The following is a 59,758-nucleotide window of genomic DNA, read 5'->3' on the forward strand; positions in this document are numbered from 1 at the left end:
TAAAGCGTTAGTTTTATAAAAATCTAAAATATATTGAGTGTTTGATTATAACAACAAAATTTGATATAGCTGGCTGTTAGGAATGAAATTAAATAAATTTGGATAAAAAACTTAATTTAAAAACTGCTACAAAACCTGCTGAGAAAACTTCTATTTAGTTTTTAGTTATTCTTTCAGAAAGCAAAATGAGAGACTGCAGAAGCGAAGACCAAGAGAATGTATCAGTAAGAGGTCACCCAAGAATACCAACACTTGAAGAGTATTACAAAGAAAAAATCTGCAGCAAAGACACTTCTGGAGATCATCATGTCAAGAAATCAGGGATAATCTACATTCAAACCGAGAATAAGAGAAAGATTGCTGTCAAAGCTAAAGTTTATAACAACAACACAGATCATTACATTCTATTCAACTCAAAGTCTAGTACTAGTCAAAAGTATGTTAGTCTGCGAAACACTCATGTATTTCAGGAGAGAGATAATTCTATTAGAGTCACACCTAACAAAGACATAGATGGGCAGACTCTATTTTGTACCATACCAAACAGTAAAGACATTACATCATGGCTTGAGGCGTTTAAGTCCGTGGATAACTCTACTGCTAAGTTATGTTCAAGAACTCCACTAATGCCTATCTTGGTAGAGAGTGATGATGAGTAACGCAATTTTAAACTATTTTCTAATTGATTTTTGCCCTTAATTATTATTTGATAGTTTTGAATTTTTAGTTTGATATTGGACACATAAAACAATGCAAGTGCGCAACTAAAGTACAATAAATTTTAGACTGAGCAAACATGGGTTTTAATAGTGATTGGCTAAATATGTTAACTTGATAAATAATTTTTATCATGTTTATCAATAAAATTATATGAAATTTTGAAAAACATACAGCTGAGAATATACATACATAAACATAAGTAAGTAGGCTTCAATGTAAATGATTAGCTATGCTCAAACCCTGCAAAAGTCAGGTTGGGATTACAACTACCATTTATAAAACTCCAAGACTTTAACACCAACTTCTACTAGCAAATGTCCGAGTGATGGCAACTTCTGATGTATATAGCTATTTCAGTCAAACTCAACATGTCAGCTAATTTGTTTAATTAAATTTTGTATTTACTTTGCATTTATTTACACTGATTTAAATACACTGATTTGGTCATACACTGATTCTGAAGAATTTTACCATGAAATCATTCAAAATTGTTACTATCTTTGTGAGATTGCAGGTCGTGTTGTTGCTCATTGTAGTATATCAGAAATCCAGCAAATGTATAAACTCAACCTAATCATTGTTAGCATGAGATGGTGACAGTATTTCAGCTAGTAAGTAGAGCCTGAAATGCTGATAGGGAAATGGTGAAAAGATTAATGATATCAATGAACACAGGCTACGGAATCAGCCGATAGAGGGATATAGTTCTACACCAGTTTCTTGGTCTATTGTAATTGAACTATGAATCACTCATAACCAATATTCACTGTTTATAACTACTGTAAACTACTTAAGATAAAAGTAACACGAGACATATAGCTGGCAGCATAAGCAGGAACACGTGTATTTATGCAGCATGATCTCTGTCATGTGTGCGACATTTAGGCCGACTAGAGCAGCACGCGTTTCTCGTGTGAAAAGGTGTAATGGCAGCCGTAATCACTCGCTTTGTATTTTTCACTCTTAGCAATTTCGCACGCATATTGCATATGGTGTGTAAGAAATATTGATTGAGAATGTTATCTGGGGGCGTTGTGAGAGTGACAATTAGTTTACAAGCAACAAATTTTAGGATTTCCATTAACATGATTTTCAGATTGATATTTGACTTTGTTCACAAGATACTACTGCTGATGTTACCCAAAAAGTCTGATGACATAGCAAGTCGGTTATAGCATGAGCTGCCAACTAAAAAAACTTTAAAAGGGACCTTAAAAATATTTTAGTAGATTTTGTCAGAAAGTATCAGCATTTTTTTATCATTTGAAATTAATTTTGGTGTCTGAGGTGATCTGGTTGATCAGATGTTTTAAGATTAAGATCAACAAAACTTGATCTCGGTTTGAAAGACCAGATTAAAATAAAGTGTGATTATAATGTTTATAGTTGTAAAGAGACTGACAGAATAAAGATACACAACTCTGCAACTTGAAAGTTGACTTGCAGTTTAATAAATACAAATAGCTGATATTGACTACAGCAACCATAGCAACTAGTGATGTCATTTTGCACTTAATTTATAATTTTACTATGACATTTTGAAACACGTAACAGCTGAGAATATGCATACATAAACATAAGTAAGTAGGCTTCAATGTAAATTATGAGTTTAGCTCAAACTCTGCAAGAGTCAAGTTGGAATTACAACTACTGTTTATAAAACTCCAAGACCTCAACATCGACTTCTACTAGCAAATGTCTAAGGCAGGGGTCGGCAACCTTTTTCACTCAAAGAGTCTTTTGGACCCGATTTCCGCAGGAAAGATTGCAGTGAATGCCACACACCCCTTTTAATATTTTATATTAAAAATACATACTACATGTAACGTTTTTGTTTAGCTTATAATGCTTTTATAGCAGGTTTTCACAATAAAACAAAAAGGTGTGGCATGTATAATGTTTAACTGCTGAAAAAACAAAATTACACTTTTGCAAAGAACAATGAAATAATTTTGGCGGTTTTAATTGCGCATGAATTGTTATAAGGTGTACTACCTGTATTAGTGTTGTTGTTTATCAGTCGTGTTGTTGACAATATTGGGGACCTAAGTGGCTGGCGAGCCTTATACTAAATTTCTAATTTTGTTAATCCAGTCATAATATATATTTGACATAATATCAGAAGGCATCTTGTAGCGATCTGGACTTCTACGAAAATTCGGTAGTACGTTTTTCTGTACTTTTATGTTAAAGTTAAAGCCACATGACAATCATGTGATAAGGTACTAATATAACACAAATAATGATGCGTAACAAGCGACAATGTTTGATTTATCACCATATTTAGAATTTTTTTAATTATATTACAAACTGTAGGGATAAAATTTCTATATTTTTATGATTTACTTGGCATATGGTAAAAAAAGAAGAAAAGAAAAAAATCCAAAGTCAGAGGGAGCCGCAGTGAGGGAACGAAAGAGCCGGAGCCGCGGGTTGTCGACTCCTGGGTTGCCAAGACTCCTAAGTCTTGGCAACTTCTGATGCATAGCTATTTCAATAAACTTTATTAATACTCAATGAACTCTAATAAAACCATAAGAAACATAAGTAAGTGGGCTTCACTGTAAACCATGATCGTTTAGCTCAAACTCTGCAAGAGTCAGGTTGGGATTACAACTACTGTTTATATAACTCCAAAACTTCAAGATCGACTACTACTAGCAAATTTCTAAGTCATGTAACTTCTGATGCATAGCTATTTTAGTCTATTGGCGATATGGTTTCCCATGTCTAAATAATTCAGTGAGTGCTGTGCTAGTGCAACAAGCATTTTGTTATGAAAAATAGTTTTTAGGTTTTCTTAAAAGAAAAGAAGCAATTTTTTTCTAAGTTAGTCTATCATCAGCGTTGTAGCAAATGACAAGAAAGTTATAATTACAGTTGGTAAAAACCTGTTTTTATAACTGCTGTTTCTAATCTAAAACAATCCTAACAAAAGAATCCAGTTTACAACGGGAAGCAAAGCTTAGCAATCAAATAATAACAATCAAAGCTATAAAATGCTGTGAGGGTGAAACACAGTTAACATTTAATCACCATATTCGAATGCCTTTGTGTTCAACAAAATAAATTGGCTACCAGATTAGTACAAACCCTAACTAAACATACTAAATCCTTAAATAATCTTTACATATATAGCCTCAGTGTAGTTTTTTGGGTCTTCAACCTCTACAAGCTTCTTATTCCTATTGTCGCTGTGTAAATTGTAACTTGGTTGACAAACAGGCAACAATACAAATAAAGTTAAAACTTCACACTTTAGTTAATTTGTTTAATTATTTACTTTGCATCTAACAACCATCATATTTCGGAGCACATATTATTATAAGAATATGCTGTTATTTGATTAATTTGTCTCAGAATTTAATAGAACAGTGCCAGAACAGAATATGTTTTTTTTTCTAGTTTTATTATTTGTTTCGAGTTTAGTAGAGACTTAGTTAAAAGATTTGCCAAAGATTTTACAGGATCTGAATCTACCTTGGCCATGCAGAAAGCAGTTGCAGTGAGTCACTCTTGCAAATGAAAAACATGTTTTATTGTTGAGATTTTAGTTGTTACTCTGATAGTGATGCCACAAAAGTTAAGTGTTTAGATTAATTTATCTATTAAAGTTACTAGTGTAATGAATAAACTTCAGCTGGAAGGTCATAAACCAGTTTTGAATACTTTACCTTAAAATCATCATCACAATTTCTAGCTACATTTTCAAAATTGTTACTGTTTTTGTGAAATTTCAGGTCGTGTTTTTGCTCAGTGTATTCTATCAGAATTCCAGCAAATGTAGGAGCTTCACCCTAATCAGTGTTTGCATGGAATGGTGACAGTAGTTCAGCTAATAAGTAGAACCTGAAATGCTGATAAAAATAATGAAAAGATTACCAGTATCAGAGAACACAGGCTACGGAAACAGCCTATAAAGGGCTCAGGTTCTACGCTAATTTTTTAGTCCACTGTAATCGAACTATGAATCACTCGTAACCAATATTCGCTGCGTATAACTACTGTAAACTGTTTTACATAAAACTACCACGAGGCCTATAGCCAGCAGCATAAGCAGGAACACGTGTATTTATGCAGCATGATCTGTCATGTTTCCAACATTTAGGCTGACTAGAGCAGCACGTGTTTCTTGTGTGAAAAAGTGTAATGACAGCTGCAATCACCCACTTTGTATTTGGCACCCTTAGCAATTTTGCACGCATATTGCACATGGTGCGTAAGAAACATTGCGTGAGAATGTCATCTGCGGACGCTGTGCTAGTGACACTTAGTTTACATGCAACGAATCTTAAGATTTTCATTAACACGATCTTCAGATTGATATTTGATTTTGTTCACAAGATAACTGATGATTTTACCTGAAAAGTCTGATGACAAGTTAGTCAGGTATAGCATGAGCTCCCAACTGAAAAGTCTGATGACAAGTTAGTCAGGTATAGCATGAGCCCCCAACTGAAAAGGCTGATGACAAGTTAGTCAGGTATAGCATGAGCTCCCAACTGAAAAGGCTGATGACAAGTTAGTCAGGTATAGCATGAGCTCCCAACTGAAAGGCTGATGACAAGTTAGTCAGGTATAGCATGAGCTCCCAACTGAAAGGCTGATGACAAGTTAGTCGGGTATAGCATGAGCTCCCAACTGAAAGGCTGATGACAAGTTAGTCGGGTGTAGCATGAGCCCCCAACTGAAAAAACTTTAAAGGTGAACTTGCACAAAAGTTTATTAGATTTTGTCAAAAAGTGTCAGGATTTCTTCTTATTTGAGATTATTTTTGATGTCTGAGGTGATTTGACTGATAGGATGTTTCAAGATTAGATTTGCCAAAATCTGACCTCAGTTTAAAAGACCAGATTAAAAGAATGTGCAATTATATTGTTTATAGTTGTGAAGAGACTGACAGAATAAAGATACATAACGCTGCAACTTGAAAGTTGACTTGGAGTTTAGTAAGTATAAATAGCTGATATTGACTACAGCACCCATAACGACTAGAGATGTTATTTTCCACATATTTTTATGTTGAACTTAATTTTGAGACATCGTGACAGTCAGATCACTTCAAAACATCAAAAGCAATTGCAAATGATAAAAATTATCAATATTTTCTAATAGAATTGACTAAAGTTTTGTGTAAATTCATGTTTGAATAAAAAAGCACATGAATGATTGGGCTGTGACATGTTCTGTTATTTTATAAACTGTGCTCTCTGTATATATCTGTATTAAGCATCTTTGATACTTTTAAACTTATTACACTGCCTTCCGAATATCATAAACTGTGTTTGGGAATGAAAAACGGTAGCGCCACCAAAATTGGTGCTAGCAAAGAATCAGCGATCAGCTAGGTTTTCTTTCATTTTGAGCTCGCATACCGCACCACTTTAGCACGCGTATAATTTTACTGCACCAGTTCGGATGTAGTTCAGCATGCACCAGTCAGCATGTGAGAGTCAGCATAGCCAATGAAGTATGCACTAATTAGTGTTTGCCCAACGTTTCAAGTAACAGTAGTAATACATATACACATATGATACTGGCACAATGTAGCGAGTTGCTTTAGGCTGAATATCTGTATAAATCATATCAATGTATGTAAATATGAAAACAATAATAAAGATCTGAACTTTAGACAAATCTAAAAATTTAGTTTTTATTTAAAGTATCTATAATTTATGCAAAGAGATTTCAGTACCTAATAATATGCTTCAAGTACTGTAACTGACTATTTAAAAGTACGAAACTGCAAGTCAACAAGGTAGAATAAAATAAATAACTTTAATAATATGATTGTGCTGAAAGTTTGAAAAAAATATTATCATAGCCTAAAATCCTTTGCAATGTGCTAACTGTGGTTATATTGAGATCATTATTTTGAAATAATTACAAAAGTTTTCATATTTTCTCTTAATTTTCAAGAAAGAAATGATTCATTTTTATAATACTTGATGCCAAATTAGTAGCAATAAAAATGAACATAAAATAATAACATTCTGGCATATTTATGAAAGTCAGATTGGTGCTTTAAAAATTCAATAAACAGCATCAGTATGAATTTCAAACATTAAGGAAATCACTTTTACTTGATGTGAATGCATTATGACAGTTTTTTAGTTAGCTGCGAAATAGGTCTTGTTTGACAGAGCATAATAAAGTCGTATATGCAAGAAATAAGGAAATACGTACATTTAAATATTACAGGAAAATCTATCCATTAGATATTTGCCAATTAAAGGGGCCTGAAGAACTCATGAGATAGTTTGAGCAACTACTAAAAGTGCTAGCCTTAGGTCCTTCTAACCCTTTGCCTACCAAATAATGTACGCAGCCATTCTTAACTGAGTTTCAGATACATGTACATCTCGTCAGCAGCTATTTTTAGTAAATGCTAAATTTATGCAAGTTAGCTAGTTAACCATCAGCCAATGAGCAGCATAGACCACAAATCAATAAACCGATTTGAGTGTATATAAACTGTTTCTATGCTTTGTGCATACACATCAGCCTTGAATAACAAACTAGTGTATTAAAAATAAGTTTACTGTTAACATCAGAGATATTCAGATTACGATTGAAATACTGAGGTAAGTAATTGTAAGGAGCTGTCAAATTTAAACTTGTGAGACTACAGTAGTAATTTAATATAATTAATATATAAATTACATTAGAATTTAAAAGTAAACAATTTTTTTTATACATTCGATTATTATTAATGATTACATCAGTTTATGTTTTTTTTTCATTTTTTTGTTGAAAAAGGTATTTAATTGAGTTGCTATAAAAGCTGCTGAACATGCTCTTACTATTTTTCTATTTTTGCTTTCAGAAAAAAACATGAGAGACTGCAGAACTGAAAACCAAGAAAATGTGCCCTTTAAATATTCCCAACGAATACCAACACTTGAAGAGTATTATAAAGAGAGAATCTGCAGCAAAGATGCTTCTGCAGATCATCATGTCAAGAAATCAGGGATAATCTACATTCAAACGGAGAATAAGAGAAAGATCGCTGTCAAAGCTAAAGTCTATAACAACAACACAGATCATTACATTCTACTCAGCTCTAAGTCTAACACTAGTCAGAAGTATGTTAGTCTGCGAAACACTCATGTAGTTCAGGAGGGAGATAACTCTATTAGAGTCACACCTAACAAAGACATAGATGGACAGACTCTATTTTGTACCATACCGAACAGTAAAGACATTACATCATGGCTTGAGGTGTTTAAGTCAGTGGATAACTCTGCTGCTAAGTTATGTTCTAGAATTCCACTAATGCCTATATTGGTAGAGAGTGATGATGAATAGCATAATTTCCAACTTTTTTCTAATTATTAACTTTTGATATTACTTTTTGTTTGATAGTTCTGAACATTTAGTTTTATATTCAGCTTGGGAAAAGAGTTGAGACTGAACTCAACTGAAGATAAAGTGACTATTAGTTTGAATAAACATGGGTTTTAACAGTGATTCACTAAATATGTGAGCTTGATAAATAATTTATATCATATTTATCAATAAAATTTTGATATGTTTGAAAAAAACGCATGACCGAGAATTTACATATTTGAACTCAAGTAAGCACAAAGCATATGCTTGTATAGCGTTTTGAGCAAAGTCTGACTCTGAGACTGCAAAAACTGTCAATAAAGCTCAACAGTTTCAAACACAGACTTCTGCTTGCAACTGTTGATGTACAGCTAGCTTAATCTGTTGGAATGCACTTTTAAAATAGCCGCAAATCAAACATATTAAACATGCCAATGCGGACCTGCACCTTCCTCGTCAAACAGAATTCGAAAATGACAGCTATCCAGAATAAACAAGTTCATAGCCTAAGTTCATTAGCCTTTGTTAGTGGTGGCTCTTTAAGTAGCACTACTTCTCCTACAATATGTCCAAGTATTTTAGTTATCTATGCAAACTTACATCATATGCGGTAATATGAAACAAGTTTTAACAAGGAGAAAGAATATTCTAGCCATTTGTCATTAGAACTGTAGTAAGTAGGCTTTATTTTGCTACCTTCCAATACAGTACGTTGTTTCTGCAGTGATGAAATTTCAATTTTAGAAAACACTTTCCAACGACTACAGAATTATAAGAAAGTAACATTGGAAGAATAAAAATCTGAAGTGAGATATTTGCACTCATTTATGTAATGATACACTTATAGTACACTCATGCATGTAAGAGTACATTTATAGCATATTCATGCGTAAAATAGTGCACTCATGATACATTCATGTAGATTATAGTAAACTCATTGCCTACTCATTCATCTATGTAACAGTACAGTCATAGTACACTCATGTATGTAGTGATACAATCCTAGTACACTCATGCATATAACAGTACAACTATAGTATACTCCTGGATATAATGGGTACACTGATAGTATACTGATGGATATAACATTACACTCAATGTAAACTTATGTGCAGAACACTTGTAGCCTACTCTTGTATATATCGGTACACCCATATAAAGCTTTCAAATAGTCAAACTTTGCTTATAAATATTTACATGTGTTTCATTTTTTCACAAGCTAAGAAGTGATGAAAGGTTTTATTAAGTTTTTTGTAATGTGGTTCTGTTTTGTCATTTTTTACATACATGTAGGTTTCTTGAAGATACTAAAATAATAAGATTTACTCAGAACTAAAATGTATGATATAAACACAGTGTTGTTCTCCGTGGCTCTGGCTTAATTAGTAATAATGCCTTGAAAATGTTGAAGTACCCTCCCTAGGAAGAGTTAGGAAAATTTAACTGATTGAAGTACCCTCCCTAGGAAGAGTTAGGAAAATTTAACTGATTGAAGTACCTCCCTAGGAAGAGTTAGGAAGATTTAACTGATTGAAGTACCTCCCTAGGAAGAGTTAGGAAGATTTAACTGGTTGAAGTACCCTCCCTAGGAAGAGTTAGGAAGATTTAACTGGTTGAAGTACCCTCCCTAGGAAAAGTTAGGAAGATTTAACTGGTTGAAGTACCCTCCCTAGGAAAAGTTAGGAAGATTTAACTGATTGAAGTACCTCCCTAGGAAGAGTTAGGAAGATTTAACTGGTTGAAGTACCCTTCCTAGGAAGAGTTAGGAAGATTTAACTGGTTGAAGTACCCTCCCTAGGAAGAGTTAGGAAGATTTAACTGATTTAAACCTAATTACCTAACCTACATGTACCCAGTAGTTTTACACAAACACATTGTTGCTGTGTACTTATGTCTTGATTAACAACTATAACTGCATGCAAGCCTTGAAATACCAAGTTAATGCCTTTAGACATTTCCTTTAACTGTATAAGAAAAAATTGTGGTTTGTCTAATTAGATCTGGAACCCAAAAAGTCAATCAAGAATATTTTAAAGAATCAGATATAATATTACCAGACGATAGATATGACTATTCGATTTTTAACAGCTCTCATATTTATTAAAGTTTTAAAGAAGACTTTGATGAAAAATTTGCGGCAGTTTTTATGAGATATATATTCTTATTGACCAAACAGAAAAAGGTTATTAAAAATACCTGGACAAACTTGAAAATCCTCTATCGATACATTTTTAGCTATTGCATCGTTAAGCTTACATGTATGCATGTAAATAGCAGATGTAAATATATAGCAGATGATTTTGTGTATCATTTTAAATGTTTGTATTTTTTTAACATCTGCCATGACTCAATTTATTAAAAAATATTTTTTGAAAAGTTTACAGTGAAATTATTTACACAATTACTAGCAGCCTTTCCGAAATCCTGACTGAAACTAAAAATAATAATTTGTGTTTTTGCAGATTAGCATAACAGAAATACAAAATCAGCCTAATCCTTGGTAGCATGGGATGGTGACATTGTTTAACTAGTTAATATAACTTGAAATGTTGATAGACGAATGATGGTTGAAGCAGTGTCATCAAGGAAAGTAGACTACTGTGATGGATAATTGGATAGCCTATAGAAGTTCAAGTTCTAAGCTAAATGTCTGATCCTCAGGCTACTGCAAGGAAACAGTCAATCATCTATCATCAACTCTCCCTGCTTGTAAAAATATTACTTCTGAAAAAAGTAGCTCTAGAGTGCTTATAGCTGGGAGCACAAACAGAGACACATGTATTTATGCACATTTCTGACATTTACGCTGACTAGAGCAGCACGTGCTTTTCATGTTAAAGGATGTAATGACAGCTGAAGCCTACTAGACTCGATGACCTTTGATAAATATTACACACGCAATGCAAATCGGGATTAAGAAATATTATATTGCGAGGGGGGTGGGGAATATCTAATAAGAATGTTGTGCAGGGATCTGTCAAACATGTTGTCCAGGTGTTTAATGCGAATGTTATACAGTCATCTGGTAAAAATGCTATGCAGGTGTCTGTGCAGTGCTGTAAAGACAACATTCATCCAAAAGCAATATCCATAGATATGGTAAACCCTAGATATGCGAATAATCAAAATAAGTGAGGACTATAAATTATAGGATGACACAACGTCATGGTGATGTGAATCACCATGAGTAAATCAGCTGATCTATGAATTCCTATTGACTTAGCACTAAAAACTGCACAATTATTCCTTAGTTTGTGCATTTGAGACCACATAGTTTATTGAAAATATATAAAACCGACTGGATGAGAAAGACAAGAATCTTACACACATGGTAATGGATAATACCAATGATTTAGAAGCTTCTATAATTTATATTATTGATAATACAAAGCGTGACCAACTAAAAATTAAACTAATAGCAAACTAATGAATCAACTGAGATTTAGAAGCAGTTAAGTTGGACCACTGTATTAAACACCCTTTAGACATGACTGAAAATAACTAGACGAGATAGTTTTTGTCTAAGGTTGGTTGAACTATATTCCTGCTTTGAAGTGGCATAGTGTATTCTGATTTTAATATAGCAATTACAACCAGATGCATACAGTTAGCATTAGGACTAGGTGTGATATCTGCTTTTATGAACAGTGCTCGAAGTGCAGATCTAAAGCACTGCACATCCGAGTTATTGTTATAGGCACCCTTAGATCGTATCTTGGAAAACAGAGTCTCAATGTGATCCTGGTTGATCTTCAAGGTTAGGAAGTAGTTGATGTAAGGGTAGTTGCTGAAAAAATATTGAGCAATGCCATGTACAGATTTGGCTGCTGACTCAAAACCAATGATGAAGGTTTTCCTTTTATTTTCCACTAGCAGCTTTCCGCTTGGTGCCTTTAATTGGCATAGATAGCTTACGATATTGTTGAGAACTTCTTGTTTTGAGTTGAAGTTTTGTCTTGTTATGGGAAATTCAAGATATACCTAGGGTGTTATAGTCTCCTCTGATACATTTCACTAAGAATTTGGTCTTATTTTTACGTTTATGACTTGAAAACTAGCATGTCAAGCATGTTTTCACTACTAAACTCATTGCTCAATTGAAGGCTCTGATGCTGTGATGCACATCACTGCGACGTAACGTCGTGAAAACAACAGACAATTATGTGCTTCAATTTTTCTCTATTGTAATGATAGCTGTTCACCAATCTATAGTTTACTATATCTATGGCAATATCTTATCAATAAGATCAATTTATGTAATTTTTCTGTAATAATTATATCCATCCACTATTTATCAATCATTGCTACCGCATGGTTATATTTATAGCTATTTTCCTCTTTACTGATCTTTTATTAAGACAGTTTGTTTTGTGAACAGTGGCTCATAAACACACACGTTTTTGATAGCATTGTGAATAACTGATTGGTCCATCTAACTAAATTCCTTATTACAATGGTTATTAAAGTGCCATTATTTCTTCATGACACCTGCACTGGTTGTATCTGCATAAACCAGGTGATGAGGTCAAGGTTATTTTCTATGATGTTTACTGTCTTTCCTGGAGCCAATGTCAGATATTGGGAAAAATATTGCATTAGTCAGGATTTGAACAAACAACATTTAGCCTGACAGACTGACACTTCAACACCTGCACCAATTGACCATTTTCAGATATTTCAGAATAAATGTGAAAATACTTATTACACATGACGATCTCTCATGGTGCACTGGACTGCCAGGGTACTTGTTACTATAACGGCATGGTAATCATTTCTGATAAATTTATCAAATGCCAAAAGTGGATTTGTCTCCTTATGATTGGGTTTACTGTTGGATAATCTATGACATTGCTTGCTGTTGTTGCTGTTGTACTCAACAATATTTGCAAAAGCTGGTTTATAGTTTTGGTAGGGAAGATGAGAGACAAATATCAATGGAATAGTCCCACGACCAAACACGAGCGAAACCAGTGTTTGGGAGCTTTATGATAAATGCATATGTGCACACAACTCCCGAAAAGTATTCATCAACGGCCATACCCAAACCCTTGTAATGAAATCCCATCAAAAAATTTAACCATTTTGCTGTGGAGTCGTTTAAGTATAATAATGATACAAAACATATATAAACCTATTTAAATATGTTACCAATTCTTTTTAATTTGTAGACAATATCCTAAACCTTACCCATCTGATCAGATTATACATAAATAGACAGATTAATTTGGCCTAAAATTGCTATTATATAACTTTGACATGCCTTTTTTAATCAAAATTAAGACTGGCCAACGAAATACCGAGAAGGCCGTGAGATAGAGTAGAACCATTAAGTCAGGCGCATTTCACAAGAAAAATGTGCACATTTCACCAATATATAGAATTATCAAATTGTCGAAGGTTTCTGTAACTAAATAATATGTAAATAAATAACAGTAATAAATAAATAAATAGTAATAATAAATAAATGTTAATATTTTTTCACATGCGTCGAAGTATCAAGTCTGCGTTAAATAAGAAATTACTATTAGCCTGATTATTAATTATTTTATGATGTTGCTTTTAAAGTTTTTACGAAAAAGATAAAAAAGCTTTAGAATTGGTCAACCGACTTTGATACGATCAAAGACAACAAAATGTTAATTGTTAATTGATGTAATTGAGTTTTTATTAGTACGATTTGTAGACACTTTTCTACTGGTTCCTTGTTATTATGGGTTCATAAGGATCAAAGATGTTAAATTGGTGGTCAAATAGAGGTGGCGTTCAATTAAAGGGTGGATCTCTCTTTTGCAACCCTTCTTCTATAGTGGCAGTCAAATAGAGATGGCGTTCATATAACGGTTGCATTCAAATATAGGTTTTACGGTAACTATATATTACGCATCAACACCATCATGTTCAACTAAGAGTCCATAAACTACATACAATTATCCTGAAGATTCCTGAGGAGCTGACCACTTTCATAGAAACAACATTAACTCATTATAGCCAAAAGATCTGTCGCTGTCACTAGTAACAGCTTATTCTTTTTGAAGCATTCACATTGTTACAGTTGTTCTGTGTGATTCTCTGCTGAGTATAATATCAACAGTTTTACTTATTTGATCATGTGGTCTTTTTTTATAATCACTTGCTGTCACCTGTCATTCACCGGTGGAAACTACAACATACAATGCCTGTTATAATTACCAATCAGTAAGCCTGTAAAATAAGTTTTCCTCTCATGCAGGTCCTAAACTATAAAACCACCTTTTTCTAGACATTTTATTAGCCAATTAAATGCTAAAGTTCAGCACACAACCTCAGCAGGTGATATACATAAGAATTCATCTCAACTCCTTTCCAATTAGCACAAAATATGTAAGAGTTTAGCAATCTGTAGAGTGGGATGAGTCATAGAAATATGGAGCATAATTTACTCTAGTTTATATGAAACCAGTTGAATGCGGGGTGTTGTCCGGGTAACAGAAAAGTCTTTGCAAAGAAAACTCATTTTTATTTAACATACACAACAATTACCACTCTAACTTTTAAACTTCATATCATGAGAAGAGTGTTGTGTGCTGTTCAAACAATTTGAAAGCAAAATCAAAAAGCTATAAAGGTTTTTAAATGTAAAAAATGAGTAAGTGATGGCCAGCTACAGTTTTTTTGCTACAATGATTACAATGAGAAATGATTGAACACTGATACAATTATACGAAGTGAGAAAACAAAATAAAAATCATGAATGGGCTTAAATAATAATAGCAATGGTTACACAGAAGTGTGTGTGTATAAAAAGGTTACTGCTGTAATCGAAGCTATCGTATTCCAAACATTGATTACAACGATACTGGTACCTCTCGATACTGGTACAAACGAAAAAAGATACCGGACTGTTTTTGTCAAATGCTTTGTTTGACCGAACAGAGGGAGAATGTAGACGCAATTCCTACTTGAAATAATACATCAGTCTATGTGTATAAGTATTAAATTTAATAATGTAGTTCTTAGTGATCGCAAAAAAGAAAAACAAAAAATCACAGCTGTTAATAGTACATTTGAAATTGAAACGTTTCACTTTAACACTGTAAATTAAACAAAATAGGTAATGAACTTTGAATTAACTTTTACAAATTGTTAAAAAAGCAAAACAAATACAAAAGGTAATTTAACTAATAATAAAAAGTGCATTCGGATTTAGCGCTAAAGATACCGTAGATAAAATAGCTAAGAGTGGCAAGAACGACTTAGCTGCGCGTATATTTGCCAACTTGCGGTTGCAATCTTTGTGAGTTGAAATCTATCGCAGACCGCATTTTTCATTTCTAGATTGATATAGCTATAAACAGAAGATAAACTTTGAGATTTATATAAATGTATTTATACAGTGGAAATAGTTTAAGTTAATTTGAGTTATTTTTCATTATTAATGAGTTATCTTTATAATATCTACCAGCTTTTTATTATTTCTTATAAAACTACAATGTTTAAAGGACACTTCAGAGTTTTTTAAAAACATTTTAGAATATGATTGTTGCTTTTCAAGTGCAGTTAAACTTTAAGAATGCAGAATTAATTTGTTTCATAAATTGTTTGAGATCGTAAAAATATTACCACAAGACTTTATGATCTATTTCCTTATGCAACAAAAAATACTACTACAACAGTAATAATATATTAATGAACACTGGTGATAATCACAGATAAAGATAAAATAGATACATCTTGCTAGTGTAACTGTAACTTACGGACTCAATTGGTTTGGTGTGTTTAGTCAAAGTTTCTATAAGTCAACCCTACTGAATCATATTCTCGAAGTAACAATCGTTACTACTACTTTATTTTTATGTCCACCAATATATTTGTTTACAGATCATACAGAGCCTCACCAGATTGAGTCAAAGATAATGCAAAAAGTTTTCATAATGTAAAAACATGATGCAAAGAGTTTTCAAACAGAACATAATGTAATATTTAATTATGGTTATTTAAGCGAAGTCCAACTTCTCAACGTCCGCGGTGTCTGAGGAACAAAAGAGTAAAATATAGGAACATGTGTATGAAAGCTGTGAAAGCTAATGGCTATTGATTAACATACTGAAGAATTACATCACCAAGCTTGTACAACAGCTGTCAGCAAAAGTTCAAACGCGACCGTCATCTCCCCAAACAAATCCTTGACTGAAATGGCTATTTTAACAGCCATACAAAATCCTCATTTGCATCCCCTACTGATAACCTTGTATGTTAGCCCACCATATTTTCAGCCAAGTCTTTAAAGCTAGTATAGTAATTCCTCGCTACTTCGTAGTTCACCTTTTTGTGTTTTCAGTGCATTGCGGGTAAATAATATTCTTTAAAATGCTAAAAAAACAGAATATTGAAATAAAATGCATAAAGTACATAAATCTGTCTTATTCTCTAGCCTCATGGAATTCTTTCGGAAGCATCCATGTGCTAGCAGTCATCACAGTTTGCTACGTACTTTCAAATCAGTTTGTTATGTACTTACAGAGCAAATTTATATGGTAGAGCTATTGTAAGTAGGCCTACATATTTTCTAGGTTTCTTAATGAATTTTTTGCAGTTCATCCCCGCCTCTTTTTGATAAAAAAATGTTTTGTAGGTTAATTCTTCTGCAACCAAAGTAATTTATTTACCGGGACAATTACACATTTGGTACAACCTACTAGTTGACAAGGACACATATAACTTGTTACAACCATTGAACCGCACACTCTACAAAACAAACTCTTTGATACCAAATTAATCAGCATCATGATTTACAACAGCTGATGCCATAAATGTGCCACAAATGTGTTGCCGAATGAACTCGAAATTTTTGGCCATTTTTGCTACAATCGTGAGAATTTTGAAGTCGGGTGATTTGCCGATATTGTTACAGCTTATGACATCATTATTACTGCTAATCCCTCTCAGTAGTACTATTGTCTAATAAAAAGCATCAAAAGTCCATTGATCTGTAATTAGTGAATATTGGTCTATTGACTGGCCAAAACTAAGAAGAAACTGTGATAAAAATGAAGCTTATGCAAATCTAAACTATAATCAGGATGGGTTGTAAATATATTTTCTATTGCCCAACACATGCAGATAATTGTCTCCTTTTGTTTGAGTTCAGATACAATAGGATAACTTATTAACAACTCACTGGTCAGAAATGTTTTGTATGAAGCCTACTAAAGTCACATCAGGCGGTTATTTGCAAACGCTTTGCTAAGCCGCGCCACGGCGACTTTCACGGTATTGAACGAGTTGATGGAATACATTTTGTGCAAGCGTAAATATGCGCAGGATAGATAAGACAGGCAGCTGTTAGTGCTATACCCATACATATGCTCCAAAACACTGCAATTAGATTGATCAATGAGACTTGGCAACAGCTGATTAAAGACCAAGGGATAGAGACACTTGCTAGCTTTTCTATAATCGTTATCGAAGCATTAGCGTTGTAGATTACAGTCAACACCTTATAACAAGAAACTAATGTACCTGTATTTCTATTATATCAAATTTAAAAACACTGAAAAAAAGCTAAAATTTATGAAAAAATTGAGAAAAAACCATTACTGTAAATATTAATATTATGCTTTACATAATAAAATATTACATAATGAGATATTCTGCTTTACATATTTTAAATAATATAGTTGATAAATAGTGCAAGCAGAGCGTATAGCATTTACAAAGCAGTGTGCACTGGTATAGTTTTACAACTATTCTATTAATGAGATGAAACTATCTTTCTAAATAAAAAGCTACATGTGATGCACGCTAAAGACAATGTACGTTCATTGTTCAAATTAAAAAAAAATTTCACCGAGTTGCCGTAGGTATGAACTAAAGGTTTGTTTCAGTTGATACAAAGGAGTTGACTGTGACAATGTTTTCTTTACTGCCAAGCTCTAATCGTTTATAATTAAGGCTCATTGCTTGGCAACTTTCTCACCACTGCATATACGTTGAGCATACACCGAGAGGAGGATGGAGTTTCGGTGGATGGACGGTGTTTAGATCAGCATGGCTAGTTGAAGTAGCAGTTAGTAGTAGTTGTTGTCTTAGTGCAGTTAGGATTTGCTTGGCTAGTAAACAGTTGGTTAACTTACCAACTTCACGAGTACATACTACTTCAACCCTTTTTTTCTCTCGTTCCTTTCTTCGTCTCTTAGCTTTGGAATGGAGTCTTCTCCGGTCCAAAGTTGAACTGCTTTCAGTTACTGGAGCCAAATCTGGCTATCATCAAGGTAGGTCGCCGCTAGTTTGGTTTGCAGCAATCAACATGCGCTAGGAGAACTTATATTATTTTAATTGTCAGATTAAAGTGTTTAGGGCATCTTAATGTCTTAGAACTGTAAATATTAATATAGATATATTGTTATATGTTATTAACGTTTATGTGTTAGCAAACTGTTAGCCCAACAAGCTGATGTTGACTGTGTATTGATAGTTGTAAACATGCATTTTCAAATTTTCACGTTTTTAGTTGGTTGACTTTATACAGGTTGACATATATAGTTCCACAAAAACTTCTGTTTGAAGAAGTGCAAGTAAATATAATTCGTATGCATCAGCCGCTGCTAATATATCGCAGATGAGGAAATAAATTTTTCCTTATATTTCTACACTTGTTCAAAGGTTTTTTCTTAACTATTTATGCCATGTTATCCGTTGTCCGCTAAGGATAGCCACAAAACTACGCATGTAATATAGTTGTGAGTATATCACTAGGGGCTTTCCTGTTTAAGAGTAGATTTGTAAACTTATTCTATTCTGTCTGTGAACTGCAAAGAAATTTATAAGTAACGTGATTACTATATGTAAGATATTTTCTAAAACATAGTTGGTATTGATAAGTACACATTCGACGATTTCTGAAGAGCTACCATGTTCTGCTGTCATGGGTTTGCTATCTTTATGTATCTTGCAGCTTTCTTTTTGGTTGTTGTTACCAAATAACAGTTAATTTCAAATGGCTACTTATAACAGCAAATTAGCATCTGTTATTATAGTTTTAACCTTTCTTGCGTATCTAGGATATCCTAAATTTTCTGAAGTCCTACAAGAGAACACGACTAATCATATGGTACCAATGATAATGTTTATCAACGTGCAGTGTGATATTCTTAACTTCATGCAATGTGTGTGTTGACAGGCAGCAGATTTGAAATATCCCTTCCAATGTTAGCTGGTTGGTGGTTCACGGTTGGTGGTAAATAGAACTGACGCATGAAAGGTCAATGACCCTTGTTGGTGTATTCTTTACTTAGCTGATTAGTTGTTCAAAGGTACATCTAATTTTATAGCTGAAGACTTGCAAGAGGGGAAAACTTCCAGTGCGTGTTTTTATTAAACACCTGGGAGTCTCAAGGCTTACTGATTGCTAGTTATAATAGGTGTTGTATGTTGTAGCTTTCGCCGGTGAGTGACAAGTGACAGCAGGTGATTGTAAAAGAATACCATCTGATCAAATGAATAAAACTGTCTATACTGTACTCAGCAAAAATTCCTTCAGAACAGCTGTAACAGTGTGAATGTTTAACAAGAGATAAACTGTTACAAGTGACAGGACGGAGATCCTTTTGATGTAATGAATTCATGTTGTTTCTATGAAAATGGCCAGCTCTTCAGAAATCACTAGCTACGCCCAGACCTTGAGCCAGCCTTTTCTATCATATTAATCAAGTCTAATTTATTTTAGTTATATTAAAAGGGTTAATTGTATATTGTTTTTGTGCTCTTAGTTGAATATGATGGTATTGATGTGTTATATAGTGATATGGAAAGACAAGAGAGGATAACTTACACATATTGTCACCATATATAACACAGTTTCATTAATTTCTTCCTGGTGTTGTTCAGATTTTATAAATTAAACTCAATTCTACAAAATTGTAATATTTTGACTTCTTTATGTGTCCCTTCTTGGTCATAGCTGGTAGCTATATGTGCTGACTTTCCAATTATGGATAGAGATGATTGCAACTGATGAAAACCATATTGGCATCCACTCATTGTTAATCTTACACCTATGCTGCTGCTCTCTCTCTCGTCAAATATACTGAAACAAACAATAAAGTTTTCGACCTTGTCAGAAGTAATCCAGTTCATTATTTAGGAAAGGTGTGGTATAGCCTTTAGTAAATTAGTATATCAGTTCAGTATGACAGCAGTTATTGATTACAGTAAGATGACTACGATTAGACAGTAGCTAAACCAAGTTGGAATAAAAATTACTTGTGTCTGAATATTATTTATTTGAAAATAATTATTTATCTAAATAATGCAACTGGCATATTATTGGAGTGTTAAGTTGTAGTACCAAAATAAAGTTATTCAGATATTGAGTTAATAAAATTGGTACTAAGGAACTAAATTATATTTATTTGAATATAATCAATAATTCAAATCTGAAATCTAAATACTTGTTCAAAATTCTCCTGGATAGTTATTTGGTTGTTGACCACATTATATTCTCATACAGGTGTCTTATACTGTTTCATTGATATTTGTGATTCATCTTCTCCTTAACAGAACTATATACCAGCTTTTCCACATTTTATTGAGTACAATAGCAACCGTTTTGTAGATTATTATACTACTACTCTAATCACTGGTAGATAATCTCATGAGTTATCCAACAACAGATTCAATCATGAGGAGACAAACTCTCTTTTGTCATTTTATAAATTTATCAGAGATGATCATCGTACCATCTATCAATAAATAACTTGGCAGCCACAATGCTGTCAAAAGTATAGATGTCTATTAGCCACTGTTCACAAAACAAACTTACTTAATACAAAATCAGTACAAAATAAAAGGCAATCTTAAGTTATTTTATATATTTCAAGTAGTTTTTGTAAGTTATTAGCACAATGGTAGGAAGTGTGTATCTATATATATAAAAATGTAAGTGTCTCTCATTTGTAAGTCCAGTTATAACAATAAAGTTTTAGGAGTGAAAATATCACTTAGTACTAGAATTGAACTTGGACACCCAACCCTACAGACATGCGTGTCTATCCACCACACCACACGACTTGTCACTCTATGAAATAATTGTGCACATACTTATTACAACCACCAACTTTCAATGCTGATTACCCTAGGACACTTATATTTCGCTAGTATTTAGTTTCGTGAGTAGCACACAGAGTAAAATTTCGCTGTAACTTAATTTCGCGGATCTGATGAGTGCGAAAATATAGTGATGTGAAAATTAATGCAATAGAACAAACATATTTGGATTCCTCAGGTCCAGTTCACTAGTAAAAATTTTTTTTCTATTTGTGACTAGTTTGTATTTGTGAACCGCGGGTAGAAATGTGTGGGCGAGATCGACAATGCAACTTGATCGCTTGCTGCTATTTGTTTCTTGGACTATCAATGACCTCTAGGTCCTTGCCCTTGCTGCCGTGACTGATGTGGCACCAATATTATATCTCAAGTATTTATAGCATGCGGTGGCCATGGCCCAAGGCTGTTATTGTTTTTGGTTGGTAATAAAATTCATCGCTACAATAATTATTATTCAATTTTATGACTTTCCCTACCAGACTTTCATCCTCATCAGTTACAAATTCAGTGACTAAACTAATATCATCATCTTCCTCGTTTGTCTTGGTTTTTCCACAGGCCCGTATTCCCTGGGGCGGCTGGCCGGTTGAGCCACCCAACTTTTCAGGAATTTTTGGCAGCTAAGTATAGTCAAACTCGGAGAACTCGCCTTGGGATAAAATGTAAAATTTTATCACGAACACTTGGTTAACTCGAATGGATTTGTTTGGTCCGTTCCCACGTAATGATAACCTGCTTTAGATAACTCGACCTCAATATCATTAACTCGAACAGTTATTTGCCCAACGGCTACGGGAACAATTTCTATCGCTGTAGAATATCACTTTATTCCAAGCCAGAGAGATAAACGTTAACTTTTAATAGTTCTTGGGAGTCATTATTATCATGATTGGCAAAATATTTTTGTTCACGACTTTTATAAAGGTTTGCAAAAGGTCACGTTTTACCAAACATCCGTTTGGCAATGGCCCAACGAAAGCGTAAAAACCTTCGGATGAACTAAAAAGAAAATCGGCAAAATTGATCTTTGTTGAAACGCTCAAAATAAAAAAGATGTTTTTTTTCTGAGCATTTCAACTGCGGTCAAGATTAGCCTATTTTAATCTGAAAACATCCTAGCAGTCACATCACCTAAAACAAACAAATATCAAATAATAGAAAAAATGTTTATACTTTCCGATAAAATCTTTTAAAAATTTATGTGAGATGCCCAGTTGAGGCCCTACATGAAAGAAACCTGTTGAGGGGGTTGATACCGCCCCTCCAAACCCCCAGATGCTCATAACTAGTCGCCTAACATTAGCTGCCTCAATTTGCAACCAGGGAATACAGGCCTGCTTTTTCAAAAGAACTTGTTATCTCAATTTGTTTTGCCACGCTGCTCAGTCGGCGTATTAGCTATAATGAGTTTAGCAGAAATTGCTCAATGAGCCCAACCACACACAAAGGTTACCTGCATTTCCAATATGAGGATTTTATTGTAGATATCAATGAACAAAGCTATTTAATTTCGCATTTTCGCTCGTGCGTTATGATAGTTTAGTTTCGCTCATGAAATTTTCGCGAAATGAATGACTCTACGAAAATGCGAAAGTTAGATGACGCGAATACATAAGTGTCCTAGGGTAGTTAAAATATCACACTTCATGCTTCATCTAGTACGCTTAAAGATAATGATAGTGTGAGGGATCATGACACTTTTTTTTCTAGCGCTTGCGCAAGTTTTAATAGTGGCTCTTATTATAGTAAAGATTTAGATTAGCTTAGGTTACTCAAATTTATTGGGTAAAGAAACTTAGTCAATTGAAAATAAATTTTCTATGCACAAACTTTTTTATTACCCGGACAATGCCGGGCATTTTCTAGTTGCCTATGAGGTAGGCTATGAACATGCCAATGAACATGTACAGGATATATTTAATATTTACAATTGAGCATTCTGTAGTTTTAATCATCTTACCTGATTCTTTCCATATACGAGCAACTTTTGAGTTTTGTTTTGAGTCTTGGATTATTACAATAAATCTATTCTGAAAAGCTTACAGTGAAATGGTTTGCGCAATCATTAACATTTTTTCAAAATCCTGGCTGAATCTGAAAAATTCTTTTTAGTTTCTTATCAGAGTAACATAACAAAAGAAGGAAGAGGTTCCTAAATCTTGTTAGCACGGAATGGTAACAGTGCTTAACTAGTGAAAATAACTGGAAATGCTGATAGAACAATAATTATAAAAACAGCAGCACTAAGGAATATAAGCTACTTTGATAAATAATTGAATAGCTTATAGAAAGAACAAATTCTAAGCTAAGTTTCTGATTCTCAGTCTACTGCAATAAAACAGTGAATCATCTATTATCAACTCTTTCAACCTACAAAACAATTACTTCAGAGAAAAGTAACAAGGTCTTATTGCTTGGAGCACAAACAGGAACACGTGTATTCATCCAGCAAGATCTGTCACGTTTCTGACATTTACGCCGAAGAGAGCAGCACGTGTTATTCGTGTAAAAAGGTGTAATGACAACTGAAGCCTACAGGGCTTTCTGATCAATAGTAAATATTACTCACGTAATGCAAATAGTGCGAAAGGAATATTGCGCGAACATACCCAGTGAGAATGTTGTACAGGTGTCATGTGATAATATTCTGCAGGTGTTGATTATTTTGCATACAGCAGGTCTCTGCATTTCCATCGACACATTTCCCAGAAGGACTACTGATCTTGGTTATACGATAAAGATTGCTGCTATCAACAAAACTTGAGTGATGTACTAGCTTGTTTGCATATGAGTTGCTAACTCTAAAACCTTTAGGTTGCTTGAGCTACATAAAGGACTTGACAACAACATGTCTAGCTAATTCTTGCTGAGGTCTATCTAAATACAGCAAACCCCTGGATCACAAATTTTTCGTTTTATGCTTCTTTTGCCTTACAATGTGGCACATGATGTATCTCATTCTCCTGTTACAGCATTTTATTTGCCTTACAATGTGGCACATGATGTATCTCATTCTCCTGTTACAGCATTTTATTTGCCTTACAATGTGGCACATGATGTTTTTCATTCTCCTGTTACAGCATTTTATTTGCCTTACAATGTGGCACATGATGTATCTCATTCTCCTGTTACAGCATTTTATTTGCCTTACAATGTGGCACATGATGTATCTCATTCTCCTGTTACAGCATTTTATTTGCCTTACAATGTGGCACATGATGTTTTTCATTCTCCTGTTACAGCATTTTATTTGCCTTACAATGTGGCACATGATGTATCTCATTCTCCTGTTACAGCATTTTATTTGCCTTACAATGTGGCACATGATGTATCTCATTCTCCTGTTACAGCATTTTATTTGCCTTACAATGTGGCACATGATGTATCTCATTCTCCTGTTACAGCATTTTATTTGCCTTACAATGTGGCACATGATGTTTTTCATTCTCCTGTTACAGCATTTTATTTGCCTTACAATGTGGCACATGATGTATCTCATTCTCCTGTTACAGCATTTTATTTGCCTTACAATGTGGCACATGATGTTTCTCATTCTCCTGTTACAGCATTTTATTTGCCTTACAATGTGGCACATGATGTATCTCATTCTCCTGTTACAGCATTTTATTTGCCTTACAATGTGGCACATGATGTATCTCATTCTCCTGTTACAGCATTTTATTTGCCTTACAATGTGGCACATGATGTTTCTCATTCTCCTGTTACAGCATTTTATTTGCCTTACAATGTGGCACATGATGTTTCTCATTCTCCTGTTACAGCATTTTATTTGCCTTACAATGTGGCACATGATGTTTTTCATTCTCCTGTTACAGCATTTTATTTGCCTTACAATGTGGCACATGATGTATCTCATTCTCCTGTTACAGCATTTTATTTGCCTTACAATGTGGCACATGATGTTTTTCATTCTCCTGTTACAGCATTTTATTTGCCTTACAATGTGGCACATGATGTTTTTCATTCTCCTGTTACAGCATTTTATTTGCCTTACAATGTGGCACATGATGTTTCTCATTCTCCTGTTACAGCATTTTATTTGCCTTACAATGTGGCACATGATGTTTCTCATTCTCCTGTTACAGCATTTTATTTGCCTTACAATGTGGCACATGATGTTTCTCATTCTCCTGTTACAGCATTTTATTTGCCTTACAATGTGGCACATGATGTATCTCATTCTCCTGTTACAGCATTTTATTTGCCTTACAATGTGGCACATGATGTATCTCATTCTCCTGTTACAGCATTTTATTTGCCTTACAATGTGGCACATGATGTATCTCATTCTCCTGTTACAGCATTTTATTTGCCTTACAATGTGGCACATGATGTATCTCATTCTCCTGTTACAGCATTTTATTTGCCTTACAATGTGGCACATGATGTTTCTCATTCTCCTGTTACAGCATTTTATTTGCCTTACAATGTGGCACATGATGTATCTCATTCTCCTGTTACAGCATTTTATTTGCCTTACAATGTGGCACATGATGTATCTCATTCTCCTGTTACAGCATTTTATTTGCCTTACAATGTGGCACATGATGTTTCTCATTCTCCTGTTACAGCATTTTATTTGCCTTACAATGTGGCACATGATGTATCTCATTCTCCTGTTACAGCATTTTATTTGCCTTACAATGTGGCACATGATGTATCTCATTCTCCTGTTACAGCATTTTATTTGCCTTACAATGTGGCACATGATGTTTCTCATTCTCCTGTTACAGCATTTTATTTGCCTTACAATGTGGCACATGATGTATCTCATTCTCCTGTTACAGCATTTTATTTGCCTTACAATGTGGCACATGATGTATCTCATTCTCCTGTTACAGCATTTTATTTGCCTTACAATGTGGCACATGATGTTTCTCATTCTCCTGTTACAGCATTTTATTTGCCTTACAATGTGGCACATGATGTATCTCATTCTCCTGTTACAGCATTTTATTTGCCTTACAATGTGGCACATGATGTTTCTCATTCTCCTGTTACAGCATTTTATTTGCCTTACAATGTGGCACATGATGTTTTTCATTCTCCTGTTACAGCATTTTATTTGCCTTACAATGTGGCACATGATGTTTTTCATTCTCCTGTTACAGCATTTTATTTGCCTTACGGCATCAACAAAAATGTTTCTCGAAATTCAAATTTGGCGATCGGTGCGCTGAATACATCGGAATAACAAAAGTACTAATATACTATTCGCCAAAATTCCCCCACAATGCCTGAAAGAAATATGATGCTCACTCTCTCTCAACTCAGAATTTTTCATGTTTCGTACATGCTTGATATTGCGGGAGTGAAATGAAAATGAATGAAAAGTAAGCAAAAGTGAAAATTTATTGTGCATTTTAGCGTTTAATATAATATTTACTATAAACTTTAATTTACTATGCATATATAACTATATATATATATATGTATAAATAACTTGAAATGGTTAGCCATGGATCTTCCGATTCATAATGGCATCAAAGGAAAACAGAAGAATCAACCATAATCATAAGCAGATCATTACTATTAAATACACTAAAACTACTGTAGGTAACTATAGTTAATAAGGTTAATCTTCTATTCTGTTACTAAAATATATGTACAGGTTGTATATAAAATTTTGATGTTTTTTACTGGAGATGTTTGCATAAGATAATTACTATAGGCTTCTATAACCCTTTATACAACTTTTTTGTCTAACGATGCCAACACAGGAATGCATTAATTAATGAATTAATGTTGCATGGCTGCGGTTCACTTTATTATACTTTAATACCTTCAATCTGTGTTTGTGAACATGAGGGTTACTGCAGAAAAATGAATAATGGTATTTAACGTAACCGGCACCCTTTAAAGTTCTAATATAATTTAACAATGTTGCTTGCTGGCATGTATGAGCCATTCATGCATCAGTCAAGCATGAGACAGCATGTGCAAAGCAGCATGTGCACGGCAGTATGCGCCAGTTACCAGGCACCAGTTGATACATGGCCAATGTTTAACGTAAAAAAAACATATATATTATATCTAAGTGTTTGTTACAGTGTTCTGTCCAGCTATAGCAATAAAGTTCAGGTTTTAAGAATGAAAAGTCTGCTTCACATGTAAACTTGGAACCCTTAGGTCTGTAAACTGGCAAGTTAATCCAATATACAAGCATATACAATCAATATAAGTACATACAAATATATAAATATTAATAATAGGCTGAAATCTTGTAATGTTTTGCAATAACAAAGAAATATAATTTACTACTATTAAAAAGGGGAAATAAATAGGCTTATATATCTATTTTATATATCTATTTTATACATCTATTTTATACATCTATTTTATACATCTATTTTATACATCTATTTTATACATCTATTTTATACATCTATTTTATACATCTATTTTATACATCTATTTTATACATCTATTTTATACATCTATTTTATACATCTATTTTATACATCTATTTTATACATCTATTTTATACATCTATTTTATACATCTATTTTATACATCTATTTTATACATCTATTTTATACATCTATTTTATACATCTATTTTATACATCTATTTTATACATCTATTTTATACATCTATTTTATACATCTATTTTATACATCTATTTTATACATCTATTTTATACATCTATTTTATACATCTATTTTATACATCTATTTTATACATCTATTTTATACATCTATTTTATACATCTATTTTATACATCTATTTTATACATCTATTTTATACATCTATTTTATACATCTATTTTATACATCTATTTTATACATCTATTTTATACATCTATTTTATACATCTATTTTATACATCTATTTTATACATCTATTTTATACATCTATTTTATACATCTATTTTATACATCTATTTTATACATCTATTTTATACATCTATTTTATACATCTATTTTATACATCTATTTTATACATCTATTTTATACATCTATTTTATACATCTATTTTATACATCTATTTTATACATCTATTTTATACATCTATTTTATACATCTATTTTATACATCTATTTTATACATCTATTTTATACATCTATTTTATACATCTATTTTATACATCTATTTTATACATCTATTTTATACATCTATTTTATACATCTATTTTATACATCTATTTTATACATCTATTTTATGCATCTATTTTATACATCTATTTTATACATCTATTTTATACATCTATTTTATACATTATTTTATACATCTATTTTATACATCTATTTTATACATCTATTTTATACATCTATTTTATATATCTATTTTGAAGTGCTGTAAAAATATATACTAATAATAATGTAGATAAACTTGAATAATAAATTGGTTTCCAATTATCAGAATCCTACTCCTTGAGCGAATCTTATATCGAGCACAAATAGGCCTACACCAGACCAAGAGATGAGAGCATGTTAAAATGGAGACTAGCTCTATACTCAATTTTCTTTATACACTATACTGAAAGTAGACAAGAACGATTGGTAAAAACAATGTTATAGTGTGAGCAACTTCTATCTTATGTATCCTGATAATAATTTAAACATATTAGTGGGAAATTTATATTACACGTATATAATAATTATTATGTTTTGGAGTCAGGTACAGAGCAGGTAGTTTGTATACTGCACTGCCACTCTATGCTAAAAACTCTCCAAAATTCTCATGAATCTGGTTCTGCATCTCATCTAACTTCTAAGTATTTATCATAACAGGTGAAGTAAAGCTTTAACCACAAATATATAAAATTTAAAACCTGTTTGTCCAAAAATTGTGTGATGGTGTAATAGCATGTAATCTTTGATTTAACAACACTATTTTATAAAATTTCAAGTCTGCATAGGTGAATGTGTCCAAAAGACAATGACAATATAGAATAAACAGAGAAAGCAGGCATTTTTCAACAAACTGTTATACATATTTTGTAATTTTACTGTTTGCTTCCATTAAAAATGTAATACATCTTTTATATGTATTTCAACTACCTGTCAAGTCATGTTATATCCTTTAATTTTAATTCAGAACAATTTGTGAAATGTTAAAATATTGTTTAGTAATTTTCGGAAATGTTACTTTCACTACTGTCATTATTACAATTATTGTTTCTTGTTGTCAATTAATAAATGATAGTCATAAGACTAAGAGAAGGTAATTTAAAAGATAATGATGAGATAATTGATTTGCGGAGGTCTTTTACCTACATCAGCTAATCTAAATAACCAATAGGCTATCTTAAAGATTTGGTAAATATTGCAGACAATACATTTCAAACAAACCAATGAGCACTCTTTGCCAATTTACAAACAAAAATTTTGCTGACAGCTTTTAAAGACGTAGAAACTCTATGCGAGTTATTAGCTAAATTTCACCCAATCAGCAGGCTGAACAATTAATCAATAAGCCGATGTAGGTATATATAAAGTCATTCCACACTTTCTACACACAGTCTAGTGCTAAGCTGTTGTATCAGTTAAACATATTTCAACACTATCAACTCTCAAGTTTTGGTTTCAATACTGAGGTAAGCAACTTCATTTTAACTTTTTATGTTTAGTTTTGCCATATTTAGCCTTCTGGGACTACATATGTTATTTAAAAATTCAAAAGTTTAACAAATAAGTAAAAATTTTGAGTATTAAATAATAACAACAAATTTTTGTTCAGTAGATTATATAGCTAATTTTATCTACAGAAAAAGAACTCAATTGAGTAAAACTTTACCTAGGGTGTAAAAAACCTGCAACCAACTGTTTAGTTTTCTTTTCAGAAAGAAACATGAAAGACAGCAATAAAGAAAACCAGGAGAATGTGCCAGTTGCAAGTCACCCAAGAATACCAACACTTGAAGAGTATTACAAAGAGATGGTTTGTAGTAAATACGTTTCTGCAGATCATCATGTCAAGAAATCAGGGATAATCTACATTCAAACGGAGAAAAAGAGAAATATTGCTGTCAAAGCTAAAGTCTATAACAACAACACAGACCACTACATTCTACTCAGCTCAAAGTCTAACACTAGTCAAAAGTATGTTAGTCTGCGAAACACTCATGTAGTTCAAGAGGGAGATAACTCTATTAGAGTCACACCTAACAAAGGTATAGATGGACAGACTCTATTTTGTACCATACCAAACAGTAAAGACATTGCATCATGGCTTGAGGTGCTTAAGTCAGTAGATAACTCTACTGCTAAGTTATGTTCTAGGACTGCATTGATGCCTATTTTGGTAGAGAGTGATGATGAGTAACTATCCAGCTCATGTTTTTGCTACAAGTTAACTTTGTTGTCTGTTATATACATGTAAGTTTACAATTGCACAATTTGAGTTATCAGACATATATTTTACAGCTGAGAGTAGCTGTTGCCTATTTATGCTGTTAAAAATGTTTATGCTGGGGCCTATATTGGTGCTTGAAGAAAACTTTGAAACTTGGTTTGTTAAATACATTTACATGCATTCAGTGAAACGGTGGTAGATTTCGCCAGAACTACAAATCAAAAATTCCATGTTGAAGTGGGTAAGCATCAAATAGACCCTATCGGGTTCAATAAGCATTATTCTGCAAGAGTGCGACTGTGACAACAAGTGCTTCCTATAGAACTCCAGAGACTCACCAAAGGAGTAGCTTATAACCCATTCTTGCATGTGGTTAGCTTTATCTGATTACACTGTGGCCTCCAAACCAATTCAAGGGTTCAAGAGTTCAAATAAACAATCTGCTGTTTAGATCAAATTTTGAGACTCAGTGTTTGACTAGCATTTTACACTTTTGGGTTATTAAACCACCCTCTTCTCATCTTTTATCTCACAAGTAAATTTTAAAATGATGTGTTTCAGATAAGTACCACTTCCAAGATTAATGAAATTTAGCATTTACATTACGAAAACCAATTCAAAAGTTTCTATGCATCTAATACTTTTTTTAGGGAAAGAAATGTTAGCAAAGTTTATGAGAATCTGATTATAAAATGGGTCATAAAAACAAGAAGAGTGATAATAGAAGTTTGTTGAATTATCTACTCAGAATCTGTAGTTTTGAAATTATCATCAGTTTTGATTATGATAATGTTATTGTATATTTCCAAGTACTTTACCAACTGATGCAAAGCCATTCAAATTTTTATGTCTTCCCCAAGACCTTTAGTTAAAGAGAATAACACAGCTAGTATTTTAATAAATTATAAAATAGTTGATCAACTCTGTAACCATAACACTGTGTATATCATAAGAAAACTTGCAAAAGAATGGATGCACTTGCTACAGTATTTGTAAAATGATGTTCTGGTTCAGGAGCAGTTGAACAGCTGCTTCGATTGTTAACAGACTATTGCAGCTGTTAGCATTTGGTTGTAGATGTTAGCTTATCTTACATTTCCTCAATGTAAGTCTGCATATTCTCACATACTGTTCTATTTCTGGTGAAACTCGGTGTCACAAAAAATCATTAAGGCAAAAGATACTGCTAAAATTAGCTTTTCTCTAAAAGGCCTTCTCTAAGTATTTCTATTCCAAGATACTTTTAGCTGATTCAACAAATGTTTGCATTAGATTATTTTGCAGAACCTACAGATTTCAACAGAAACTAACAAAAATTGCCAAGAGTTTAAGATTGAATAATCTAACTGAATTAGATTAAACCAATTAAAATTGTAAATATAGCATAAATATTTTGTAATATTACACAACATATAGTGGGTTTTTCCGTTGGTCTGTGCATGTAAATCTTTTTTTGAAGTTGTTTTATCCGGTACCTTAAAATCTCATGCTCTGCCATCGTGACTGAACAAAAGTTCAAAATATTATCTGAACTAAACAAATATTGTGTGAATCTATACAAAAACCGCCTAAATCAGCAACCATGAACAAGTGTTTTAACAGCACGCAATATCTAAAGGCATTTAACATTTCCGAGAAGAGTGTGATCATGCACTGTTTTATGCAAAATGGCATCATGACTTTCGCCTTTTTCTGATTTGCCTCAAAAGCCTCGCAGTAAATAAGCAAACGAACGTTGAGCAAATTTTGTAGCAATGAGTGCATCAATAATCCTATGTAAAAATGTCGTGTAAGAATGACGAGCAAGCGTGGTCTGGTTACCCAGCACTTGCGGTAACAGTTTCGTGGAAAAAAAACAGCTCTCAGCAAAAAGATCAATAATCTGGTATTAATATCCCAGTTTTTATCACACTGATGCTTAAAGCTATCTATACTGTAGAAAAGAACATTTGTTAATACTAAAACTGCATGTAGAATATCTTATAGCTCTTCTGGCAATATTTCATCAATTACTAAAAAAAGAAAAAATAAAACTGGAATATGAATGTAATTTATAGCATGATAAGTAAAACTTATATTAATTATGATATCAATAAAGCCATGCACAGACCTGTCATTGATTAACTCATAATTCTGCAGTGTTTTTATAGCAAAAAGATCAAGAAAGTCTATGCAAAAACATTTAAAATCTGGTTATATGCATTAAAATTCTTAAAAAATATAAAGTGCTGTTGCAAAGTGACTTTCTAAGCAATTTTACAATTTTCAAATTCTTCCTTAGTGCTTTAACACATTTCTGTGTTAACCATTCGCTGAAAGACACTGTACTATAACTGTGTTAACCATTCGCTGAAAGACACTGTACTATAACTGTGTTAACCATTCGCTGAAAGACACTGTACTATAACTGTGTTTGCTTTTTTTGTCTACATTTTACCTCTAAAATGTTAAAAAGAGTTGCTTAGACAGAATATTTAAATTGATCTATACAAAACTGCCTAAAGCAGCAACCATAAACAGGTGTTTTAACAGCACGCAATATCTAAGAATTTGACATTTCGGAGAAAGCTATGAGCATGCACTGTCTCATGTGAAATTTCATCATGATGCTTTCTGATTCACCCCAAAAGCCTTGCAGTAAATAACCAAAGGGAATGTTGAAGACATTTTGTAGCAACGAGTACACCCACGATGCTATGTAAAAATGTCGTGTAGGAATGACGAGCAAGCGTGCATGGTCTGGTTACCCAGCACTTGCAGTAACAGTTTCTTGGAAAAAACAGCTCTCAGCAAGAAGATCAATAATCTGGCATTAACATCCCAGTTTTTATCACACATGCTTAAAGCCGTCTATACTGTAGCAAGAAACATATGTTAATAATGAAACTGCTTGTAGAATATCTGACAGCTTTTTTGGCAATATTTCATCAAATGGAAAAAAAGAGAAAATAAAGCTGGAAATAGAGTGTAATTTATAGCATGACAAGTAATACTTATACTAATTATGATATCAATAATGCCATGCACAGACCTGTCATTGATTAACTCATAACTCTGTAGTGTTTCTATAGCAAAAGCATCAAGAAAGCTTATGCAAAATCATTTTAAATCTGGTTATATACATTAAAATTTTAAATAAATTTACAGTGCTGATGCAAAGTGAATTTTTAAATAATTTTACAATTTTCAATTTTTTCTGAATGCTTTTAAACCTTTGTGTTAACCATTCACTGAGAGACACTGCACTAAAACTGTGTTTACACTCTCTGTCTACAGTTTACCTCTAAAATGTTAAAAAGAGTTGCTTAGACAGAATATTTCAATTGATCTAATTAGTAATAATTCATTTTTGTGAAGTTGTCTTTATGAACATTTTTTGTAGATGTTTCAAGTAAATCAACATATTTAAAAAAGCTATTATCCTTTTTCTCTTATGATAAAATTTTTTAAAAATTTGAAAATCACTTTTCAGATTTCAATAAATCGTCATTCAAAACTTTTGGATATTTTAGTTGATTAAAGATTAAGCTGATTTGATTGCAACTATGAGCCACTGTTAAGCAAAAGATAATATCACCAAACATACTGACACATTTCAGTAGTCTCTACTAGCATTGAGTAAAGGTGACATTTGTAACCAGCAATTGAAGCAATGCTCTACATGCTTTTAAAATCTTTGTACAGGGTACGCATTGAACTTTAAGAAAAATATCTTTTAGGCTAAATTAATGTTAAGATTAAGTTTCTTAACATTGATCAGTACATTCAATAAGAAAATATTTAGTATGTTACTCTCAATTTTTTCAATGAAACAAAGTTTTATAGCCTCATTTGCACAAGCAGTTATGACAAGAGGTAGGGAAAGGTATCTTTTAGTGCTTCTGTAGAGTCTGGCTAACTGATTAGTAACTGGAGGCAATCTCTTCAGCATAGAACTGCTTAGAAAAGAAGAGCTATATAAAAGAAAATAAATTCAAGTAAAGCTCATCTGGCCAGCAGTAGCAAGTTATAATACAAAGTAATATATAAAATTTAATATTATAACGTAACAAAATGCTAGTACAAAAGTACATGTATATAAAGTTAACAAATTATAGATTACACCTTTCTATAGGTATGTTAGTGTAACGGTAAATTAAAAAAAAAAATTATTTATGTAACGATTAATTTCAACATATTTTACTTTTTACTGGCAACAAACTTGAAAGTTTTTTTTAAACCAGTGACTGTTTGAACTGATTTTTTAAAGTTGCTTATTAATCCTGAGGAATTTCTTCTCCTTAATAATTTCTGAATATATAAATACTTTTCTATGAGCTAAATACAACTTGTTTCTTTACGATTTGTCTTCCCCTTGACAATTAATTAAATGTTGTACATTTAAAAAACCTTTAGGCAGTTTCCCTTAAATAAAAGCGCGCACTTGTAGTTTGATATATTTTTATTTAGCATTTTTATCAAAATTTTTATTTTATATTTATCATAGGTTTCACTATTACAAATTGTATTTGAACATAAATAAAGTAACTGAAAGCATGTTATACAAATATACTTACTAACAAAGTAATAAAAACGTTAATGTTTTGTAAATATAAAACAGCATATTTTAACAAAATTTTCTATTTCTGTTGACAATTCAGTGTCTCAGAAAAATTGAAAAGCAGACGATACTGCTAAGATAAGCTTCTTCCTAAAGAGGTTTTCTAAACATTTCCATTTCAAAATAATATTAGCTGATTCAATACATATTTGCTATAGGTTAATTTACAGATTTAAGAGAAGACAACTTGAAGAAAAATAATGGAAATGACTAAAAAAATTGGGATTGAATAATTTCAATGAATTGGACTTTTTTTAGAACACTAATTGCAAATATATCATAAGCATTTTATAATATTATATTGCATCATAGGTTTTTCCATGTGTCTATGCATGTGGACCTTTTTAAAGTTGCTCATATGTTCTGTTATTGTGGCAGCACAAAAACTCAAAATCTCATCTGAACTAAACAAATATTGTGAGATTCTATGCAGCAACAGCCTAAAGGGGCAACTAGAAGCAGGTGTTTTTACAGCATGCAATATCTAAAGACTGACATTTTAGAGAGGACTGAGAGCATGCACTGTCTCATGTGAAATGACATGATGACACTCTCAGATTTGCCTAAAAAACTTGGCAGTACGTAAGCAAAAAAATGGTGAGCGCGTTTTGCAGCAACGAGTGCACCCAGAATGCTATGTGAAAATGTCATGCAGGAATGAGCAAGCGTGGTTCGGTCACTCAGCGCTTTCATTCCAACATTTCTTGGAAAAAAGAGAGTTCTCAGCAATGAGATCAATAATCTGACATTAATAACCCAGATTTTAACACACTGGTGCGTAAAGCCATTGATACTGCAGGAGAGAACATTTGTTGATAATGAAATTGCAGTTAGAATATCTTATCACATTTTCCTAAAATTTCACTAATATTAAAAGATAAACTGGAATACATGTGTAATTTAATGCGTGATATGTTAATTATGATATCAATAGAGCTATGCATAAAACTGTCGTTGATCAACTTGTAACTCTGTAACTGTTCTGAAGCCAAATAGCCAAAACAGTCTAAACAAATCTATTCTAAATCCTGGTCTATGCATTGAATGTTTCAATAAAATTAAAGTATTGTTGCAAAACAATTTCCAAGTTCTTCTCAGTACCTTAATAATTTTGTGTGTTCATCACTCTGGTAGACAATATAACTGGGCTTGCAATGACTGTCTGCAGTTTACCTGGCCAAGATTGAAAAAGCTGCATGCATGAAATAATAGTTATTGAATTAATTTATATTGTTTTTGTTTAGTTGACTTGATAAATAGAAATTATTTTAGTTTGTCTGAGAAAATCAGTAACATATTTAAAAAGCAGTTGTTCTTTCAAATGTTAGAATATCTTAAAAACTTCAAAATCATTTGTCAATTTTTGATAATTTGTCTTTCAAAACTCTTTAATATTTTACTTCATCAGCTGATTTGAGTGCAACTGTCAGCCGCTGATAAGCAAACGGTGTAATATCATCAAACTTACTGACGCCTTCCTGTAGTCTCTACAATAGAGTGAAGGTGACGTTGCTAACCAGCACTCGAAGCGCTTGTCGTATACGTACATATCTTTTTAAAACCCCTGAACAGTATTGAATACTAGAAAAAAACATCACAAAGATCACACGATAATATTTAGGTTAAATGTAAATATCTTTGAATGACAAATTAAATTTTTAATCTTTTAATTTTCAATTTTCAATTATTTTATTCTCAGTTCTGTTAATGAAATTAACAGCTGTGGAGCCTGAATGAGTAATTAGTAAGTGGATACATTTTTTGCGAAGAAGAGCTGCTTAGAAAAGAAAATATATAAAAAGCAAATAAATTCAAAGTAGAGCATTACTGAAACCACTAGTTATAACATAAGGTAATATATTATAAAACTTAATAATATAAAGCTATAATATGTTAAAAAAAACAAATTATACATCACACCTGATTTGTTAGTGTAATGGTAGACAAAGTTCTTCAAGTATCAAGTATTTTCAACATATTTTATTTTTTACTGAAATTGAGCTTAAAATGTTTTTGAATCAATGATCGACTGGCCTGTTTTTCTAAATTTGGTCACGATTCTATAAAAAATAGGTTTTTTTATAATCCTTTCTAGATCTATAATACGTTTCCATGAGATAAATACAAGTTGTCTTCTTTATGACTTGTCTTCTCCTTGAAAAATAGCTAATTAATTGCAAATGACCTTCTGGCAGTTTTCATTGTAGAGAAATGCGTAATTCTGATTGGAAATTCTTTTTCCATGTTTATAAATAGTTTGCTATTAAAGATGTCATTCGAAAATAAATACAATAATTACAATAATACAAATATACTATCAAGACAGTAAAAAGGTTAACAGGCCAAAGAGTTTGCTTTTTAGCATATTCTCTCACACTATTGGTTTACATACAACAAGAGCAACTACTTCTGTAAATAGAGAATTTATATGAATATCATGAATGAAGTATTTATATACTCGACCTCTACAACTATGAATAAATTGACTTAAAAGCCATTGTTAGATGTTTTTGCTTTATAACATCTAAATTCACTCCAAGTGCAACCTCAGTTTCTGTTTTATAGTTTCACACAATGAGATAAAAGCTTGTGAAGACAGATTTTTAAATGAAAACCAAATATGGCCAAATACCAAAATCGCACTGTGAGAGTATGGTAATTATAGTGATCAAGTGAAGATATGGATTTATCTTCTTTTGATGCTTTTATAAAAAGAAAGGAAAGTCGACTCTAATTTTCACTCTGAACATGAGACACATAATCACCCAACTGATATGAAGAGTATAAAACTATATTTCACTTGTATATACAGTCACCTTATTTTACTTGCAGCAAAGAACCATTTGTATTTCATACTTATACGCGACACTTGAGTACACAGGGAACATTTGAAATCAAACTGTGTGTCAGCACATTTAGTTATCTCAAGGATGCTTGGTGTAATATCATAACTGAATCAGGTATGGCCAGTTGACAGTAGATTTATGGGAGTGCATGCCTGTTGGTGCATAAGCAAGCCATACCCACATACCATTACAAAACTTTTAATTTTAACATGTTTTTTCTAGCAAATGCGCTAGGTATATGTTAAAATGCTTTGTGGAATTATTTTCAGTATGAGCAAGGTGACTACTAATTCATGGATACCTGTGGTACTAAACAAATACTTAGTGTATACCCGATTCCAAAAAGTTGACGGTGCCTTTAATTTCGGCAGGATTCCATTCATCAATCAACATATGAACAGTTTGAGTTTTAAAAGTTAGACTAGAATCATAAAATACACTCAAATTTTTTGAAATACCTTTAAAAACCTTTTGAAATATTAAATAAAATTTGATCACACATTGGTTTCAATATCCAGTGTAAGTTCAAACATAAGACATCTCAAGTTTTCCAAAGCGTTGTGGCTTTTTAGCTCATCACATGCACATGCAATTTTCCTTTCCATAGAACTATAGAATGGTTCATAGGAAGGGTCATAGAATGGTTCATAGCGTGGTTCATATATAGGTTCATAGGATGGTTCATAGAATGGTTCATAGAATGGTTCATAGAATGGTTCATAGAATGGTTCATAGAATGGTTCATAGAATGGTTCATAGCGTGGTTCATATAATGGTTCATAGAATGGTTCATAGAATGATTCATAGAATGGTTCATAGAATGGTTCATAGAATGGTTCATATAATGGTTCATAGAATGGTTCATAGAATGGTTCATATAATGGTTCATAGAATGGTTCATAGAATGGTTCATAGAATGGTTCATAGAATGGTCCATAGAATGGTTCATAGAATGGTTCATAGAATGGTTCATAGAATGGTTCATATAATGGTTCATATAATGGTTCATAGAATGGTTCATAGAATGGTTCATAGAATGGTTCATAGAATGGTTCATAGAATGGTTCATAGAATGGTTCATAGAATGGTTCATAGAATGATTCATAGAAAGGTTCATAGAATGGTTCATATAATGGTTCATAGAATGGTTCATAGAATGGTTCATAGAATGGTTCATAGAATGGTTCATAGAATGGTTCATAGAATGGTTCATAGAATGGTTCATAGAATGGTTCATAGAATGGTTCATAGAATGGTTCATATAATGGTTCATAGAATGGTTCATAGAATGGTTCATATAATGGTTCACAGAACGGTTCTAAAATACTCAAATGATATTAAACAGAGCTTCATGTCTTCCCTTTTTAGTTGTCAAATCATATATCCCAATTTTAGGTCAAATCTTTAACAAAACCAATAAATCTGTTCAGTAATGATTATGCAGAGAAAAGTGAAGTTAAAAAGAGATGAAGAAAGATCGCTTAAAGGGAGTAAAATAAAAAACTCAACAGGATAATTAAACACAGAATATAAAAAGGCAACACGAGCCAACAAATAATATTTATTATTACAGGCCCTATGTTATATTTATTATTACAGGCCCTATGTTATATTTATTATTACAGGCCCTATGTTATATTTATTATTACAGGCCCTATGTTATATTTATTATTAAAGGCCCTATGTTATATTTATTATTACAGGCCCTATGTTATATTTATTATTAAAGGCCCTATGTTATATGAAGTTCAAGTTTACTTAAGCTTCATCACTTTCCTGTTCCTTAAATCTAAGCCTCAGTTTGCTTATTTTGACAAAAGCAAAGTGGTGATAAAATCATTTTTATTGGTTTTCAATCAACTTCTCTTTGAATAAAATTTACTTTCTATTGTGTAATCTTTGACATAATTGGCCATCAAATTTCTTGGATAGACAAGAAATTAATCAAAAACCATTATGTGTTTACAAGTGTACTTTCTGATGTTACTAGTTTGACATACAAAGTAAAATTAAAAGTGACTAATTTTATGTGTTGAGACGGTATATGAATAAAACCTTTAAAAAAGACTGTTTCTAACTGCTAACTACACTGTTGCTCCAGCAGTGTAGTTAGCAGTTTAGAATCAGTCTTTATGCAGTAGATGATGCTGCATGATAAAACAGACTTAGTTTGCGGTATCTGTGCAAGTTGGCTTACACATAATTAGGTTATTAACAAAAATAGGCTTATAACTGTAAAAGTTGTGATGTAATAAATTGGTCTCTTGATGAATTGCTATTAATTAGTCATACGAAGAGTTTATAATATGTATTCTGCAGGTGTTTATAAACTCAACTTTTGGTAAGTACATGTAACTGTACAACAACAGAATATGAAAAAAAACAGAGAACTAGTATGTATTTAGTAAGAGAGTATCAGCACAGTGATGTACATATTGCACATATTCCTTGCTTGATATGAAACCATACAAGCAGTATAACAACATATTGAACATATTGTTCCGTATTAAATTTAACATGCTTATTGTTTTGCACAAAAATGGATAAACAAATAATCATATGGAATTAACCCTTGATTCTCTTAGCATAGTAACTATAATATTTTTTACTTTATTCAAGTATTTCTTACTTTATTCAAGTATTTCCAATAAATATGACAATAGATACAAACAGTGGGTATTCCATATGCAAGTTGACAGATAATGGTTATCCATTGCAGTTGGTAGGTGCAACTATTACATATAAATGTTTCAAAAGCATTTAAAAGTTAGTAGTGAAGTCAGTTGGTACTAATGTTAGACATACAAATGATCGATATTCCTCAAATATGCTTTGCAGCGAATACAGTCTCCCGACGTCGTGAGTTAACAATTGTACAAGTATTCAAAGTATTTAAAGATATTTTATTTCAATGTGAATCTGTTTATTAAAAGCTATTAAAACTAAAGACTCCAAAATGATACTAGTCAATCTCATTTTGATAACAGGTAGAAAAAAAGATCACAGACTTTAATTATTAACACAACTTGCAGCCATATGAGCAAGGATTGCAAATAATTCTTCTAAAATTTTTTAAATATTTCTTTTGCAAAATAATTTTATTGGTTCAATAGATGTTTTTTATATTTTAATCTACTTTGTCGTCGAGAGAGGAAATCTTGTATGATGTAAACGGAAATTGCAAAAACATTGAGAGTGAAGAATTTAAATGAAATATATTTTGTTCTTTTAAAACATTAACTGTGAATATTGCGTAAATATTTTATAATATTATATAATATAGTAGAATTTTCAATCTGTTTATGTATGAGAAGCTTTTTTGGAGTTGTTCTATCCTGTACTTTATAATCTTTTACTCTGTTATTGCAGCAGCGCGAATGGTCAAAATGCTAAACAAATATTGCGAGATTTTATGCAGAATTAGCCTAAAGCGGCAAGTAAAAACAGGTGCTTTCACATCATGCAATATCTGAAGATTTTGACATTTCAGAGATGACCAGGAGCATGATCTGCCTCATGTGAAATGACCTCATGATGCTTTCTGATTTGCCTCAGAAGCTTTGCAGTATATAAACAAAAGAATGTTGAACACGTTTTGTAGCAATGAGTGCACCCATAATGCTACGTGAGAATGTCATGTAGGAATGATGGACAGCGTGGTCTGGTCTTCTCAGCAGTTTCATTAAAGAATATATCTATGCTGCTAAACAATGTATATTCAATGTAACCAAATATTTTAATAAAGTGTAAGGTAGTTGATCACATACTCTGTGACCGTAGCATCGTGTATACAGTAAGAAAACTTGCAAAAGAAAAGATACACCCGTGGTACTATTTCTAAGATAGCGTTTTAGTTCAAGAGAAGGTAAGCAATCACTACTGCTGATTTATTAACCTAGTTTTTAATTTATGTCTGGTATTTTTTAACATATAGTCAAAGTTTTTACTTTGTTATTGTAGCTATTACCTAACAGTTATAGCTGTTAACATACCATTATAGCGGTTAACTAATCATTGTAGTTTTTAATTTACACTGGTATTTGTTAACAACCGCAATGTTAACATATGGATTTAGATGCCACAGTATCTTACAATTTGTCAATATAAAGTAGTGTTTTTTAAAATTTTTGTGCGTTTCTGTTGGAGATTTGGTGTCTCAAAAAATTATAAAAGCTGAAGATGCTAGTTAGATTAGCTTTTCTTTAAAAAACCTTTTTTAAATATTTCCATTTCCAAATAACTTTAGCTGATTCAATACATGCTTGCTATAGGTTATTCCACAGGTTTGAGAGAAGACAACTTGAAAAAAAATTAGGGAAATAGACAAAATTCGGGATTGAATAATTTAAATGAATTAGATTTTGTCCATTTAAAACACTAATTGCATGTCTTATAGTATTGTTTATTACTAGATGAACGCCTGGCGTTGTCCTAGTAATAAAAAGTCTTTGGAAAGAATTTTTTTAAATATGCAACATTTACCAATCTAAATTTTAAACTCTATATCACGAGAAAAGTGTTTTGTGTGCAGTTCAAGCTATTTAAAAACAAAATAAAACAATTGTAAAGGTTTTAAAACTTTTTCAAACTACTGCAACTTTCGAATTTCATATCAAGAAAGGAGTGTTTTGTTGAAATAAATTAAAGGAAGAAAAATAAAACTGTAAAAATGTTTAAATATAAACGTGAAATCATTAGCAAATAATGGTTAAATAAAGTATGTTTTACTATGACTCAATGAAAAATTATTTGGTATACAATTATATGATTTGCTTCAGTGTTGGCATCATAAGGTGAAAATATTGTATAGAGGTATAAAAACCCATAGCAGTTACCTATTGCAATCACTGCCTGGTAAAGATCATTATCATTAAAAAATAGTAACAAAACAGTCTGTTAACCTTAGTAAATATAGTTACCTACAATAACTTTAGTGTATTTATTGGTTATGATCTGTAAGAAAATGTAACAATACAATGTACATGTACTACGCACATTAAGTACCGTGAGGAGTTCTAGCCTTTGAGACAGACGTGTAACATAAACACTGAATCTAACTTAAGTGATTTTAGCTTGCTAAATACATACTTAAAGGAAGTTTTAGTTCGTATTTTAGTAAACCTCAAACTTTTAACTAAAGTTTTATCACTTATCTGTTTGTGAAACAGTTTTTACCATAATGGATAATCCTAAACTGAGAGTTGTGGGAGGTATTTCGGTGACTAGCATATATCGGCATTGTTATTATTTTGTCGTAATCAGTACAACAATTGCCAAATTTTAGCCTTGAGAGAAACTTTTGCTGATAGCATATGGCGGAAAACAAATTTGCCCTAGTGTGACGAGGACGAGAAAGCTTTGTTTTTCATAAAATTAGGTGAAAAATATTTTACAACAGGGGCATCATAACCCGTGAGCGCAATGTATGGTATTAAATTATTTAGCGTGTGCATTCAAGAAAAGGGTATACGGTATGTCATAAGAATGATAGAATTGTAGGAACTCCGTGACTTAGTTGTTAGATGTGCAGTTAAAAACTTGCAGTTGCAGTCTTCGTGAGTTCAAATCCAGCATGATGTGTGCTTTTCATTCCAAGGTTTTAATAGCTTTAGCAGGACAGACAGATGATGACAAACTTGAAGATTCATATATACAGATAGTAGGTTTTTAAATGCGTCTATTCATGTGGACCTTTTTTGAGTTGTTCATATGTCTGCTATTGCAGCAGAAAAAAGGTCAAATCTTATCTGAACTAAACAAATATTGTGAGATTCTATGCAGCAACATCCTAAAGTGGCAGCTAGAAGCAGGTGTTTTTACAGCATGCAATATGTAAGGACTTTGACATTTTAGAGAGGACTGAGAGCATGCACTGTCTTATGTGAGATGGCATCATGACACTTTCAGATTTGCCTAAAAAACTTTGCAATACGTAAGCAAAGGAATGGTGAGCGCCTTTTGCACCAACGAGTGCACCCAGAATGCTATGTGAAAATGTCATGCAGGAATAACGAGCAAGCGTGGTCCGGTCACTCAGCGCTTTCATTCTTACATTTCTTGGAAAAAAGAGAGTTCTCAGCAATGGGATCAATAATCTGACATTAATAACCCAGATTTTAACACACTGGTACTTAAAGCCATTTATACTGTAGAAAAGAGCATTTGTTGATAATAAAATTGCAGTAAGAATATCTTATAGCTTTTTTGCTAAAAGTTCACTAACATTAAAAGATAAACTGGAATACATGTGTAATTTAATGCGTGATATGTTAATTATGATATTAATAGAGCTATGCATAAACCTGTCGTTGATCAACTTGTGACTCTGTAAATTCTTGTAAGCCAAATAGCCAAAACAGTCTAAAAAAATCTGTTCTAAATCTTATTTTATGTATTAAATGTTTCAATATATTTAAAGTATTGTTGCAAAATAATTTCCAAATGCTTCTCAGTACCTTAACAATTTTGCGCGTTAATCACTCTGGGAGAAAGTATAACTGTGCTTACAATGACTGTCTGCAGTTTACATGTTCAAGGTTGAAAAAAAGCTGCATCATGAAATAATTGAATTAATTTATATTGTTTTTGTTTAGTTGACTCAATAAATAAAAATTCTTTTAGATTGTCTGAGAAAATCAATAATATAGTAAAAATAGCAGTTTTTCTTTTTTTCTTATGTTTGAAATTTTTAAAAACTTCAAAATAACTTGTTAATTCTTGATAATTTGTCATTCAAAACTATTTGATATTTTAAAATTCTAAATAAAATTACAGTGCTGATGCAAAGTGGTTTTCTAAGCAATTTTCCAGTTTTCAAATTGTCTTCAGTACGTTAGCACTTGGGTGTGTTAATCATTTACTGAGAGACACTGTACTATAACTGTGTTTACACTCTCTGTTTACAGTTTACTTCTAAAAGGTTAAAAAGAGTTGCTTAGACAGAATATTTAAATTGATCTAATTAGTAATAATTCATTTTTGTGAAGTTGTACTAATAATTTTTTTCTTAAATTGTAAAAGTAAAACAATATATTTAAAAGAACTATTATCTTCTCTCACTCATGATTAAAATTCCTAACAACTTCAAATCACTTGTCAATTTTTGATAATTTGTCATTTCAAACTTTTTAATATTTTAGTTCATCAGAGATTCAGCTGATTTGAGTGAAACTCGGAGCAACTGATAAACAAAGGATAATATCACCCAACTTACTGACGCCTTCCTTTAGTCTTTAAAATAGAGTGGAGGTGACGTTTTAGCCAGCTATCATGTGACTAATATTGACCTCTGAACTTTTTATGTGTTTTACTGTTTTACTTGTAATTAATAAATAGAGAAAGTTGGGCTCTAGATGTGAAACAATAAGCAGGCTTACATTAATTAGCGATACACATCGATACACTAAACTAAACTACTATAGTCCTACACTACAGAAGATAATACACACAATAACAATCATACTACACAGCACTCGAAGCAATGTTGTATACATATTTCTTTACAATATAAAAAGTATTAAGCATTATTGAAAGTGTATTAAAAGTATTGAATACAAGACAAAGCATCACAAAGATAATGTTTAGGTTAAATGTGAATATCTTTGAATGAAAAATTAAATAAATACCGGAAAAAACATTATATTTAGTATTTTATTCTCAGTTCTGTTAATGAAATGAACAGCTGTAGAGCCTAGATAAGTAATTAGTAAGTGGATACATTCTCTGCAAAGAAGAGCTGCTTAGAAAAGAAAACATATAAAAAGCAAATAAATTCAAAGTAGAGCATTACTGAAACCGCTAGTTATAACATAAGGTAATATATTATAAAACTTAATAATATAAAGCTATAATATGTTAAAAAAATAGCAAATTATACATCACACCTGATTTGTTAGTGTAATGGTAAACAAAGTTCTTCAAGTATCAAGTAATTTCAACATATTTTATTTTTTACTGAAAATGAGCTTAAAATGTTTTTGAATCGATGACTGATTGACCTGTTTTTTGAATTTGGTCACGATTCTATAAAGAATAGGTTTTTTTATAATCATTTCTGGATCTATAATAATTTTCCATGAGCTAAATACAAGTTGTCTTCTTTATGATTTGTCTTATCCTTGACAAATAGTTAATTAATTGCAAGTGACCTTTTGAAATTTTTCATTGTATAGAAATGTGTAATTCTGAATGAAAAATTTTTCCATTTTTATAAATAGTTTGCTATTAAAGATGTCATTCGAAAATGATTACAACAATTACAATAATACAAATATACTATCAAGACAGTAAAAAGGTTAACAGGCCAAAGAGTTTGCTTTTTAACATATTCTCTCACACTATTGGTTTACATACAACCAGAGCAATTACTTCTGTAAATAGAGAATTCATATGAATATCATGAATGAAGTATTTATATACTCGACCTTTACAACTATGAATAAATTGACTTAAAAGTCATTGTTAGATGTTTTTGCTTTATAACATCTAAATTCACTCCAAGTGTAACCTCAGTTTCTGTTTTATAGTTTCACACAATAAGATAAAAGCTTGTGAAAATAGGTTTTTGAATGATAACCAATTATGGCCAAATACCAAAATTGCACTGTGAGAGTATGGTAATCATAGTGATCAAGTGAAGATATGGATTTGTCTTCACTTGTTGTTTTTGTGAAAAGAAAGGAAACTCGACTCTAACTGTCACTCTGTACATGCGACACATCACCACCCAGCTGATATGAACAGTATAGAATCATATTATACTTGTCCATAATATGTAATAGTAATGGCATGCTTCTGTTATGTAGGCCAATGAGAGTGGTTTTGTACATATGCTGGTACACTATTGGCTTGCATACAATCAGAGCAAATGCTGTTGCGAGATAGAGAATTCATATAAATATTATGAATGATGCTTTGATATACTCAACCTCTACAATTGCTAATACACTGACTTATTTATCTTTGTTGAATGTATTTGCCTTCTAACATCTAGATTTACTGTAAGTGTAGACCCAGTTCCGGCTTTATAACTTTCCACAATGGGATGAAAACTTTTGAAAATAGGTTTTTAAATGAAAACAAAATAGGGCCAAGTACCAATATCACACTGTTAGAATATGGTAATCATAGTGATACTAATAGAGTTATCTTCACTTGATGTTTTTATAAAAAGAAAGAAAGCTAAACTCTAATTGTCACTCAGTAAATGAGCCACATCACCACCCAGCTGATATGAGCACTATAGAACCATATTATACTTGTATATACAGTCACCTTATTTTACTTGCAGCAAAGAGCTATTTGTATTTTATATATATAGGCAACAAGTGAGTACAGAGTGAACATTTGAAATCAAATTGTGTGTCAGCACATCTACCTTTCTCAAGGGTACATGGTGTAATATGATAACCAAGTCAAGTATGGCCAGTTGGCAATAGATCTATAGGAATGCATGTGTGTTAGTGCATAAGTAAGCCATACTTAGAAATTGTTACAAAAATGTTCACTTTAACACTTGTTTCTTTAGCAAATGTGCTAATTATATGCTAAAATGCTTTGTGGAATCATTTTCAGTGTGTACTCAATTTCAAAAAGTCGACCGCACCCTTACTTTTGGCAGGATTCCTTCCATCGACCAACATATAAACAGGTTGAGTTTTACAAGTTTGATTAGAACCACAAAATAGGCTACACTTAAACCTCAGCTTAGGATCATTTTAGCCACAAATATTTTGACATACTAAATGCAATTTGATCAAATATTTGTTTCAATATCCAATGTAAGCTCTAACATAAGACATCAAAAGTTTTCCAAAGCGTTGTGGCTTTTTAGCTCATCACATGCACATGTAATTCTCTTTTCCATAGAACTCTAGAATGGTTTACAGAATGGTTCATAGATTGATTCATAGAATGATTCATAGAATGGTTCATAAAATGGTTCATAGAATGGTTCATAGATTGGTTCACAGAAAGGTTCATAGAATGGTTCACAGAATGGTTCATAGAATGGTCCATAGAATGGTTCAGAGATTGCTTCATATAATGGTTCATAGAATGGTTCATAGAATGATTCTAAAATGCTTGAACAATACTACACAAAACCTTCATGTCTTTTTTTTCTAGTTTTCAATTGTATATCTCGATTTTAGGTCAATTTTTGTACAAGCTCCACAAAGCTCTCCTAGTAGTGATTATGAATAGGAAAACGAAATTTAATTGACATGAAAAGAGATTCCTTAAAGGTTGACTTGCAATAAAATTCACATTACAGTTATTTAGTATCAAAAAATTTACCATGTCTTACTCTGTTGTGGTGTAGGTGCCAAATATGTGGAAATGTGATTACAAGCTCTTAAAAGCTCAAAAACGAACAGAAAATCGCAGCCACACGAGACTGCCGTAGTTTGGATTCGTTTTCCAAAACGTCTAAAATGTGACGTAGTTGTGCGAGATGGTTTCTGTTTACACTTTACGCATCCTTATTCATCGAAATATTTTCACAAATATACTTCACGCCTGCAATAAAAACCATGTCTATTGTTCTTACGCGTCTATTTCATCGGCATCGTAATGCTGCAACTTTGAGCACTGATATCTCAAAACCTACTATAAAAACATGTTTAATTTTTTAATCTTAGCTTGAACGATTGCATATCATCCTCTGATAAACATGATGAGCCTTTTGGCCCGCTGTGATGGTCAAAAAATGCTGTGGAAATTGTTCGCGCCGTATGGCGGGATTTGTAAGTCACATGATCAGATAATGTTAGCTTCAGTTCAAGTTTGATCTATCACAAATAGCAGACAGGCTTTCTCGTATTAAACTTGTTAATTTCAATTCGTCATAATGTCTAACGCACCACATTGTGGTTGTGCAGCTGCCAAGCTGAGAAGCACCTTTTTTCTTGGCCAAGAGCAGAGAAAAGACCAGACCTTCACCGGGCGTGGAGCAACTGGGTGAAGCTGGATGTGACAAACTTTATTTATTCGCCTGCTTACTCTTACCTTTGTTTTCGCCATTTCAAAGACGACATGTTTTCTAACCTGTTTGCATACTCCACATGTCACCAAAGCACGTGAGTAATTTATTCTATGAACTACTTGTATTAGTAGTAGTAACTCGGGTTATTTTCTAGTATTCTCCTAATACTATTGTATTAATCTATATTTAATATTACAATATTAATGTCATTTAGTTGTAATATGATATTATTAGTATTTTATCTTTTTAATTACGTGTATTATTCTTATTATAATAACAAAACTAATTCATACTGCATATCTATCTGTAAAACGTAATATATTAATCTATAATTGATAAAATAATGTTATAAGTTTCACGATTAATTGCGCCAAATTTCTTAACCCCACTCACTTATAGATATGTTATATAAAATAGTTATTGTCATTTTCTGGTATCATCGTTAATAGCATATTAATATTATTAGATGATTATTATTAGTATTAGATGATGAAGAGTTTGTGCCAACCACTGAAGACTGGGAAGAGTTTGAGCGCTATGTTGGCCAGCGTCAAACGCTCTCCAATTGCATGTAAGATAGAGCTGAACTTAACCAAACTTGACAAAATATAAAGAATATCCATAGAGTTATTACTCACATTTTTATGTTTACAATGTCATGGATTCTGATAAAGTTTTGTAAAATCTGTGTCATGATTGCATGGCTATATATTTATTCTTTTTTTGATCAAGCAAATATGATATAATAACAGGAAATGATGTTGTACAAATCTTATTGCAAGTCCACTATTGTGTTGTGATTTCAGACCCGAATCCTCCTTCAAAGAAGAGAAAATAATAGTAAGTGTGACAGCACTCCAGCGACTATTTCACTGTCACGCCTGCGCCTTCCCCTGCTCATTCACGATGGTGCGAGAAAGCAGATGGGTAGAGTTCAAGGCACATGTGCCTCCTGTCATCAATCGTACACTTGGGAAACAACTGCCAGGGTGAACAGAGCTCACGTCATCAACCCCCTGCTGGCAGCTGCATCACTCTTTTTTGGCGGATGCCTTACGCAGAACCCCCGTTTTCTGTCGCTCCTGAACATCGTGATACCAAGCCACAGCATTTGCCTCTACCAACAAAGAGAATACTTACATGGTGTGAGTATTAATATTTACCCATAAACTTGGAAAATGTGAGTAAAAGCTCGGCACATTAATTGAATAACGACATTTCAAAAATTTTTTTTTTTTGAAATGAAAATATGTCATCCTTCAAGCGAAATATATTATAATTTAAAATTCTGATTCTTCATCATAATAGAGCACAAAAAGGGGGAAGAGGATTCTACATTCTTAGACTAATGATAATGATACAAATTAATTCTGTATAATGAAGTTTTACAATATTTTACAGTGTATTGCTGAGCAGTACACCCTGCATAACGAGGGATTGATGGCAGCAATCGATTCGGAGCTTGATTTGGCAGGTGACAGTAGATGCTATAGTCCGGGGCATTGCGCACTATACGGGGCCTACACTATGATGGATCAGAGCTGCGGTTTAATAGTCAGCAGCCATCTTGTCAAGGTAAAACTTTGACAGTTTTTACTTCACAGCTTGACAAAAACCCAAATTTTTTAGTAGCTATCAATACATAAACATGAAGTTGCTGATCTAGCTAAATAATTCATTCAAATAATGTGAAAGTGATTGTTGGTCGTAACTTTCTTTACTTTGCAGTCAACGGAGACCACCAGCTCTAACGCCATGGAGCTGGAAGGCTTCAAGCGATGCCAGTCCAATCTAATTTCCCACGGCCTGAGAGTGAGGTCCATTACAACGGATGTTGTTACAAAGGTTGTGTGCATACCGCAAGCTTGTGTTTTGGCTTATGCCGCAAATTCGTCGCGGTGAGCGACGGCCTCTACCTGCCTGCTTGGTGTCTAAAATTCGGGCTCTTTTTCCACCAACGGATGATGAAGAAGAGTTTGCAGACTATGTGTTCAAGGGCTTCTGTTATGGCAATGAAGAGACTTAACGACTTTGATTGAGAATTCTAGATCAACTCTATATCATAGGTGGTACTCATTTTTATTGCATTGTCATTTTATTATTTTACTTTTATTCAGGCTAAGCCACATGGTGACTACACGCCATGTGGCTAACAAACTAATTTTTGTTAGTAAATTGCTGTTACATTGCTTACAGATTTAAAATCACATGATTAATGTGCATAAATCTGCCATCACTGATTTTATAAAATAAAAACAAATACATAGATGAACGCATATTGGTTTCACCGCTTACCATCGGTTACTAGGCCCCAGCACTTTGTCGAAGTTTGCATTCATGGCTGGGGTTCCCTACTTGAGCACCCACTCTGAGAACCTCGTCACTGGGGAATGAGTACCACCTACTATTATTCTGGCTTCGAAGCCTCAGAGCGGTCTTTAGAGTTGAGCTGGAATTCTCAATCAAAGTCGTCGAGTCTCTTCATCGCCATAGCAGAAGCCCTTGAAGATGTAGTCTGCAAACTCTTCTTCATCATCCGTTGGTGGAAAAAGAGCCCGAATCTTAGACACCAAGCAGGCAGGTAGAGGCCGTCGCTCACCGCGACGAATTTGCGGCATAAGCCAAAACACAAGATTGCGGTATGCACACAACCTTTTCCGAGCATTTGGCGATGGCTCTCCAAATGGGAATAGATTATCTACCAAAACAATTACTGAAAAACAATAATTGCTGATCATCAAAATAATCTCGATCTTTATATAATAAATTCATAAAACTAATACACTCTCTACTGTAGTAAGTGTACAAGCCAAATATAACAGTTCTCCTTGTGTTCCACGAGTTCAGAATATGTGTGTTCAATCGATGCATTAAATGTGTAACACAAAAATTGTAGATAATGCTTGACACATTAGCATAGCTTTGGTGTTGTTGGCATTAAATGAAAATCCAACATGGCAGCACAAACATTCAGGAAGAGATGGCATGCCTTACATTGCGCTTGCAGACACACCACTATGTAGTCGGTGGTATTAGCTCCTAAATAAATGAACAGATATGTCTATGCAACCATAGCTAATACATCAGGTCGATGTTATCCAACAGTATATCAGTGCAGTACTAGATTTAAATATTAAAATTGTTAATGTTGTAATTCGAGAAAAATCTGTAATTATTTTTTCGCAATATGAAGCGATAATTATCATCATTAAAATCATATACATGTATATATAATAATATTCGTTCTATCACTCTCTAGCTAAAACTATTACTACTAGCTAGCTTGACACATAAGAGCTGGCTAGTGGCGGTGCTTACTTGCTGGGAGGTTTGATTCTGTTGAGGATCTTCTTCAGATAGAGCGTCAGGCTCGAAACGCCAGGGTCTTAACTCTTCAGAATTTGACATTTTTTATGATCGCAACTCAGACATGTACACGTACGTTGAATTGTCGGACGGAATGGCCAAGCTGAAACTGTAAAGTAGCGAGCATCTATATTTGATACGGGGTCTTAGGTAAAACCCGAAGTGTTTGTCATAAACTATTGCTACGATAAGTTTTATATTGAGCTTTTTATTGGCCTTTCAATTCACGCGAGAACATTACGTGACAAGACAATAACCAAACTCTGCGGATACGTCATCGAAATCAAGAGATTCCAATCTACGGCGGCTTTTCGTTTTTGAGGTTTTAAGAGCTTGTAATCACATTTCTACATATTTGGCACCTACAACACAACAGAGTAAAACATGGCAAATCTTTTGATACCAAATAACTGTAGTGTGAATTTTGTTGCAAGTCAACCTTTAAAAAGAGTAAAGAGGAGCAACTCGACATGATATTTAATAATGAAACATAAAAAGGCAACAAGTGCCAAAAAGATTGAAATACCGTAAAACCTCTAATCGAACGTTACCTCTATTTGACCGCCACTATGAATGAAAGGTCGAATAATAGAGCGCCATTCTTAGATTGACTGCCACATCCAATTGATTGCCAAACTCATAATACCAAGCGATCAATAGAAAAGCGTCCAAAAAATTGTACTAATAATGACTTGGTTACATCAAAAACTTTGAGCCCAACAAAATAAAAATAATTAATACCGGTAATAATTACAGGTAATTAATACAGGCTAATAGTAGTTCCTTGTTTAACGCAGTCTTGATACTTTGACGTAGGTGAAAAATGGTTTACATTTACTATGTATATGAATGACTAGTTGTAGGCTAAAGGTTGCGCTTAACTGCCCATGGGGCTAAAAGTTTTTTTGTGTGAATGTTTTGCTCTGCTAAAAAAATTGTTTGGACATTGTTATCAACTAGTTTAGAGTTGCGGAAAAAACGTTGATGTCGGAAAACATTTTGGAAGGTTTTGAACGGCCAGCAAAATCATTAAATCGTTTTAACTGAAAGCAACAATCAGAACGCAACTGGCTGAGCAAACGATGCAAGTGGTATTGTTTCTAAAATATTAACTTTTGTATCTGCTTGTATTATAAGTAAGATTCTTTATGTCATTTGTTTTTTAATATATATTTGAAGCATCTGATAAACTACTATTGCATAAGTTATAAATTTGCACATTTCTAGCGTACCACTTAATAGCATTCTTGCAGTTATCTTACCTTGGCTTATGATAGATCGATGCTCATAAATCATCTTCTATGGCACATAAAAAACAGTTTGGGTTGCAAACTGTAGCGAACATATCAATGAGTGCAATGGGTTTTTATGCAACAATTTTAAATATAAATATAAAATAAAAATGTGCCTTTGAATTTAAAATGTAATAAAAATTAAAAGCTCCAACAAATTGCATAGCAGGACACAGGCTACAATATCATCACAGGGTAATTGCAAGCAATAAATATCAACTGGTAGAGATATTTCTTGGTTTTTAAAAACATACTTAGAAAAGGTGGCGTTCATAGAGGTGACGTTCAAATAAAGGCTGGCATTGTATTTCTTAAATAGCTCGCCAGAATTTTGAGAAAATAGTTTTAACCTTTTTATGGGTGAAGCTAATTCAGTCTATATTTTGCACTTCCTTTGAGAAGAGTGACATTAAGGTTTAAGAAGCAATAGACCTGCTAACTTACTTCCAACTTGTCAAAAATCTGTAAATAAATATGCATTGAGAAACCAAGAAACATCTCTACAAGTTGATATCTATTACTTGCAATTACCCTGCGATGATATTTTAGCCTGTGTCCTAGCTGCTATGCATTTTGTTGTAGCTTTTAAATTTTTTATATCATTTTAAATTTGAAAGAGTATTTTTTATTTGATAACTGTATTTAACACCATTGCGTAAAAGCTCATAGCACTCATTAAAACATTTGCTAAAGTTTGCAGCCAAAACTGGGTTTTTATGAGAAATGGAAGAAAAATTATGAGCGTCGATTCATTGTTAGCCTTATTAAGATAGCTGCAAAGATGCTACCAAATAATATGCTATAAATTTGCAAATACATAAGTTATTTGCAACAAGACTGCGTTAAACAAAGAACTACTAGATAATTAGCTGTTACAGTTATTAATTACATATTTCTATGAAATTGCTTTCAAAGTTTTAACAAAAAGCTTTAGAGTTAGAAAAAGGAATTCGATACGAACAGAAACAACGAAATAATTAGTTGTTATTGATGTGATTGAGTCATTATTGTTACAATTCTGTCGACACATTTTTACTGATCATTTGCTAATACGTGTTCAGAAAAAAATCAAAGATTGTCAAAGTGGTGGTCAAATGGAGATGGCGTTCAATTAAAGGTTTTATGGCAGTTTGCTGTTGCTATTAAAGCATGCATAATTTGGTTATTAACAAAATGGGCTTATAACTGTAAAATTCATGATGTATTAAGTTTGCCTTTTATAAATTGATATCAATTAGCAATACAGAAAGTTGACAATATGTATTCTGCAATTTACAAATGTTTATAAACTCACTTTTGGTAACAACTATACAACAAGAAAACATGAAAAAACAGAGCCTTAATATGCATCGAGTAAGAGATGTGCAGTAAAACAAGTGCAATAACTTTTACATATATTCGTCGCCTGTAATGAAACCATACATTTAGTAGAACAAAATATTTTTATGTATGTTTTTGTATCAAAAATAATATACGTACAGTGCTTTGCACAAGAATAATTAAACAGATAATCATATGGAATTAACCCTTGATCCTCTTAGCATAGTAACTATAGTATTTCTTACTTTATCCAAGTATTTCCAATAAATACAACAATAAACACAAACATTTGCTATTCCATAAGCAAGTTGACAGATAATGGTTATCCATTGCAGCTGGTAAGAGTAACTATCATCTATAAATATTACGAAAGCATTTGTAACAATTGTTGGTACCAAACTTATATAAAAAATGATTGATATTGCCCGAATATGCTTTGCGGCGACTTCAGTCTCCCGTCGTCGTGAGTTACCAATAGGACAAGCATTCAGTTGTTTCAGTTTTTTTCCTACTAATAACAATAAAATAGAGTTGAGTCCTACAGGTACTTGGAACTGAAACGATGTTATGATTAGCAAGTAGCGGTTTTCAGAATAATCAATTATTGCACCGACAAGCTGGTTATCACAAAGAAACTTTGGGAAAGCTGTTAGACAGGCACTACCCAAGTGATTGAGGTCAACTCCCGCAATCGAAATTTTACCAATATTTTGGATAATTTTAGATGATTCATAACAGAAAGGTCGGCAAACTGCATAAAATCTATCGACACTTGCGAGCATCAGTAAAAAGTAACGACTATGTATGATGCCCGTTGTTGCTATGACAACGACTGCCTTTAAGCTGTATCTGTGCTGGGCCCAGAGAGTTTCTTTGAAGAGGCAGCTGGTGCACAGACTGTACACAACAGCGTGAAGTGTGTCAACAGAGGTCATGCTGACGAGAATGTAGTAATAGCTTTTCTTCTCAGACTTGGAAGTTAAGTGAAGACCAGCTAGGTGAAATGCATTTATGAAGAAACCGATGACATGCAGAGACACGGAAATGTTTGAGCCAACCACATCACATTCCAATGTTGTATTGAAATCCTGGGCCATATTCGGCAACCACTTCTAAAGCTGCTTCTTTGGCTACAAAGCATCAGTAAAGTAAAATACTTTAATATTTTATTCTGTCAGCAAAATATAGCATACGATTGAGGCAGCAATTTTTATAGCCAATATTATCAACCAGCATAATGTATGGTTGGTTTTATTATAGATGAAATGTATGTTTTCAATGTTATGAATCATACAAGGTTAACATAAAATTCAAAAATACTCCAACATGTTTTATCAAGCCAAAAAAGACTGCTTTAATTTTAGCCACATAAAATTCTTAGAACTTGTAGGAAAACTTGTGAATTCACTCAAATAGGCAGTTTGCGAAGATGAATCTGTTAGGTTGGTTCAACGTCTAAAATGCTTACCTACTCACCTAATTGCGAAGAAAGACAACGAAGGTGTCTGCAAGGACTATTAACAGCAAACTGAAAAAATTCTCTCCAACCAGAATATTGATAAGGAAATGAGATCCAGTTTTCATTACACAAGAACATGCGACTAATTAAATGATATGGATTTTATAGTTTCAGATACTGCGGTCATGTGCTCTTCGGAAATTAACTACCTTCGACCAGAAGTTTATGCTCATCTTTGTCTACACGAGTGTAAACTTGTGTAGCTAGGTGGTGTGAAATACGCGGATTGGTCGGTCAAGTGACTTTCCAAACCTTTTAATGTTTCATACATCTATTTGATAAAGTCTTTAATTTTGTATAAAATTGAAGTCATAGCCCTTTCAACAAAGCTAGTCTCTAGATCTTTGATTTAAGAATCGCGCATTGGTAAATCTCTTTATTTTATTGCCATTCTGATGTAACCGCCGATGTCAAAATGGAATTTAGAAAAAATCTTTTGTTTTAGAGTTTGTCATGTAACTAGAAATATATATCTTTGTGGTTTTCTTTCTGGTACTCTGTTACAATAACTCAGTTATCGATTGTACAGACTGGACTGAAACTAAATAAAAAAGAATTTTCTTTACAATTTCACCATATCAATGTATATTTCAGTCTACGTTCTGACATATGTAATATCATATTATTATTGCTTTGAAGTAGTAATGAAACAGTGGAAGAAAGGAAAAAGCCCTCGTGTATGGTATTCTTTTTTCATAGAATGACTCTTCATTGCTTTAACAATATTGAACAGACCTTCATATTTCCCTTTTTAAGTTTTCAAATCATATATTCCAATTTTAGGTCAAATCTTTAACAAAATCAATAAAACTGTCAGCAGTTGTCATGAAGAGAAAAGTTAGATTAAACTGATTGTGAAAAGAAATGGACTCAAGGAAGTAAAAGAGGAAAAAACTTAATGAGGTAATTAAACATAAATTATAAAAAAGGAATTAATGTCAAACAATTGAAACATGTTATGTGAAGTTAAAGTTCACTCAAGATCAATCATATATTTTTTGCCAAAGGCTATGCTTCAATTTTCTCGGCTTTAACTGTGGCAAGGTGAAGGTAAAAATTATTTTTGCTGATTTTCAATAAAGTTAATTTCTTTTTAAGTAAAAATTATTTTTACTATTTTGTTTCTTACATAATTGATCATCAAATTTGTTTGGATGGCAAATAAAGCAAACAAAAACTAATATTTTTTATGAAAGTACAGTACCTGCTCTGATGTCACTGGTTTTACATACAAAGTAAATTTAAAATTGATTAATTTTATATGTCGAGACGGTATTTGAATAAAACCTTGTAAAATAGACTGTATCCAAACTATAAACAGTGCTGCTGATGTTTTATGCAGTAAATGCTGCTGCCTGATAACAACATACTTATTTTGTTGTTGCTGTGTTTTTACACCTAATTTGGTTATTCTCAAAAATGCGCTTAAACATGTAAGAGCTATGATGTAATAAATTGGCATACTGATAAATTTATATCAATTAGCAATATGGATAGTTTAGCATGGGTATCCTGCAAGAGCAAATATTTATAAACACAACTTTTGGTAATATATATATAAGTAACTGTATAATATCAGAATATGAGAAAACAGAGTATTAGTGTATATTTAGTAAAAGACTACCAACACAGTGCAGTAACCTTTGCACATATTTCTTGCTTGTTACGAAACTAAAATAGAGTGGAGTACTAAAAAAACTTGGAACGATATTACGGCTAGCAAACAGTGGTTTTCAGAATAATCAATTGCTGTACCGAGAAACTTGCTATCACAACAAAACTTTGGAAAAACCGTGAGAGAGGCACTAGCCATGTGATTGAAGATAACTCCCACAATTGAATTTTACCAATATTCTGGAGAATCTTAGATGAGTTGTAACAAAAAGTTTGGCAGACTGCATGAAATCTATCAAAACTTTTTAACATCAGCATTTATTGAGGCAGCAAAGATGAACAGAATTGATATTTAACAGCCAATATTATCAGCAAGCTTGATTTATGGTAAGTTTCATCGTATTTTCCTTTTCTCTTAGTGTTCTGAGTCATACGAGATTTAAATAAAATTCCAAAATATTCCAACATATTAATCAGACTTATGAAGACTGCCGTAATTTCAGCAGCCTCAAAATCTTAGAACTTGTAGGAAAACTTGTGAATTCACTCAAATTGGGAATTTTGCAGGTAAATCAGTCAAGTTGGTTCAACATCAAAAAAGCTTACCTACTCACCTGATGCAATGAAAGACAACGAAGGTGTCTGCAAGGACTATCAACAGCAAACTGAAAAGCTTCTCTCCAACCAGAATATTGATAAGGAAATGAGATCCAGTTTTCATTACACACAAGCTTGTAACTGGTTGAAGAAATATGGATTTTATAGTTATAGACACTGCAGTCATGTGCTTTTTCGAAAATTAGCTACTTTCAACCTGAATTTCAATTAATATTCTTCCACACAATTATAAACTCTTGTAACTACGCGGTGTACAATTCTGAGATTAACACAGGCCAAGCAACTTTCTAAGCTTTTCAAAGCTTCCTGCATCGATTTTATGCAGTCTTTAAGTTTGTATAAAACTTAAATCTTTGGCCTTTTAACAAAGCTAATATTTAGATCTCTGATCTTAGAGTTGATGAATAGTGGATCTCCTAGATTAATTACTGATCTACCGTACTCACTGATGTCACAATAGACTAAAAACAAGACTTGGTTTTGGAGTCTTTATGGTTTCCATTCTGGCACTCTGCTATAATAACTCAGGTATTGATCGTATAAGCTTGATAACTTCAAGATAACCAGAGTCTAATTAAAGTTTTATGTAAAACTAATTAATCACTTTTACACTTTTTGTGAAAGTTTTTGTGCATAATTCGTACAATTAAATTAGTTTATTAGTTGGTTGGTTTACTTGTTTTTAAGTAATTACACAATTTAAACGAGATATATTTTGAAATAAAATAATTTTCGACTTGGATTTTTCAAACATTATAAAACACATAAATGGTCACAAAAAAGAGGTTTTATAACCAATTCTATTTTCTTTTGACTTTCATATGTGTTTACCTAGATCAGCTTTACTGCATCATTTATGTTAGTTCCCTCTGCAAATGCAACATTAGTAGAGAAATTGGATAAATATTTCATCAAGTTAAAGCTGATGTCCAAGGCTTATTAAAAATTTATGTAAACTTGTGTTAATGCCATTCCGAGTATTTGAAAACATTTTTTATCTTAAGTTCACAACAGCTGCACTATCTACCAGGCATTGGTAAGAGCTGCTAAATAGAAACAGAGGCAAAATTTGTTTGAAATTATGTCATCTGTTGATAATACTGCTTAAGGCTGCACACCCTTCCGCATTCTTTTCAGCCGTTAGCATATTA

At 32.5% G+C, this 59,758-nt stretch overlaps 1 long non-coding RNA gene across 1 annotated transcript; it reads left to right on the forward strand.

Annotated features, from left to right (window-relative positions):
* The first annotated feature begins 18,027 nt into the window (after positions 1-18,027).
* LOC137406471 (uncharacterized) lies at positions 18,028-19,950 on the forward strand. Its single transcript, XR_010979879.1, has 2 exons — positions 18,028-18,299; positions 19,465-19,950. It is a non-coding gene; the product is annotated as an uncharacterized lncRNA (long non-coding RNA).
* The last annotated feature ends 39,808 nt before the right edge of the window (positions 19,951-59,758 follow it).

This window comes from Watersipora subatra, chromosome 10, assembly GCF_963576615.1.
Source record: "Watersipora subatra chromosome 10, tzWatSuba1.1, whole genome shotgun sequence".
NCBI lineage: Eukaryota > Metazoa > Bryozoa > Gymnolaemata > Cheilostomatida > Watersiporidae > Watersipora > Watersipora subatra.